The 72,089-nt window shown below is 44.7% G+C and overlaps 1 long non-coding RNA gene across 1 annotated transcript; it reads right to left on the reverse strand.

Moving 5' to 3' along the window:
• Window positions 1–21,557: 21,557 nt before the first annotated feature.
• On the reverse strand, window positions 21,558–34,356 carry LOC128777736 (uncharacterized). Its single transcript, XR_008423082.1, has 2 exons — window positions 34,281–34,356; window positions 21,558–24,436 (listed from the first exon to the last, which is right to left on the reverse strand). It is a non-coding gene; the product is annotated as an uncharacterized LOC128777736 (long non-coding RNA).
• Between the last annotated feature and the right edge of the window lie 37,733 nt (window positions 34,357–72,089).

Below are 72,089 nucleotides of genomic sequence, written 5' to 3' on the forward strand. Positions count from 1 at the left end.
ATTGCCTCTATCCCATCCTCACCCCGGGGCCCAAAGAGTGAATTTCCTAACATATAAAGCTTATCCTAGCAAGAGGCTGCCCCAAACTCCTTCGGTAGCTCTTCAGACTCCAATGAGTCCTTCAGCATGGCGGAAGAGGTCCTTTGCAAGCTGGCCCTGCCACCCCTCCGGCCAGCACCCCAACTTCTCATGGCCACTCTGAGCTCCTCCGCAGCCCTCCCCCAGGGCCTGAACCCACCCTGCCCCGCCCCATGCTGCCTCACACCTACGGGCTTCAGGCACGCTGCTTCCTCCCCCTGGAGCGTCCTACCTCCAGGCTTAGAAACCACAGTCCTTCGTCAGCTCTGAGCCCAAACACAATCTCCTCTGTGAAGGCTTTCCTGGCATTCTTGGCCCAGGATTCAAGGAGGCCCTTTGGTAGCACACACACGTTCCATGGTACATTGCTTCACGAACATTATTTTCTACTGTATTATAAACACAAGTTTGCGTGTCTGGCTCCCCAACTAGACTGTAATCTTTTTGGAGGAAGGCATCGCATCCTCCCTCGCTCTGGGCATACCCGTTACCTGAGTAGTGTCTGCCCGCCGATGGCCTTGACGGTCACGGCAAATAAGCGAATGAGCGAACAGAGCAACCACCAGATACACAGTGACTGGAACCAAAGGGAAGAGGGCCACGAACCCAAAGGCATCGGACGCACTACGGCTTTAAGGGCAATGAGTCAGGAAACAGAAAAAACACCAGATGGCTGCAGTGTTGATAGGGTGATATCTCGGGGGGGGGGGGGTGTCTTAGAATCAGGGGAAAGTAGGCAATGAACTAGAGACAAATCTTCAGTGTGGACCAACAGTTGGGACGAAAGCGGTAGCAGCCTGAACCGTAATTGCAGTAGGGAATTGTTGGCTACTAAACTAACTTGATGCAATTTAACTCATTAATTGTTTTTTCAAGTAATGAAAGAAGACTTGGTCTCTGCGGCTTGGGAAAGCGTATTCGTTCGAAGAGGAAAGTAAGGAGAGGCCGATTTTAGTGCAACATCGAGATCTTTCTGGCAATAAATCTGCTCCTACGCGGCCTGGGTCAAAATGTGAGTCTTCGTTCTGTCGCTTTTACAAGCTCTATGATCTTGAGCGAGTTGTTTCATCTCTCTGAGCCCAATTTCCTCCCTGAAAAGTGATTTAATGTGTTCAGTGGACTGCAGACACTTAACACCTATTGACTGTTATTAGTAGTAGAAGTGAGTTCCCTATAATTGAAACTTTTATTGACTTATCCATTTATTACAATTTTTCTATTTATTCTGGGGGGGGGGGGGGAGGGAGAGAAAGAGAGAATCCCAAGCAGACTCCATGCCGTCAGCACAGAGCCCAACACTGGGCTCACACTCGAACAAGTGACATAATGACCTGAGCCGAAACCAAAAGTCGGACGCTTAACTGACTGAGCCACCCAGGCGCCCCTGTAATTGAAATTTTTGGAACTCATCGCTGAGTACAGACATTTCTCTTTTCTGTATACTTTCTCTCTAGCACTGTAGTTATTTGCACATCTTATTCTCTAGAAGATTATACATTTTTGAGCGCAATTTCAAATGTTTCATTTTGATCAACTTCAGAATCCTTGGACAAAGGAAACATTCGTTAAATACGTTTTGGATTGGGGGATGGGGATCAAGGAAGCAGCAGAGGAAAGACTGGCTCTAGATCACCTCCAAAGCTGGTTCAGATGCTCAGTCTCTGATTCATTCATTTGTTTGTTCACTCGAAAAATGGCATCGAGCAGCAATCATGTGCCATGCAGTGGCTAGCTGTCGGGCTATGATGGATGATAAAAACAGTTATGGGCTCTGCGTAGTGATTCTATGTCCCTGTTCAGTTAAGGAGCTGTATGTTACCTAAACTATGCCCTTTGTATGGGAGAGGTGTCTTTTTTTTTCATTTTTTTAATGTTTATTTTTGAGAGAGAGAGAGAGAGAGAGAGAGAGCAAGCAGGGAAGGGCAGAGAGTGAGAGAGAGAGGGAGATACAGAATCCCAAGCAGGCTCCAGGCTCTGAGCTGTCAGCACAGAGCCTGACGTGGGGCTTGAACTCACAAACCATGAGACCATGACCTGAGCTAAAGTCAGACACTTAACTGACTGAGCCACCCAGGCCCCCCTCCAAGACCTGTCTTAATGCTAATGCTGCAGTACTTTCTTTTGCTCCTCTAAGCTGCTTGCTCACTTTGGGCAATCCTGGAAAGTCACTTAGAAGGAGAGATGCCAAAGAGGAACAAAGTGGGAGTGACCACTTTCCCAAACACACAGTTGTTTTGGGAAATGCAAATCCAGACCTCTTGGATAACAAAGTAAGGAATCTTTATCAGTAGCCAAAGGTGTAGGAAGAGCTCCAATGAGTGATACACCTTCCTGCCTCTTCCATGATACTTTGATAATCCTCCCCAAAGCCTCAATGCAAGACAGAGTTTGCGAGATGAACACGTGATCCTAGAAAAGTGCCCTTCTGATACATCAAGTCCAAACTCAAGAGTGGGAGATCCAAGTGGAAAGAAAGCAACATTGAACCACATGCTCAGATGCGTAAGCTGTTCTTTGTAAAGGTAATGGAACAAACACCACAAGTTAACAAAGATGTGGGCCGTTATCTGGGAGATGCCTAGTATTCCAGAGACTGCATATTTTCTTTACCTAGAACACAAACCTTTAACCCTGGTGGATCATGAATGGTCTTTGGGAACCTGTGAAATCTTAAAATTGCATGCGGAATTGAGTATGCAGATTTTTCTTAGGGGGAGGCTTTATGGCTCACATAAGATTACCAAAGAAATCTACGGTCCCTAAAATCTATCATGTTAATAGGAGACATGTTGCTGACTGAGCAGTTAGTCTGAGTTGGAGGCAAATGGAAGGTTCAGGAATGTATTCCCACAGTGCTCCCAACAGCCTAGTCAATCAAACTATCACCTGTTTCTGAGCACATCTCCCATTATTCTTCCAGGAAGTGTTCCTTAAAGCACTCCAAACAATCTGTAGCACTCAATGTGTTATAACACTCAGGGAGAGCTGTGTGGAAAGGATTGCTCAACAAGAGGGGTGACCTTCTGCCAAGGGACACAGACAGCGCAAGGTGGCCCACAGTGAGGGGGTATCACGGGAATAAATGCCATAACCTCTCTCCATCCTTAAATTATCTTCCAGGGATCCCCATTGGCAAACCCAATAAATCCAATAAAATCCAATCAAAACCAGAGGACACAGGATCCCGTTGATGTTGGCCAGAATATCAGCCTCCAAAAAGTGCAGAATAGATCTACGGGGCAAACTGAAGACATTCCAGAAGAGTGTGTATGTCTGTGTGTATGTGTGTGGTACCTACATGTAGGAGGGTAAGTAGTCTAAATTCTGATTCACTGATCTTTACCTCTGACAAGGTAGACCATAGGAAGTGGGACAAATAAGCGATTCACATTTTTTGCTCACTTCTCTGTGCTGGTCTCAGCAATTAGGAGCCCCTCGTGTGTTCTTCCACCCAAGACTCACAACAGCCCCAAATTGCACTAGAGTAGAGCCAGGAATGGAAATCAGATCTATGTGAGTCCAAAACCATGCACTTTTCACTACACATTGAATAAGAAAAAGATTTTCAGGTACTTGGAGAGCTGGGTTCTTCCGGTTAGGAAGAGGTCGATGGGTGGTGAGTGGTGGAAGACAGAGACCCCACAGCCAGCTTTTGAAGGATTGATCCGAGTGCGGGTCCTGTTCAGACAGAAACTTTTCACATTCACTGGGTGTGCGGACAGAAGCTCATGCTCACACACACAGCACACCCACACGCACAGACTGCTGCAAGAAACTCACTGAAGATGCGTAACGATAGGAGCATTAAAAGACGTGATGGGCTAGTGCAAAAGCTATAGAGGAAACCCTAGTAGTATACAACTCCAACAATATTCGCCAAAGAAAAGAGTAAGAATAGTAGAGATAAAATGGTAGCCATCACACAAATATAGAATAATTCAGCCTCTGCAGATGCGAAGACCAACACAGACAATGTCTAGCATGGCATTGAGTTCTTCAAAAAGTTTCGTAATTGCATTTTGATATCAAGAGGTTAACAAACCTCTTACTTCAAACCTGTTGGTTTCTGGTTGGATTCTCTCAGCCCATGCCAGAATAAAAGCCCAGTGGTAGAATCCACACCTTTCAGGGCTTCCCTAGACTTCTGTAGAGTAGCAACAGTTCCGGAGCCCTTCTTCTATCCTGTCGCTTTGTATTGCAATTCTTCCTCCACCCTTGGTGAACGTGGGGGACAGGGCATCGCAATGTCAACACTCGCCGTCCAACCCGGAGTTTGGTGTTTTGTCTTTTCTGTGCCATGGACCGACTGGGCAAAACTGGGCCAGGCCAGTCTCGCAGTGGGTCTCAGTTTTCTCATCTGTAAATGAAAGTGTTGGCCTTCTGGTTCCATATTTATCCACTCAACTTCTCCTAACATTTTGGATCTCTAGTGTCTCAACATAGATGCAATGGCTATGCATACGGGCCTCTCCATATACCCTTGGACGCTATAGAGCTCATCTCAATTCAATAAATGCCTCTCTAGTTGAATTCTCATTGTGCTTGCTTACCTCTGGTATTGCCCAGTTCAAGTTTATTTCATCAAAGTTCCCTTCTAACAACAATCTTCAATTTGATTATTGTCCTGAGATACTTAAGGCTTTTTAGTCCTTTTCAGTACTTCTGGCCTCAGTCTAGGTAACTCCTTGTATGATGACTTAATTATCTCCAACTTATTTCATGTTCTGGTTCTATGCCAAGAATTCCCTTCCCACTCTTCTCTGCCAATCATATTCCAGGTTCTCTGCCATAGCCCTGACTTCTTTCTTAACATTTATTTATTTTTGGTACAGAGAGAGACAGAGCATGAACGGGGGAGGGGCAGAGAGAGAAGGAGACACAGAATCGGAAGCAGGCTCCAGGCTCTGAGCCATCAGCCCAGAGCCTGACATGGGGCTCGAACTCACGGACCACGAGATGGTGACCTGAGCTGAAGTCGGACGCTTAACCGACTGAGCCACCCAGGCGCCCATCCCTGACTTCTTTCAAACCCCAGCCACGCATGCTGCCTTCTTGAAGCATTCCAAGACTGGCCCTCAATGACTCCAATCACTAAGTCGTTTCCAGCACTTTGCTGACCAGATATTTTATCCATACTCCCCTCTCGCTCCTCTGAGAGCATATGCCTTTCCTGCTGGTCATATCTGTGGCACTGAGACACATTTTATTTTATTTGTTTTATTAATGTTTCTACTTGAGTTGTAGTTTTCTTTAGACTACAAGTTTCTTAAAAATTCAACCATATAGATTTTTGTTAGCCTTATAATTCCACAGAATGCCAAGAACTTGACCCCTTCCTTTGGGAGGGAATAGTCCCTGCAATCTGTATAAAACCAACGACTGGGCTAAAGGACATACACTACTGTTTTAATCACCCAGTGTGGTCATGTTATTCAGTTAGAACACGGTTAGATGTGGGTTTTTTTAGAAGGTAAAATTAACATGCTTCCAAAAGTAAGAACTATACAAAACGTATAAACTCAGACAAGGGCCACCTTGCCAACATCACTGCCCATCCTTCCTGCTCCATTTCTGCACATCCCCTACAAGTAACACATGGTATTCATTTGGGGTTTATCCTTCTTGTGTTTCTTTGGGCAAAAGAAGATTAAGCAGATACCGTGTATGTGTATGCTTTCTTCTTTCTCCTTCTTTCTTACACAAAAGGTAGCATGATATGCATTATATCTATACTCTTTTGCTTTTTTGCTTTTTTCACTTAAAAAAATATCCTGAAAGTCACTCCATATCAGGCATAGAGATCTTTCTCCTTTGTTCTACAGTTTACATGGTACTCCAGTGAGTGGATGTGTCATAATTAACTCAGTCTACTATGTGCGGAAGCTTAGGTTGTTTCCAGTGTTTTGCAATTATGAACAATGCTGCAATGAAGCACTTTGTGGATATGTATTTTCATATTGTTGGGCTGCATCTTCAGAGTAAATTCCTGAAAGGGAAATTGCTGCTAGATCAAGAAATAAATATGTATTTTTGTTTAGATATTGTCACTTGCCCTCCAAAGGGTTGTATCATTTTTCATTCCTACTAGCAATGCGAGTGTTTGTTTCCTCAGAGCTTTGTCAATAGAAGATAAGAAGCATTTTTTTTTTCCTATTCTGTTAGGTGAAAAATAGTATCTCATTTTAGATTTAATTTTCATTCTGTTATTTTGAGAAATGTTGAACATCTTTTTATGTATTTAAAGACTTTTAAAATATTTTTTAAATTTATTTTGAGAGAGCGAGAGAGCGCATGCACACACGAGAGCAGGGGGTGGGCAGAGAGAGAGGGAGAGGGAGAATCCCAAGCAGGCTCTGCACTGTCAGCACAGAGCCCTATGCAGGGCTCTAGGCCACAAACTGTGAGATTGTGACTTGAGCCACCTAAGTTCGACATTTAACCGACTGAGTCACCCAGGAATCCCTAAAGACTTTTTAAAAGTTATTTGGACATGGGGCACCTGGGTGGCTCAGTCTGTTGAGCGTCCGACTTCGGCTCAGGTCATGATCTCACAGGCTGTGAGTTCGAGCCCCATGTCAGGCTCTGTGTTGACAGCTCAGAGCCTGGAGCCTGCTTCGGATTCTGTGTGTGTGTCTCTCTCTGCCCCTCCCCCGCTCATGCTCTCTCTCTCTCTCTCTCTCTCTCTGTCAAAAATAAATAAACATTAAATAAATAAATAAATAAATAAATAATAAAATTATTTGGACACATAGAACTACCCTACGATCCAGTAACTGCACTACTGAGTATTTACCCAAAAATACTAATTCAAAAGGATACATGCACTCCTGTTAATTACAGCATTATTGCACAATATCCAAACTACAGAAGCAACCCATTGATAGATGAATGAATCAAGATGAGGTGAGAGAGATATATACGTATATGTATCTATATCTATATCTATATCTATATCTATATCTATATCTATATATCTATATATATCTATATCTATAGATATATATAGATAGATATATATGTCTATATATATCTATATCTATAGATATCTATAGATATATATGTCTATATATATATAACATATATATGTCTATATATATCTATATCTATATCTATATATATAGATATATCTATATCTATATCTATATATATCGATATATATGTATATATATGTATATATACATATATATATACATATATATAATGGAATATTATTTAGACATAAAAAATGAAATCCTGCCATTTGCAACAATGTGGATGGAGCTAGAGAGCATAATGCCAAGCAAAATAAGTCGGTCAGAGAAAGACAAATTCCATACAATCTCACTCATATGTGGAATTTAAGAAACAGATGAACAAAGGAAAAAGAGGAAGAGAGAGATTGAGAGAGACAAAGAGAGACAAACCAAGAAACATACTCTTAACTATAGAGAACAAACTGATGGTTACCAGAAGGGAGGTGGTGGGGGTAGGAGGAAATAAGTAACGGGGATTAAAAGTACGCTTATCATTATGGCCCTTTGTAGCAACGTGGATGGAACTGGAGAGTGTTATGCTAAGTGAAATAATCCATACAGAGAAAGATAGATACCATATGTTTTCACTCCTATGTGGATCCTGAGAAACTTAACAGAAGACCATGGGGGAGGGGAAAAAAAAGAGGTTAGAGAGGGAGAGAGTCAAAGCATAAGAGACTCTTAAAAACTGAGAACAAACTGAGGGTTGATGGGGGGTGGGAGGGAGGGGAGGGTGGGTGATGGGTATTGAGGAGGGCAACTGTTGGGATGAGCACTGGGTGTGTATGGAAACCAATTTGACAATAAATTTCAAAAAAAAAAAATGAAAAAAATAAATAAAGGTATACAATGTGATGATTAAAAAAAAGTACACTTATCATGATGAAAAAATAAAATAACAAAACAATAAGTAAAGATGTAATATATTGAGACACTACCTCACATACAACTTATGTTTTTTCCAAAATTACTGGGCATTGGGTGAGGTTTTGTTGCCATTCTTTTTATCTCATTTTTGTATTATAGTCATTAAGTATTATTAAAAATTGTTCTGAAATAAGATCCCAATGCTACACACCATCATTTTTGTTTAATATATTTCAGGCATATTCCATCAATAAGATGAAAGATAATCCCACATGTATTTATGGAAATCACATGTCCACCATTCAGAGAGGACACAGGTGCATAATTGCTAAATATGATGAATAAAATGGATTCTTATTAATGCCAGTATTTAGAATATACAAAAATGCTACATTTTTAAAAGCAATAATTTACATTTTTTCTCTACAGATAGTGTTGTATTTAAAACTTATAAGCACCAGGGGCGCCTGGGTGGCGCAGTCGGTTAAGCGTCCGACTTCAGCCAGGTCACGATCTCGCAGTCCGTGAGTTCGAGCCCCGCGTCAGGCTCTGGGCTGATGGCTCGGAGCCTGGAGCCTGTTTCCGATTCTGTGTCTCCCTCTCTCTCTGCCCCTCCCCCGTTCATCCTCTGTCTCTCTCTGTCCCAAAAATAAATAAAAAACGTTGAAAAAAAAATTAAAAAAAAAACAAAAAAAAAACAAAAAAAAAAAACTTATAAGCACCAAATGTCATGAAAGATATGCTTATTTACATAGTTCAACAATAAAATTACAGAAATGTGGAAAAAAATATTTGGAAATACATTTTTCTTATTTTTAAAATAGTGTTTGGTTTTCCTTGTTTTCCTCTGTTTAAATTTCTTTATATTTTGAGAATATTAGCTCTTTATTTGTGCTACACATAAGAATAGTTTTCTCCAGTTTGTAACTCGGCTTTTGAATGTGTTGCTTATGGTGTTTTTGAGCATTCAAAGTTGTTGCTTTAAAATTTTATATGGTCAAGATTACTGTTGTTGTTCTTATTGTTATCATTATTGCAGGATTTCAACTAATAGTTAGACCTAGATCAGATCTAAATTAGAAATCAATTTACTCATGTTCTCTTCTAATAAGAATCTCATACTTGTAGGATTTTATTTTTGTTTCTTATATCTGATACATTTGAATTTATTCTTGTGTATGTTTTGAGGTACACATTTCATTGGTTTTTAAATGTCTATTCATTATCAGAGCCTCCATTTTAATCATACATTAAAATTTTGTATGTTTGTGGATCTGTTTCTGTATTACATTTTATTTCACTGGTTGGACTGTCTACCTATGCACAAGGTCTATAATGGTGTAATTTCAGAAACCTTAGGGTGTATTTAAATTTTGAGCAGTACATGGGGCGCCTGGGTAGCTCAGTTGGTGAAGCGTCTGACTTCAGCTCAGGGAATGATCTCGTGGTCTGTGAGTTCGAGCCCCGCATCGGGCTCTGTGCAGACAGTTCAGAGCCTGAAGCCTGCTTCAGATTCTGTGTCTCCCTCTCTCTCTGCTCCTCCCCCACTTGCACTCTGTCTCTGTCTCTCGGGAATGAATAAACATTAAAAAATAATAATAATAATAATAAATAAATAAATAAATAAATAAATTTTCAGCAGTATAAGTCCCTCATTGTAGCTCATTTTTATTTCCTAATATTTTCCTAATTGTTTTTGCTCTCATTTCTACATAAACTTTAGTATCAACTTCTCTATAAAAATTTTGAGTGTAATGCTTTCTTAGGATTATATTCAACAAGTAAATTAACCAAGGGAGAAATGACATCTCCATGATGTTGAGACATGGTAAGAAAAAACAAAGGCTATCTTTCCCTTTGGTTAAGTCTACTTTTGTGTTTTTAAGGAAGATTTCAAATTCCTACCTTTGGATTTTGCACATTTGTATTGAACTTGTTCCTGAGTATTTTATTTTCTTTGTTCATATTTTAAATGGACTTTTCTCCATATTTTCTCTATGATAATATGACAGATATATCCTCTGTTATGTTTGTGTGTATATAAGTATATAAGAACTACTAATTTCTGAATGTTAATTTTAAATTCTGCTTTTCTCCCTAAATTTAGTAAAATATTCTGTTTGAGTTTATTTTATCATGATCAGTTTTCCATGTATACTATTATCTGCAAACAATGATAGTTTTACTTTTTTGTTTCCAGTTCTTATGCCTCTAATTGATTTATCTTGTCTAATTGCATTGGCTAATATCTCCAGTACAATGTTAAATAAATGAACATTCTTATTTTATACCTGATGTTAATGGATCTGTCTCACTAAAGGAGATACTGACTTTAAAACCAAACTAACTATTTTTATCTTATTGAGGAAGTAGCCATCAATTCCTAAACTCAAATGTGTTTTCCAGGAATGGATGTTGAATTATTTTCAGAGGCTTTTTCAGCATTTGTGCAATAATCACTATTTTTCTCTTTAGGTATGTTATGGTAGCATATTATCCTAATGTATTTCCTAAAACTGAACAAAATGTTCATTCTTGCAATAAAACCCCACTTGTTTACATATAATACATTTTTTGTGGTGTTGTATCTCGTTTACTATACTAACAGGTCATCTTTGTCATTTTCTCAACTTCATCTAAGCCTACTCTTCAATTATTTTATTCAAACTTATCTCCTGTAGAGCAAGAGTCCATAACATGTATGGCTCAGAAGTTCTTCTGGTATCTAACTGAACTTCCTGCTTGTGTTCATTCAAACCCACTTCTATTTTCATCAAGAGAGATGGAAAACAACTGGAGTTATGGGACCAAGCTGATTCAATTGGCCCTGCCATTAAAATCAGAAGTAATCATGGACACTTCCTGGAACATGTGTATTAAGAATATATTAAGCTCCATTACCCACTTCCAGTACAGCTGAGAGAGCTAACCAACATTCTTAAAATCTTGATTAAATCATCTCTTAGTCTTCTCTGTTGCAAGCCAAAACCTCCTCCACTTCAGAGGGAGAAGTGGAAATTTCTGGGACCCTCGGGGTCAGAGTTATGATGTAAATATATTCAAAGTCCAGATGTTTATACAAAACCCTTGACTACTTAATTAAACTTTCCAAAAAACGAACAAATTCTTACAATGGAAGATAATAGACCATCCACTCAAAGTCTTAAGTCAGAAACTTGGTATTTTTTTTCAATTTCTCCCACTCTCTTCCCAGTGGCACCCCCAGCCCCCTGATTCAACTGCTTACTCATCCCACACCAGGTGCTACGGACTCTACTACCAAAATAAATCTCCAAAATTCATTTTATTCTCTCAATTTCCCTAGCCACCACCTGAGTCATTATATTATTACCGTACTACTAGATTCTTTGCTTACCACCTTTACATTAAACATTTTTTAAAGGTTTCTCTGAGTGCTGTCTAGAGAATAAGCTGGGGAATAAATCATATCGTATCGCTGTTTTAAGGCTTTTGATTCTCTCTGCCTAGCACATCACTGCATCCCACATCCCCTGGTGTTCACATGACTAGCTCTTCTCAACTGTTAGGTCTCCACATACATATTTAGCTCAAATGTCATCTTCTCAGAGAAGCCTTCTCTGATTACCCGGTATGAAAAAGTCTCTGTTATTCTCTGTCTCTGGATTTTGCTTATTTCTTTCATGGCACTGATATCAAGGTAAATTTAAATAATTAATTTTGCCCCCTCCACTAAACAATAGATTCCAAGAGGACAGAGACCATGTTGGGTGTCTTTCACCACTGACCACAGCATCCCAAATCCACAGAGCCTAAAAGGTTTTACATGTGCACTAAATATGTATCAAATGAATGAATGATTCTGGGTGGGAAAGAAAGCATGCAAGAGTTGGCAAAGCTGTCTCTCCAAACTTAAAACTCCCAGGAAAGCTAAGCACTGGTGAAAGGGTTGAGCACCCTTTCAGGTGCTTCGGGGCAATCCTAACATGAGCTTATTGCAACACATTTCTGGGTTCCCAGACCCACAGCTCTCAACAAGTTCTTCCAGGTAATTTTTAAGTCCAGTGCAAGCCAGCAGCTGCACAACTTGAAAAAGTAGTTGTTTTAATTTTTGAGAAAGAAGAAGATACTAAAAGGCAGACAACAGCCTCTTTCTTGGATAAGAAGAAAAGCATTTGACAAGACCAAACACTGAGCTGTGTGTGTGTGTGTGTGTGTGTGTGTGTGTGTTTATACATGTGCATGAGCTCCTCCACCCCTCAATTCTCCCTGAAAGCCACTTTCAATAAATTCATGTGGTCCCAACCAAAGATGCTGTAGACAATTTTCTTTCTCACTCACTGTGTAACTTGGGCTCAGATAATTTGGGAGATTCCTTTGGAAAGAACATCTGGAGCCCTGGAGCTGGCCCACAAAGCTAACTTCTCTCTCTCTCTCTCTCTCTCTCTCTCTCTCTCTCTCATCTTCATCTTCTTTTGAAGAGGCTGTTCTGGTTTGAAACTTTCTAACCCAGAATTTCTGGCTCTGAGATATCTTACTCAGTTACTCTGGAATCATTTACAAATAAACCCGCCAGGCAAACTCTCATTGCTGGGAACCAATGGTGATTCCAGTCATCTGTTTATGGGGATCTTGTATCCCCAGGAATAAAAGTGGCTCTGAGGAAAACTTTTGTGGGGCTGAAAGTGACCCCAGAGTGGAGGTGGTCTCAGGCAAGAGTTCCATAGTCTCATGTTGTATGTATTCCTCTTCTAGTTCCTTAGGAATTCACAGGAATCTAAAAGGATGCGGGGAAGGAAGAGGGGGAGAATATCAAATATCTTCCCACTTTTGTGAAAGCAATAATCTTGGGAAAGAGCAAATGTTTCTACAAATATAGATAGATGATAGATAGATAGATAGATAGATAGATAGATGATAGATAGATAGACAGGTATCCCTACAATAAAAAAGAAAATTCATACAACTTAGCAATGGGTAGGACTAGAAGCAGAGACCAAACTTCATGATGGTCACTTCTTGTTTTTCACTACCTAAACCTAAAGAGTTTTGTCCTTAGGTCCTAAAACCAATGAGCCAGGACAGAGGTCATACACTCTGTCTCCCCATTTGAGCCAACATCCTTCTTATCAAGAACATTGAGCCTCAGGGTGCCTGGGTGGCTCAATCGGTTAAGTGTTAGACTCTTGATCTCAGCTCTGGTTATGATCTCAGGGTCCTGAGTTCAAGCCCCACACTGGGCTCCGTGAGAAAAAAATGCTGGGCCTCCAGAGAATCCTGTCCACGGGCTGGGTAAGAAACACAGTGTGGCAGATTTGTATTAATATCCCCAGTGGTCATTCTTCGCTTTTATGCAGGCTCTTTCTCAGGAAATTTTGAAAAATATTCCTACAGTGGCTAATGCTTAACCCCTACCCCTGAGCTCAGCCACAAGGCCTGCTTGGCCACTAGGGTGAGAATGTGCCAATTTCAAGCCCAGGATTTGGGAAGCCCTGCGTGTTTTGATTTGCTTTCTCATGCTTCCGCCATCAGCCTGAGAAAGACATGCTTGGGCTAGTCCACTCGTCCCGGGAAGAGGATGAGAAACATGTGGAACCAAATTACTCAGCCAGGCCCAGCATGGTCAGCCAAACCATGGGCCCCCCCCCGGCCCCGATGTAGGAGTGAGCCCAGCCTGCATCAGCTGAACTCCACAGATGGGTGAGAAATAAATGTTTATTGTTGCAAGCCACTGAGAATTTGTGGTTGTTTGCTCCACATCAAAACCTAACTCACCACAGAGCTACAAAGTAAAGCTCCTAAGAAGCCCTATATCTGAACGACAATGCCTCATATTCTTATAGTATTCTGGAGTTGTCTAAATATTTTACCCAGTGTCTTTTCTTGGGCTTTTATGATAACCCTGTGAAGCAGCTTCAAGAGGTCCTATTATTTCCATTTTATAACCAAGGATAGAAAGTGCAAAAAAGTGAAATCAATTTACCCACAGCAACACAGCAAAAGATGAGTAGAAGCCACATCCTTCCCATCATTAGCTCAGTAGTCCTCCCCCACTGGTAGGTAGGGGAAACGATGAGCATACAAGTAGTTGGAATCATACAATCATACAATCAGAAGAGCATGCTGAGAAGAGACTTGGGATTAAAAAGAAAAAAGAAAGAAACCTTGGCTACTTGTCGAATAGACTCGATTCCTCTGGCAAAAATTTCTGGAAAAAAAATGGGCCACAAGTAACATTTCAGAAAGAATAGACTTATGGCACGGTAGGAGGCAGAAGAGACCAGAGTCTATGAGTTCAAGAAGGTTGCACACGCAGTACGCACGTAGCCCACGGGTGTTTGCAATATGCCAGGAACATGCTAGAAGTCTGACATGCATTATCTTCTCAGTCTTCATAAGAACGCCATGAAGAAGACTGTATACAACACAATATAACGTAACGTCCCATGATATAATACAACCCCCAGAAATTAAGCAGTGAAACAACTTGCCAAAAGTCACACGGCAAGTGGAGTTGTGTGGAAGCCCAAGTGTGTCTGCTTCCTGCATTGCACCCCCTGCCTTTGGCTGGGAGTGAGAGATGTGGGCACAGGAGCCAACCCAGATACGTCGAGAAGAGGGAAGAAGTAATAACACTTCTTAGAGTGGAAGAGCGACTTGGGGCTGGAGAAGTTTCTGACGATAATGAACTTCAAAGAGAACCTCTTTTTTGCCCCTGTGTCGACTCTTGATTATACCATTAGGAACTCAGTGGCTCACAGGCCCTCCTTCCCAGGCAGTTGACTCTGTCTCATGGCCCCTCAAGAGCGAAAAGCCCATAATTTAGCAGCCTCCCCTTTCTCTCTCCTCATTGGCTGTCAACATGTTGCAGCGCTTGAGTGGCTTTCTTTTGGTGGCGATGCTATTTTTGGAGGCCACACAGCATAACGGAAAGAGTTCGGGCCTTTGATTTAATAGCCCTGGATTCAAGACCTAACCTGCCTTAATAGCTGTGTGTCCTTGGGTAAGGGACTTAACTTTTCTGAGCCTCCGGGGATAATAATAGTGTCTACTTTACAGGAGGAGTGAGGAACTAAAGACATTCCTATGTAAAATCCTTGGTTGGTGACTGCAGCATTCCGGCCTGCAGTGAATGCTAATTCACTTCACAAGCTACTTCTGTGAAGGCCCAACTGTCTTTCTAGAAGACCATGAAGGAGTAAGCAGCGGGGGCCAGAAGGGGGGCGGGGTTGCGGGGATCAGGCCACCACAGGTAAATCTAGCCTGTCTGTTCTGTCACACCTGCTGCTCTCCTCCTGACAGTAGCCTTCCACACTCTGATGGGACTCACGGGTTAGGAGCAGTGACTTTGAACTTCCCACAGTTGCTGCGGAGCCCTGGGGATCCTCCTCACGCAGCTCCAGTTTCCGTCTCTTTAAAGGCGACCCAGTTTGTTTGACCATTCACCAGTGGAAGGACATCTGGGTCTTTTCCAGTTTCTGGAGTGATAAGGGCAGGAGGGAAGAGGGTGTGGCTATTAAAGGGCAAGGAGAGGGGCACCTGCGTGGCTCAGTCAGTTAAGCATCCGACTTCGGCTCAGGTCATGATCTCGCTGTCTGTGAGTTCGAGCCCCGCGTCGGGCTCTGTGCTGACAGCTCAGAGCCTGGAGCCTGTTTCAGATTCTGTGTCTCCCTCTCTCTCTGACCCTCCCCCATTCATGCTGTCTCTCCCTGTCTCAGAAATAAATAAATGTTTAAAAAAAATTTTTTAAAAAAAGGGCAAGGAGAGGGATCCCCAAAGGGATAGAGACGTTCAGTGTCAGGACTGTGCCGATGGCAATAATATCGTGGTTGTGATATTGCACTATAGTATCAGATAAGGTGGCCCCACTGGGGTAAACGGAGTAAAGGGTGTAAATGCTCCCTCTATTAGTTCTTGTTTTTGCATGTGAATCGACATTACCTGAAATAAAAAGTCTAATTTAAAATATATAATAAACGCACCCCCACACACAAAGTCAACAGATGTGTCTCCCCACTCCCTCCTCTAAAGGCCCCGGTCCTCGTTCATCTTCCCGGGGGGTGGTCTCAAGGCCCTGTGCTTATTGCAGAAACCAGACAACTTCTGAAAAGCTGCCTCCTGTGTCTGGAGAGTTTGGGGGACGGAGGGTGCTGCTCTGACTCCCAGATGGCGTCTGCTAATCTTGCAGACCATTTGCAGTGAATGAGAAAACCTCCTTCTCTCTTCAAACGCTCGTATCTGAAAGGGACGTTATGCAGCTTCTTCCTGCCGCTGGAGATAGCAGATGGGTCCCCTTATATTTCCCACTCTGTTCCTGGACGAGCCCTCTGGCTCCTGATGGAGTTCATGGCCTTCACATCCTGCCACCTCTATGGGAAGAAAGAGGAGAGAGGAGTGGAGCCCAGGGGAAGGGAGAAAGACAGAAAGCCCCAACCCTGTCCCTGCCTCACTCGTAGCCCCCATACGCCTTTCCAGGGAAGAGACAAACACATGGTTCCGAGGGGCTCAATACTTCTGGAAACAATTGCCCGTGAGAAGTGGGGGAAGGCCTGCACAAGTGAGTGCAGCAACCTAGAATCTTCTGAGCCTGGATCCAGCCATCACTTACATGCATGATGTGATTCTTGTTTTCTGCGGGGCCTTTCACATCCTGCACCTGACTCAGCACCAGAAGGGCTTCCCTCCTTCGGTCTGGAGTTTGCTGCTTCTGTGCTTAAGAGGCATGGAGAAAAGTTTTTATCTTTCCTTCAACCACACAGGAGCCAAAGTGGGCTTCAAACATTTTTTTAAGTTTATTTATTTTGAGAGAGAGAGAGAGAGAGAAAGAGAGAATGCAAGTGTGGAAGAGGCAGAGAGGGAGAGAGAAAATCCCAAGCAAGTTCATTCTGTTAGCAGAGAGGCAGAGCCTGACGCGGGGCTCAATCTCCCAGACCTACAAACCATGAGATCATGACCTGAGCCAAAATCAAGAGTCGGACGCTTAACTGACTGAGCCACCCAGGCGCCCCCTCAAACATCTTTATTAATTGTAACAACACAATAGGGGTTCCTGGGTGGCTCAGTCGGTTGAGCCTCTGACTTGGGCTCAGGTCATGATCTCGTAGTTCATGAGTTCGAGCCCCATGTCAGTCTCTGTGCTGACAATTCAGAGCCTAGAGCCTGTTTCAGGTCCTCTCTCTCCCTCTCTCTCTCCCTCCCTCTCTCTCTCTCTCTCCCAAAACAAAAAATAATAGCAACACAATAAAACCATGATAATGACTACTGTTTCTTGAGCACTTCCTCTGCAGGGCGCGGGGGGTGGGTGGACATTAGCCATTCCCTTCACATCCATATTTCTCATGTGATTTTGAACACTTTGACCTTGTCCTGTGCAATCTGAGCCCACCTTTGCTTTCCAGAACCGTCTGTCCCTACCCTACCCCCCACGCCCCACTCCTGCCATAAGTCACACACCATGTCCTTTGTTGGCTAGGCTCTGGATTTACACCCACGTGTTCACTCCACCTGGAATGTCCTCTCCCAGCACCACGCCTTCCAAGGCTTCTTATCCTTGAGATCTAGCTCCACTCTCCCCAATCCATGAAGATGTCAGTATAAGCCTCCGCAGAGAGACACCTGCTACCTCCTCAGGGCCCTTTTACTCTGCTCCTTGCACAGTGCTAAGTGCATGGCATCTCACAGGGCCGTCTCTTTCGACACTGTGATGCATTATCCGCAGGGACTCTTGCGCGGCCTGGATTCCCTAGCACCTGGCAGAGCGCCGGGCCCATCACAGGGGGCGCATTAACGTTTGAGAGCGGCTGCACGAAGCCAGCCTGTCCCTTTCCCGAGACCTTGACCGACCGCACGGGTTGCCCAGCGAAATGAGAACTCAGCAGCACATGATGTGGCTGAGGAAGAATGCATAGTCTTTGTCTCGGACATTTGGAGAAAAGAGGGGAGAGTTTCAGGGAAGAAAAATGATGCAAAACACAAGCAAGTAGGTAAAAATCATGCATCGTACCTGACTAATTCTAGTCAGACATGTTCACCCTAGAAATCTCTACAACTAGGAATTCCTTTCATTTTTAAAAAATTTTTAAGTTTATTTATTATTTATTTTTTTAATTGTTTTACCAAACTTTTTTTTATTATGAAATTTATTGTCAGATTGGTTTCCATACAGCACCCAGTGCTCGTCCCAACAGGTGCCCTCCTCAGTGCAGAGGGAGGGAGAGAATGAGGGGGGGAGGGGCAGAGAGAGAGAAAGAATCCCAAGCGAGCTCCACACTGTCAGCAGGGAGCCCGATGCAGGACTTGAACTCAGGAACCATGAGATCATGACCTGAGCTAAAATCAAGAGTCAGATGGTTAACTGACTAAGCCACCTAGGTGCCCCAAGAAATTCCTTTCTTAATAAGAGGACCCCATTTTTAGATTTTAAATCGACTCCACAGGGGTGTAACTAAATGAACCCATTTTAAGTGTACAAAGTGTCATTGATGATTGCATGCTTGGGTGTATGTGTATATGTGTAAACCTCCCACAACTCTGTAAACAGTCCCTTTTTTAAACCCTCCTCCTCAGGCTATTGGTGTGTTTCATCTCCAGCCCTATTCTGACGCAATCCCCATAACCAGAACATTCTCACAACATACCTTAATGTGACTAGGAAGTGCCCTACACCCTAACAGTCATCGTGGGAGTACGGAAGCTAGAGAGACAGGAAAAAAATCAAGGCTACCACCATTAGTGTAGAGAGAGTGAAATGGGGAGCAGAAGCTGGAGCTTGAGAGAACTTCGGGATTAATGGGAGGAAGCAAATGGCACAAGGACCAATGGCTGGAGTGTGAGGGATCCAAGCCCTCCCTTCTGCTGTTTTCACATATCCTGTCTCCCATTTATGCTGATAGTTCTTAGAGAACTGCATGTAGGCTTTCTTGAAAGCTGAGGAGATCACCCTCCTGGTTTCTTTGTCCTTCACATCAAAAGTCCATCCACACCAGTATGAAAAGATGTGATGTATAAGTGAGCAGGATGCTCTCTGGAAACAGTGGATGGAAAAGATGGCTGGAGAGGATCCGTCACTCAGAGGGCCCCAAATATAATAATTAAGATCTTGAATTTTGGTGTGTAACTTCCTGGGTTTCAATTTTAGTCCCGCCACCCCTTGCTCTGTGGCCTTTGGCTTTTTACTTCACCTTTCTGAACATCAGCCCATTTGTAAAAGGCCTGTGATAATTTAACCTGCTTCAAATGCTGTGAGCATTAATAGAACCCATGTGCAGTACTTAGTGCAATGCCTTGAACCTCAGAAACACTCAAAAGGCTTTAGCTCATATTCATGTTATTACTATGCTGTCAACATCATTGTCAACACTATAACCATTGAAATGACAGAGATGATTATAAGGATACAGATAGACCAGCTTCCTACAAACCCTACCTGAACTCCAGACTCCCTTTTACCCATTCTGTCAAGTGGGAAGTTTCTTCATTTTATTCTGTCCCTGGGTGTCCAACACAATGCAGTCACAATTTGCTCTTTGCCTCGATTTCCTCAAGTTCTGAGGGAGTCTGGGACTGGAGAGTGGAGAGATGGCAGACAGTGACCTTGCATTAGCTGGGAAGGACAGAAGAGAAGGAAGAAACAATCAGGTATGAAAGAAAAGGTATAGGAGACAACATTTTGTTAAAAAGTGGGTGAGGAGTATATTACCCCATTCTTTCTAGGGGCAAAACCATAGTTTCCCTTACGAAGCTCTTCTGTAACAGCTACCTTTATGAGTTTTCTACACCAAGGAAGTTGGACCCAGGCCTTGGGCTCTCTGAGTTACACCCCTCATGCCAATGTCAAGACATTTGGGTGAATGAGTGAAAGAAAATTCCTATCAGAGACCTTTCGGTGGTGGGGGGATGATAATGCTTTTCATAGGCTGAGCTACTGACCTGCTCAGCCTTGGATTCACCTTGGCTCGTCTCCCCAGTCTGCACATCTGCATATCTATACAGCTGGGGAGCTCAGGAAAGAACCAAAGTGAGACAGGATGCCAAGAGACTCCAGAAGAATCTAGACTTCTGGTGACCTTTCTTGCCTCTCCCCAGTCTGATGGAAACAGTGACTCCCTCTGTATCTGCAACTTCCTCTGGATGCAAGGCAAGGAAGACTTATCTCCCTGAGGATTCTCCTCTGAGAACATTCTCCAGCCAAGTTCCATTACAATGGTAAGGAAAGTTACTTAATACAGTGCTTCACACTTTACAGAACTGCCAAGAAAATTAATAAAGATAATGTGTTTGCAAGTACACATTATAAATGCCCTTTTATACACCTAAAAACTAAGCCTTTGTCGGGCAAAACAATATGGCAGAGGTCACAAAACAGGCAGGTGGCAGGATCGTGATTTGAACCCATGTACCCAACCTCCACCCCTATGTTCTTCCCTCTTCATCCCCTGCGTCAAAACCCCCACCATGGCTCCTGCTCGCCTGCATGGCTATGCTCTTATTTTTACAGGCACCTGTGGGCACTCATTACCTACATCCAGAAAGTTCTATTTATCTTTTTCCATTGGTTTAATCTCTTCATCTGGCTAACAAGCCCTATGAGGAGAAAAGACCTCACTTATCTTCTTTTCTTTCTCCAGCCGAGTCAGATGTATATCTGTGGGTTTTTCATACTTTGACCCATTCAGCCAGGGCTATAGAAGCCAAGACATTTCTTTCCGTGACATCCAAGAAAGACATTCCAGCAAGTCAGCAAGAAGTGTGACTGGTCTGGAAAACTTGCCTTGGCCCATGTATACGAAGAAAGCCAAAGCAAAATCAGGCCACAAGCCTAAACAAATGGAAAAGAAACCCTTTGCCTCATCATTAGATGCCTCTTTACTAGTGTGTTCCTTGGAGTGTGAAATTATAACCACTTCTTTCTTCTGCTCCCCTCCTTATTCATCTTTTTATGGACATTGTCTTTCTCCTTGTCTTCTCTTATCCTCCTTTACTACTCATAATCTTTCTCATGTTCCTTCTGTACCATTCCTTCCAGCAACCCATCACCATGCAAAACTAGCTGCTTAAATCATACATGCTGAAAGCACTCACCTACCCCTCTGAATCCACAATGACCGAATGCTTCTAAGGGAACATCAGGAACCCTTGATTCCTGGCATTGTAATTAATGAATTTGCATGGATCTGGATTTTTGTCGTCCTCGTTGCTGCTTCGGTTTCTCATTTATGGTTTCAATCGATCATATCCCCTTAGCACTAGAATTAGCAAACTGTTTTTGAGAATGTGAGCTACTGATTTTAGGGCGGATGAAAAACTAGACGCCAAAGGACTTACGTCTATCTGAATATTCTTAATTCCACATGCAAAAATAGTTATCAGTGCAAATTTTCATTCAGTCAATCTCCAATGACTAAGAGAGAAACATACTTCCTTTCCAAGCCAGAGTGTAAGGGCTTGGCCATGGCTGGTCAACACTCCCCGGTTCCTGGCCCAGGCACCCTCAGGTGGATGTAGCAGTAGGAATGGTGATGTTGGGTGGGTTAATGGGAGAAATGCCCGAACAATCAAAAGAGAGAAATATTTTATCAATTTTTTAAATAAAAATAAAAGTCGATTCTAGAAATCAAAAGGTAGAAGCTTGACATTAACAATGTGTATTTTGAATTTCTTTTCCTGACACTAAACAAGCTCTTGATGAGCCTTTATAAAAATAATCAGTGATCACTGGGAGCCAGTAGCACCACCTGAGAGAATCCAAGTCATTTGCTTTAATAAATTACCAGTGGGTACAAGAATGCCATCAATACGGGGTAAAGAATTTTATCACTACCGTCAACGTAAGGTAATGAATTTTATCACAACCTAACATAGATGTGTTGACATACATATACCGATGTACACATATCTACTATAGATACTTCTTTTTAAGTTTATTTATTTATTTTGAGAGAGAGAGAGAGAGCAGCGGAGGGACAAAGAAAGAGGGAAAGAGAGAGTCCCAAGCAGGCTCCACACTATCAGGGCAGAGTCTGATGCAGGGCCCAAACCCACAAACCGTGAGATCATGACCTGAGCAGAAACCAAGAGTAGGAGACTCAACTGACTGAGCCACCCAGTGCCCCTATGTGATAGATACTTTTAATCTTTGTGTGTATACCTATATCTTTCATTAGATTGTACTGGATACAAAGATAAATAGACTGAACAATAAAATCCTTAGGTATGTTTTTATATGTTATAAAGAACAGTTAATATTTGACTTTATACTTCAGTTCTCTTAGGAAGGGAGAAATATCTGAACTTGGAGATCTCTCCCTTTTTACTGAATGATAGAAATTCAATTTTGAATGAAAATAGTTGGCCACAAAGACACGATATTTGGCACATTCCTACCAAGCACCAATATTATGTCCTAGGTGAGAAGCAAAGATTCATTTATGGAAAAGCAATATGCCCAGATGAAAACTCATTGACTTATTCCAGGCATATTTGGAGGGTTGGGAGGGGGTTACCGAGACTATTCAATGGCAGCTTTCATTTCCTACAAATACAACAATGACAACTAACAAACACCAAGAAATCCTGAACAGGTATAAGCCCAGATTTGAAAATTATTCCATGGAAGTGATTGCCCCCAGCTTCTCAGGCCAAAAGCCTGGTTGGTGCTGTTTAATGGCTCTCGATCCTACGACCAGGACAGAGTCTCAGATCACAATGTAACTATTCTGTTCTGGCCTGATGCTCAGGGTCTCTTGTTCCTTCTCACTTCTTTTTCGAAATATAAATAAATAAAATGTGACCTATTTAACTGACATCAAATGCCCAGAGTCAGGATTTCCTCATTCTGTACTTGAAGGATTTTCTGTATTTACCCCAGAAGGTAACATTGATTAGGCAAGACAGAGGACTTGAATTCTAAAATGAGTTTCCACTGGTTTATATGAAAACAACTCAGGGCTTTCTTAACTAGAAGCTAAATATGAGCCCAAAACATGACTCGGCCACTAGAAAGGAAATCCAGTCCCTGGCAGCACTAGTAAAGTGTGATTATATGTTGGAGAGAAGTGATAGGTTTAGCACTGTTTAGATGCCGTCTGGGGTCAAGTTAGAGGCGCACAGCACAGAGGAGGGCATTAACAAACCTGAACATATCCGTACTAGAGCACTGGTCTTGTGGCCAGAGCAGTAGAAAGAAATTAAAGAGGACAGGAGTGTTCAAGAGTGTGGCTGATGGTATCTTCAAGTATTTCAAGGGCAATAACAACGACTTTATAGTAATAATTAGATCTACCAAAAACGAGACCTGCTCCTTCAGGAGACATGAGTTCCTCCCAGCTGGCAAGTACTTGACAGATACGCGCTTCGAAAATACAACACATCTCTCTGTTTTATGCATTACAGTCTAGAACAGCAGAAACAGCAATCACTGATGTGGAACTTTGCCCTGGGCAGGCTTCAAGCGTTAACCCACTTAATCTTCATGACATCCTGTAGCCCCATTTTAAAGGCGAGGAAAAGTGAGTCGCAGAGATGTTAATAACTTGCCCTAACTCACATGCCTACTTAGTGGAGGATCTGGGTTTCAGACTTTTCTAGCTCTTTATGTCTACTCTCGGGAAATCGTTTTAAGGCATAGCTTTATTCTCTTGAATTTTCAGAGGAAAAACTTGAAACTAACGTAGTGGCTGCTCAGACGGGATGAGCACTAGAACATGAAGGGACCTTACAGTTTGAAGAAGATGTGACCAAATACAGAGGAAGAAATTGACCCACCGGCAGTCCGAAAATCACCCATCTAGTTCGTTTTTGAGCCGGGATGAGAACCCAAATATTTAAGTGCAGTGGTCTTGCATTGCATCCTGACTCTCATGCTGAAGAACATGAGGCAGGGTGTCCCTATGAATCAGAGGGAGCCAGGTAAGTGGGCCAACCATGCCTCTCCCATGGCCAACACCTGGGCATCCAGAGTAAGAGAGTGTGTTAGAAAACATGGCAACCTAGCAGAACGTAATGTGTGCTGCTGCCCATGGGAAGGTGGGTGGGTGGGAGGGGGGGAGACAGGCTGAGTGGCAGGACATGAACCCCAAATGCTTCATCTGCATGCCACTGGGCTTGAGCATGCGCTTCATGGCGGTGCCCATGTACAATGGGGGAGGGCTGATATAACCTAGATATAGATGGAAGGAGGACAGAGTTATGGAGAGGAGGACCGAATTCTGGCCAAAGTACATCCCCATGTGACAATTTACTTCCAGATCCCAACAGCCTTGGTGCCACATCACCATCACTTGTATGTTGCAGAGGTGAAAGGTGAGCCCAGATCCGCCCAGCAGAATGAGAATTCTCTTCACACCATCCACCTGCCGTCTGTTGACGTGGGCTTCTATTGTTCTGCCTGATGTTTTTCCTCTCCTGGGAACAGCAGCCCAGTTTCCTTTAGGTGAGCCATCATGCGGTTTGGGAAAGGTTGCTCTTCACCCCTGGTTTCAGGGTCAGACGCCTTGATGAGTCTGGGAAAATCAAAAGAACATATTCCACTGACCACTAATTGTTTCAGAAGAGGCTCCATGAGCCGGGATGGGCCACTGAGAGCCCCACCCTCCCCCTCCCCCCACCAGGACTTTGGCCGGGAGACATTCTCTTTCTGCTTAGGGTTTTCTAAGTTCTCGGGTGACGCTGCTGGAGGGCACCCTTGCCTTCACTTGAATCAAGTCTGTCTGAGAATGGAGCTGACACAGAGGAAGGCAAAGCAGAGACAAAGAATGGGGAGAAACTAGTCATCTGTGCCCCAAGCCAGTTACGTTACTGGACTTTCCGGTTTCGGCGGCCATTAAATATCCGATATTGCTTAAACTAGTTTGCGTTGGGCATGTATGACTTGCATCCCAACGAATCCAGTGATTCTGTCCCACCATTCAGTCCTAGGGGAGAAGAGGGTGGATCGGAAACTGAGGGCCTCCCCAGAACAGCCTTAGCTCCTTCCAAACCTTCTAATCCTCACCATCAATAGTTCAGAGCCTCCTTCGACCTAAGCAAGTCTTCCAAATCAGGTTTCTGAGTTTACATGAATGGATGACTAAACATACTCAAATAGATGGGCCCCTTTGCTACTTTGTTATATGAAAGAACTTCCAAATACATACACACACACACACACACACACACACACACACGCATATATGATTATCAGACCCGGGCACTATGAAGTGTGTTTGAATGTGGTGATTGTATGTCAACCCTGTAGTTAAGGAATTTATGTAGAGAAAAATAACAAAAGTGTAAGGCATTCTTCAAAACAGACACCATTCCTCTAGATTTTCACATACGATGTTGAGTTCGGCAGGGCGTGAGCATGAGAAAGACAAATGGAACATTCTCTGGTTTGGTGTTAACTTGGGAAGAGTTTTGAACTGTCTTTACGGAAGGGAGGGACCCTGACAAATGGGAGGGTGGAGGCAAGCAGGGGACATATCCACAGAGCAGGCTAAGTCATATGCATCATCTGAACTCAAGGCTTGGTGGTCTAGAGCCCTTTCACCACCACCCCCGACTCCCATAATCCCCAGTTTCCTGCTCCCCTCAGCAGGGAGGGGACCAAATGCAAACTGGACTCAAGACTGATATCAACACACTCAGGCATGTTGAGCACAAAATTAACAGTCTCTGAAAAGGGATAGATGTTCTCAGGAAAGGAAACAGCAGGGTGGCCCACTGACACTAACCAAGTCATCCGAGAAGTCCCTGCTGACTCCGTGTCCGAACAGCGTTGGGGTTTTCCTGCAGCCCCTCAGAACATGTGTGGCGTGAGCAGGGTGTGTTGGATTTCATTTTATTTCCTTAATTAAAGCAAATCCTAACCTCAAAAGAACACAGGGTACACCCTCCACGGTCCAGACACCATGAACCCGGACGACTCGAAATTCTTTTTCCATGACCAGACGTCATTCTGAGCCCTACCTCCTAGAGAAGGAAGAGTCCAGGAAGGCCTGCAGTGCCCCGTGGTTAGCATGTGGCCCTAAGTAGGACTTTTACTTTGGTTAGAGCAGCAGCTGGCATCCTGCTCTGTAAAGAGTGTGGCTGATGCAGCGAGCCAGCAGAATGGTTTCCTTGCTGGATGTTGTGCACCCACTAAGACTCCTTGGTCCCCACACTGCCCACCCAGAAGAGAAGCAACTACATCCGCATCAGGAAAAAATAACCCAAACCACAACCAGCCTCCCTGGGCCATCTGCCCGTGCAGTGATAAACATCTGGTCACCATGGAAAAGTCCTCTCCATCCCCAAGATGATGTCTCCCTTACCTCCTCCGTGCCCCCTGCTCTAGATCCCGGACGTTTTAAGGTAAAGGTTTATAAACAAAGCCCCGTGAACTGGATTCAACCAAATTTCCAGTGGAATATATGGCATGTTCCACAATTTAACTAAATTCTTCAGTCTGCAATACATTTGTGGCATTAAGTGTATCAATGATAATTCATTTAACTTCCACCCCGTTTCATAACTGCCACCCAGCCTAACAACCATGCATAAGACAAGTTGGATTGATACCATTGAATTGTGCTGGTCAAACTTTCTGATGAGAGATTTTCTCTGATGATGTCAACAATGGACTAGATTAAATGGGTGTGGAAACTGGAAGGAATGGGATAGTTTATTTAGTAAACAGTGTGAGAGATCCTTCCTGTGTGATTATACACAGAAAAAGAATGTAGCCTCTTCACACCAGACACCAAAATGCATCACTACAGATTAAAAGGAAAAATAGATAACTGTTATGGGTAAAAATTATCTGATTAGGAATAAAGAAGGTGCCTTAAAAGTATAAAAGTACAGAGGGTTTTTTTTTTTAAGGTTGATAAACATGACCATTTAAAAATGTTAATATCTCATAAGAGACTCTTAAAAACTGAGAACAAACTGAGGGTTGATGGGGGGTGGGAGGGAGGGGAGGGTGGGTGAGGGGCGTTGAGGAGGGCTCCTGTTGGGATGAGCACTGGGCGTTGTATGGAAACCAGTTTGACAATAAATTTCATATTAAAAGAATTGTTTTCAATAAAAATGTTAATATCTGTAAGTTCAAAGTTATGCACGCACGAGATGAAAAGGTGAGCCATGAACTGAAAAAATATTTGCAAGAAAGTGTTGCAAACATGTAACAAGAAAGGGTTAAACTTTAAACCAAAAGAGCTTTTATAAAAAAAAAAAAAAAAAAAAAAACACACACTCAAGAAACCAGGGCAAAAGATGCAAACAGTCCGATTGTGTGAGATGAAATGTCAGTCGCCAATTACCATATGGGGGAAGTTCCATGTCACTTACAATCCCAAAGCAGCAAATTGAAGTAACAAAGATTTGCTGTTTACTCCCCAAAGCAGGTATTTCGGTGGCGAGAGTGAAGCTGAGCGTGTGCCTTCTGGAGGTTAGTTTGATAACCGCTTCCCATGGCTCTAAAGTGTAGATGCACTTGACCCAGCAAAGCTGCTCATGATGGAACGTATGCTACCGAAAAGGAGGTCACTGACCAGCGGTGAGGTTACAACAGTGTCACAGAGCCTGCTGGCTCTCCCCGCCCTGCCTCTCACTCCCCGCTGGCCTGTGCCTTGGGCATTCTCCAACCCGGGTAGTCCTGCCCGGTGTTCTCACAGCTGGAGGTGGCGGGGGCCTCGGGTTAGACTGGCTGAGATGCGGCTGTAGGAGCAGGCGGGAACTAGAGACCCTCTGCCGCGACCCTCTCATTTGATAGATGAGCAAAGAGGATGTGACAATAACCTGCCCAGTGACTCGCAGCCAATTCACAGCAGAGCGTGGACGTGTGTCCCAGCCTCCGCGCTTCTAACGCAGGCTCCTGCCACCCTTGAACTCTGCATGTTCCGTTCCAGCTAGTCAACTTTCTGGACGATGTGGTTCATGGTCCATCATCTGGTTTTCATTAATAACCAGCTAGCGTGGTGTTTTGTAATGCTGTGTCATCGTGTCCATGGCTGTTCCTTGGCCCCAGTCACTTCTAGTGTGGGGTTACAGAGAGCGTCCGGACCAGCAGTGGTCTGGAGGCGTCACTGCGCAGCAGAATATATTTGGGCAGGTCTTCTTCTCACATGAAATAAGAAGTTCAAAGTGACAATTTTGGATATTCTTTCCAAATCTATCTTTCTACTGAAAGCATTTTCTGGAAGTCTTGCTATTTTTTTTTTTTAAAGCATAAACTATGCAGACTGCATCGAACAGTAAGGCATGCAAAAAACTCAAAGATGCCAAAGCAATTGTCACCCAAATGTAGATTCAGAAGCTGCCTCAAAGAATAAAGCTAGAGGTTGATGCGTTTTCTTCAGTTGAGGGGCATCCGAATTAAAACCCTGAACCCCGTCATAGGAAGAGCTGACGGCATTTGTCTAGACACAGGGAGTGGTCATGAAGTCAGGCAATAGTATACTTGAGATCGGTCTTGATCAAGAGACACACGATATGAACCACATTTACAACTTTCAATGTTCTAGTAGCCATGTAAAAAACCTGGAAAGAAATAGATGAAATTAAGTTTAATAATATATTTTATGTGACTCAGAATATCCGAAATGTTATCATTTCAGCACGTATACAGAATAGAAAATATTAAGCAAATATTTTACATTCCTTTTTCCTACTAATCTTCAAAATCTGATATGTATTTTATACATATATCTCAATTCAAAAGCTAAAATCTTTGTAGAACGACTTGACCTATATGTAGAAACTCCATAAAACTTACAGTTGAAAGGTGATCAAGTTGCTTCAAATATACATAAAAGTTCTCCAGGGGAGCCTGTGTGGCTCAGTCAGTTAAGCGTCCGACTCTTGATTTTGGCTCAGGTCATGATCTCATGGTTCATGGAATTGAGCCCTGTGTTGGGCTCCTCGCTGAAAGCATGGAGCCTGCTTGGGATTCTCTCTCTCTCTCTCTCTCTCTCTGCCTCTCCTCCACTTGCTCTCTCTCTCTCTCTCTCTCTCTAAATAAAGAAACAAAGAAACATTTTTTTAAGAAGTTCTGGGACGCCTGGGTGGCTCAGTTGGTTAAGTGTCTGACTTTGGCTCAGGTCATGATCTCGCGGTTCATGAGTTTGAGCCCCTCGTAGGGCTCACCACTCTCAGTGCGGAGCCCTCTTGGGATCCTCTCTCTCCCTCTCTCTCTACCCCTTTCCCACTCGGCTCAGGTCATGATCTCATGGTTCGTGAGATTGAGCCCCTCTTCAGGCTACTTGGGATTCTCTTTCTCTCCCTCTCTCTCTGCCTCTCTCCCTCTCTCCCTCTCTCTCAAAAATAAATAAACATTTTAAAAATTAAATTGAATTCAAAATTCATTCCTAAGTTTCATTCACATTGCACATTCCAAGTACTCAATAGCCACAGCTCATATTGGACAACCTTAGACAGAGTCCTGGTTTTTGGGTCATTTGACCACCTGCCTCCATCCTGAAGAGAATATTCAGTAGTGTAGCCCAAAACACCAGGTTATTCCAGCACAGAGACACCAATACTTGCAGAAAGTTCAGAAGAGTGTGAAAGAATGATCAATTGCCTTGTGGTGGAGGCATGTATGGGAAATACCAGAAAGAAGAAGTGGAGTTTGCATGGCCTAGGAAGAGAGAAATAAAAGATCTTTCTGTTCCCTGAGGAAGCTATTGTCCCATCTTCCAAGTATAAATAGATATAAAGTATTTGATAAATACAAAAGTCCCAAAGCTCCAGCACTCTGCGGCTAACCCATCCTTTATTTGTAGGCAATATACATCAACCCGATAGGTCCCTACTTCTAAGAAATTATAATCGAAGAAAACCCGATGTTTGAAAAGAAAAGTGATTTTTAAAACTCTAAAAAGGCTTTGCAATGGGATCAACTACATGGTTTCTTTAAATATCCAGCCTCCCTCTTATATTTAGACTATGATTAGATTAATGGGGGAAAAATATTGACACTAAACTTTTCAAGAACACACTTACTACAGAAAGCAAAGGAACACCTGTTGTTGAGCTTATCTTTTGAATCTTAGTTTCAAAAGTTGTTTTCATAGTTAAGGCTTTGCTTATAGATTGGTCCCTCCCCATGCTCTTGGGTTTAAGACTTTAGAGATGTGAGTGATTGCTTAAAAGCATCCTGCCTTGATCTGTGTCTGGACAATTACCCTGATTGTCTACTCTACTCCTGAAATCATTGTTGCAATATATGCTAACTAATTTGGAGGTAAATTTAAAAAAATAAAATTAAATTTAAAAAAATAAAATAAATTAAAAAATTAAAAAATTTTAAAAAAGTTAAAAAAGGAAAAGATGATACAGGAAACCAGAGGAAAGGTAGATGATTCAGAGGATAACAGTTGGGGAAGCAAGATGGACAGAAGCTGCCTAATTTACTTTAGGTCTTCAACTGTCTTCAGGTCATAAAGTCCCAGGTTGGTCCAAGAGCCTCAGCAAAGCCGGGAATGGGGGACAAGATAGAGAGGCAAGAACAAGTACAAAACAAGATGAGAATTCACTCACCTGTGCCTCCTTCCTTAGGAGACTATTCACTTCTCTCACCCAAAGCACCAGATCATTGTAACATATGCTGCTTGAGGTAAGTTCTAAGAAGCAAGTGACTCTGGAAGTGAGTTGTTAAATGACTTCCAGACACGAGTACTGTGTATTTTCACGATCCCCACGGCATAACCTGGAAAAGCTATGCGTGCTTCTCATAGGTGCTTGGGGACTCCTTCTGCTAAACTTATACAAGGTAGTAGGTTAATGGTTCAGCAGGTGGGGATAAAATGCAGCAGGTGCCAAGAACACCAAGAGCAGGGGACCCATACTCCAAATCCCACTGCCCACTGATGTGCCGTGCCTCATACCGCCTCATAAGTCCTTGCCAGGCCCCCCTGCACAGATACAAGGGGAAGAAGGAAATGATCAAACACTTTGCGGTGGCCATAACTTGAGATAGTTGCTAATTGAGGTAGAGGTGGAGGATGAGTAGATGAATAGTCATCTTCCAATCCAGATAGGGTTTCCATAAGGAGAATGTTGCATTGTTGGCCATCAATGTAGACAGCTATACAACAGGAAATGGTATTCGTTATAACAAGAAGAAAGAGGGGTGAGATGGGCAGTTTGGGGAAAAGAAAGACAATTTACCTGGGAGTGAAAAGAACCATATTTAGTCCTGACCTTGCTGCTGAGCAGCTCTATGGACTTTAGCAAGTCACTTCCTGTCTTGACTTCAATAGTTTAAGGCATTTCCTGAGTTTCTACTATAGCAGAGCAGTTACCCACTCTTGGCCTTGAGATCCTCTGAGGTACAGGTCAAGGAAACAGCACAAAACCTTCAGATGTTGCCCTTTCTTCCATGCTTCAGGGTAATTACCTCCAGGACTTTGGGAGAGGGGGGCACTGCCAATGGCAATGACCTTCATTGTTACTGGGGTGGACGTGAAGTCAGGCACTAGAGTCACAGGCCCTGAGACTCCAGAAAAGAAGTTCTCCGGGATCCTGTCTGTCACGCACGGCACCTACAGGGAACAGGTCACCCGTGTGGTTTCCAAGGCACCCGCGCATGGCCTGGGAAGCCGTGGAGTGTGGGTCAGGGCTTGAGAAACAGAAAGTGAAACTTTGTGGAAACTCAAGAGGTGGCGTCAGTGCCAGGCTTCCTGTCCACACCCAGCGGAGGTTGAGGGGAAACGCGCAGCACAAATGAGGAAAAGCAAAGCAGCTTTCACATGGGAAAGTGACAGCCCGAGAAGGAAACACGCCATTTGCTCTGGCCTCACGTCCGCAACTTCTAACACATTCCCCCGGGAAAGGACCTCCCTCGTCCTCGCCTGTTCGTCTGCCCACAGGCCTCACCTACCAGAGGGTCAGCCAATGCTTCTGGCTTTGGGGTTAAAGGAAAGAGGGAAAGGGGTGTCTGCTCTGGGTTATCAAGCCAGGGGATTGTCTCTAAGTGATTACTCCAGTTGTCCCCTTTGGGAGATATTTCTCCATTGGCAGGTTGCGATCGTACCAGAGAAACAATGGATTTACGTTGTCAGATTTTGACTGGGCCTATCCTTTATACGTTAGACCTTCTTTCCTTGGAGGGTAACATCGGAAATGAAAGCATTGTTTGGAATCATGAGAGCCTCTGAACTTCTCCTGATTCTCCTCCCACCTCTTAAAGCTCCCCACCTGCTTCCCTTCTCTCGCTCTTACTCAGGGCCAGGATTCTTCTCTGGAGGGGTGATTTTGTGCCACCTTCTTTCATCACATGCGGTGAGGATAATTCTGCTCTATCTCAAAGACCTCAACTTCCCAGCTCATCTTCCTGAGATGATGACAAACCTCTGGACATCCTGGGTGCCCCCATTCCCTCCGCCCCAGCTCAAGCTGGGACTTAACTCCTGAGGAGTCTGCAGTGGGACCTGCTGTGCAGGACGGTCCCAATCTTTCAGTAGATGACCAAAGAGACAGGCCACAGGTTGAAAGATGTGTTCTTGCAGAAGAACTCTGCTGGGGTCATGGAGGAGCCCCTGTCCTTTAGAGGCTGGGAAATCCTTTCTCAAGAGTGGACTCAGAGCAGTTGGGGGACAGGTCTAGGACTTTAAGGTGAGGAGAAAAGGTAGATGGACAGGGTGTGAAATGGGAAATGAAGGGAAAGAAGAAGAGGTGTGTTCAAAAATATACTCAAGTCAAGGAAAACAGAGGGTTTGACCCTTCTGTCCGCTTCAGTCCCTGGAAAAGGAGAGTGTGGAATTTCACATGCCTGTGCTCTGGGAGATCTGTCTTCACCACAGCAGAAAGTTACTCAGAGCCAGTCTGTACTCTTGAAGCCAAAATCAGTCAATCAGACAATCAATATAAAATCATTTTGTTCCGCAACAGCTGGCCTAGCACTGAATCACCAGGGTATTGATTACAAGCCTGTAAAGCATTTTGCATCTGGGTAGACCCCATCATAGACTTGTTACGTTTACTCTTGACCTCTGACTGTAGCCAAAAAAATCCCTCCGGATCAGTCAACTACATACACAACTGGACCACCACAGGCAGCATCCAGTCTTTACCCATGGAGACCCATGATCATATCTGACTCCCCAGAAACCATGGTTGACCCAGGAAAAGAGTTTGGAGACATATATCTGCTTGAAAAAAGCTCAATGTTTTTGGCCAAATCATGATAGTGTCTATCATGAACATGCCTTGTATACATTATCTGGATCCCAATGAAACAACCCTAAATGGAAGAAAGGAAGCACTTTAAAATATGAAATTAATAAATAAGACCCAAGAAGCAAAACCCAGAGATGCTTAAATGAGAAGGTATGGGAACTGATCAAAGTCTAAAGACAGAAGAGAGAGTCCTTTACCAAGCAAGTATGATTACTCTCTAGAAGCGAAAGTCCAGATGAAATGCCCTCCCAAGGCCCCTTTCTGTCCTGGGGTTTTAGCTCTCTGATTAATTTTCCAGAAGGTACGTGATAGGATAAGGGGGAAGCGTTCGTGAAGAAGGGGTGGTAGAGAAAGTGAAAAGGAAAACGAAGCAATAAAACATTTCCTTATCCGACAAGAAGCATGTGTGTTGGGGTGTGGTTGGGAAGGAGAGAACCTGTCATCTGAGCGTTGAGCAAAGGTTCAAGGTCATTTCTGAATTCATCCAAACAACCTCTCCCGGCATTTGTTGGCACATGGCAGATCTGGGATTTGGGGTTTTGGCAAAGGCAGGCGCATCAGGAATTCAGAAAGAAAAAAGAAAAAAAAATCCATTCCAATTTCTGAGAGAGAGAAGATGAAAAAGGCTGGATTTCTTGGGGTGGCTGCCGAGGGTGAGGCTGATGAGGAGCAGAGAAAGGAGGAGGCCTAGCAGCCTGTGAAAAGCAGGAAGGTCAGCAAAGCTCAGGAGGCGTGAGGGCTGGAACAATCCAGAGCTTCAGCGGACACTGAGAACGCCAGCCTTACCCACGGCAGGGTTAGTTGACCTGGGCTGAGACCCAGCTGTCAGAACAGCCACTAGAGTGACGGAGCAGCTTTTGGGTTCATTAGTGACCCCGTGAGCTGACCAGACAATGGGTCCTGCAGGCGGAAGGACCACGAGTTCTAATTTTGATAGGAAAAAATAACCCCAGTGTACCGCCTTGGACCCTGGGCAGCTTCTGTCACAGTTCACCACTACTCCAAAGCTTTCAGGAACTTTGTCTGTGAGAAAAGGAGATGAATGGCACCGCTATTTTGTTGTTGTTGTTGTTTCTGTTTTTATTTTTTAAGCAAAACTCCGATTCATAAGACAGACCAAAAGAAAATCAAGTTGAAGCAGAGTCCAGAGCACCAAGAACCAGCCTCCCCCTCCCCTCCCCCACCCCCCACCCCTACACTTACACACTCACGTGGGCCCTGAGACACTGGCAGCCTCCTGGGGCGTTCTGGACAGTCTGAAGACTGTTGAGGTAGGGGAACATCACAGTAAAATGAGACCAACCTGGGTTTAAAGGTCAACTTTACCACTTAATTTCCTGTATGACCTCAGGGTAATTGCTTCACCTTTTTGTACCCTAGTTTCCCTACTTGTAGAGTAGAGTAGGTAATGCCTACCTCATAGGCTTCTTGTGGGAATTAAACATTTTACAAATATGGCTTATCCTAGGTGCTCAAAACAGTCAAAGTTCCCCTTCATGTAAATAGTCTTATTATCCGTGAAGCCCTCGTAACTCTGCTTTCAGATGGCTTGGATTCCCTGTAAATATTTATCCTTATTAGCTTTAAATCAGCATAAAAACTAATTGTCCTGAAGATCTCTGTGTTTGTGCTACAGATTCCAGAGCTCCTTCCAAGGACACTAATCCATAGTATAAAAACCAGTCAAAAACTCAGAGAAATGAACCAACCTCAAAGTGAGCTATGGATTCTACATCATCCCAGTCAAAACCCAAAGCAGGCTTTTTGGGGTAGAAATTGACGAGCCGATTCTAAATTTCATAGGTAAACAAAAAGGACTTAGAATGGCCAAAACAACTTAGCAAAACCAAACAAACAAACAAACAAAGCTGGAGGACTTCTACTACCTAATTTTAAGATTTATTATAAAGCTCCAATAATAAAGGAAATAAAGCATTGGTACCAAGATAGACAAGTAGATCAGTGGAATACTGCGTCCAGAAACAGACCCCCATTCATGGTCAGATGGTTTTCAACAGACATTCAAAGATAATTTGCCACAGGATTGACGCCTGTCTATGAATTTGTTGTGGAATAGGTGGAGTTCTGTCTAAATACAACTCAAAAGTCTCATATGCACCGCAAAGCTTAGTCATTTAATCTGCATGGACCTCAGGTTCACTTTGTAATGAAGACAGCCAACCATGTTTAGGTTCTACTGAGAACTTGATGACATCCGGCAAGGAAATGTGCTCCCAGATTAAAGTACCCTACGGGGCAATGATGCTGCCGGGTTTGATGTATACATTTATTCTACTGCCTTCAGGATGTGTGTTCCGAGCTGCTCTTCTGATCAAGAATTTGGAACTGAACTGATTCATCCCCACCTTGTTGCCCCATCCCCACAGGGACCATGATAGTGCGCCATATGCATCATAAGACATCCGGCCAGGATTTAGTGCCTGGGCTGTAGCCACAGAACAGAGCAAAGCTGAATGACCACACACAGGGTCGGAGCCTCTGACCACAGCCCCTTTGCCCTGCTTGCAAACCGACCCGGCTAAATGAGAGCTTCCTTTCTGCCTCACGCACATCAAAAGTGTTCCGAGAGAAGGTTCCCACCATTTACTCCCGAGCCACGGCTGTGGAAAGAATTCTTCGCTTCCAGCACAGCCCCTTCCTTGAAGAGGGCAGCCAACATAACCACAGCCTGATGGACTACTAATGGTGACTCTGTGCTTCAGAGAAGAAGACAGCTATGATGGTGACAGAAACTCCATCGGGCACCAAGGTCACGTAGAAGACAATTGACACAGCACAGAGCGATTCTGTCGAGCCTGATTGGAGTTCTCTGCCACCTTGCTATCTGTATCCTGTGTCTCCTTAGCTTTTTCCTTAAAAACTGACAAATAATCCATGAATGTTTCCAACACGAGCTGCCTCTGGCTCTTTGCCTTGTCCCTGGCTGCCTGTCTGCCCTCCGCCCAGGTGCGAGAGGACCATCGTGCTCTGGACGTCCCTACATGGTGGCAAAGAATATGGACTGAGAACGACCACCTAGGTGCGTTCACATCCAGGCTCTCCCACTTTCTGGGCGACTCTAAACAGCACCTTGGATGTCCCCTAGCTTCAGTTTCCTCCTCTATTATAGTACCTGCCTCAGAGGGTAGTTGTGAGGAATAAACGAGACAGCAAGAGAAAGCCCTCAGCACAGTGCCTGACACATCGTCCAACTATTAGCTGACCTCGTTATTAACGTCATTATCACCGTCGCGGTTGTCACGATGAGGAGGGGGAGGGTGTGTATTTACGGTGATGAAACAGCCTGCTCCTCAAAATGTCATTGTTGCTATAGGAGAGGTCCCGGGGAGAGGCTCCTGACAAGGGGCCAGACTGGCCCGTGTCCAGAACAAAATGTGAAGCACTACAAACTTTCCTATGTAATGAAGGCCAGCGAGGGGCGGGGCTGAAAAAGCAGCTGTCTGTTGCACGGTGGCAAAGGAGGCGCAGGGAAGAGATGCAACAATATCCAGGGTGCTTAAATCCAGAAGGTGAAAATTTACAGCGGGGCAAAGGCGTGGGAGGGGACAGAGACTCAGCGTCTGGGGAATCGTGAGAGAAAAGCGGGTAGCGGGAGAGGCGGTGAGAACCCCTCAAGATGGAAATAGATGGGAAGTTCAAGGAGAAGAGAGCCTAGGTTTGGAGCTTCTTGTGTGGTGGGTCCAGGATGTGAGGGCCGGGGGGAAGCGGGGTGGGAGAGCCAAAGGCAGGCGAAAGGCAGAAGGCATGACCAGCCCCGCGCTGCGCCTTCTCAGCCCGTCTTCGCTGTGGAGGGTGAGGAGAGAGAGCTGACACATCCAAGATTTCCTAGGACTGAACCCAAAAGCAGGCCAGGTGCATAGTAGACAACTGCCCAAAATGGTACCAGCTCACTTGAAAGCCAAAAAAGTGGATTCTGAGACAAATGAGAAGAACAAACCTTTATCCAAAACCCCAAATTGGTTGACGGTGTAGGGTGTTGGAAAAGACAGACGAACACAGACCTGACAAAGGAAGAAAGATGGATGAAAACGTGGGGAAGTCAGGCAGTTGGGAGCATGTGCTGTACTTCTACATCTCAGCAGCTTGGCTGAGGGCTCCACTTGCCCTATGGGACCAGTAAGAAAATAAGAACTTGGATGGTATTTCACAACTGTATATATTTTATCCCCCCAAATTTCCCAAATGTTAATAATCAGTTGATAATCAGTTCGAGCTGGGCATGAAGGATGTGTGTGTGTGTGTGTGTGTGTGTGTGTGTGTGTGTGGGAGAGAGAGAGAGAGAGAGAGACAGAGACAGAGACAGAGACGGAGACAGAGAGACAGAGAGATTGTAACTTGAAAACCAGCTGGGGGACAGGGATGCTACCAGAGAAGCTACAAAGGATCAGAACAAGATTATGTCCCCCTTGTTACTCCCTTGGCTTGGTCTGAAAGATTTAGTCCTGAATGTAGAATAAAATGAAGAAGCTTCTCCTGTGCTGGGTGATATAGTACCTCTGTGTTGTTTGCAGATTATACAGTCATTTTCCTGACAATTTTTCAGAGGCATCAGAATTTGGTTTGCAGGCTAATCATTGTCTTCTCTAGAGATCATAGCCTGGATGTTCCAGCCTCACATTTGTACGATACTTCCTGAAAGCAGAAACATGGGGAAATGACCTTGGTAAGGCTCTCCCAGCCATCCGTCTTATGGCCATGAAGCAATCCATCTGCCTTGGAGATTCCTCGACCCTCAAAAAAATTTTTTTGAGCTGCAATTAAATATGATGAGTAAGGTATATTTGTGGTCTGCACCAAAAAAAAATTTTTTTTCATTGCAAATCCAAAAGAAAAGTCTTTTTGAATCATCCCTGCATGATGCCCTACCATCTTCCAGCCCAAATCCATTAACATTGACCAACAAGGACGGACGATAGGTTCTGCTGGTAGTGCCTGTTTCCCGGGAGCATGGAACCTTCCCTTGTTGCATCCCTTGGCACAAGCCTGACATCATCCTTCCCTCCCATGGTCTCTCTGACATTGTACAATAGAACATCATGTCCTACTTTCCCCTATTTCCCTCAGGTGCCTCCTCTATCTTCAGGTTGGGAAACTACTATGATTCGGTGGATGGTGTCTTGGCTACCAACTGAGACTTACGTGACGTTACTTTGTGGTCAACTCTGTTCCTTCTCTAAAGTGCCACGTGGCCTCAAGTAGATACATCTATTTTTTTTTTCTCTTCTCCTGGCCCTTTGTCTTCACCACTTTCTCTCTCCACCTTCTATCATATGAGCACCACAGCCAAGAACTAGTAAAGAAGTGAAGAAGTTGTACCAAGAGTCACAGCTGCCCCTGGAAATCTGTCCAGACAGGCATGTGTGGAGCAAGGCAGCCTCCTCCTCCTCCATTCATAATGACACGTTTTCTATGTAGACGGGCGAGGTGTAAGGCCCTCCATGGCAAACACCTAGGGATACTGACTAAGGAATGACGTAGTCAAGGACAGGTAAAGACACATGGCACAGGGAGGGCAATCCTGAACATTAAAAATGTGAGGAAGGGGGAAAGAAGGAAATGGGGAGAAAGGAAAGAGGAGAGGCAAAGAAAAGGAAAACCAATTCAAAAGTGAAGAATGAGATCATCCGTGGAAAGCTTACTATTCACTCTTTCCATCACTCACTCAACAAGTGTGTTGAGTGCTGCTATGAGCGACGTGCTGCATCAGAGACGTTGAGGCACTTTATTCCATTTAATTCTCAGAACAATCCCATGAGCTAGCCGTGATTCCCCTTCTACAAATGATTAAACTAGGGCCCAGGGAGTTTGAGAAGTGAGCCCCGTTTGCACAGGTAATGGCAATAGAGCAGGGAGGGCTCAGATCTTCCCGGATTCATGACCCCGGCTTTTGTGTCACAGAGCCTCCGTGCCAAACATCCTATCGAATGAATATTTTGAATATCTCAGGATAGTGGACAGTGGCAAGCCCAAAGTTTGGAATCATCGGTTCTGTCTGACCAATTCTGTCTCTTTTTGACACAAACAGGGGACTCTTGGTCCCTTCATGACTAGAGCAGCTGTAGATTCTGACTACTGTAAGGACCTTCTATGTCATTCCTTTCTCTTCCCACTTTTTCACCCTCCCCAGAACAGAAGTCACTTCCATTTTCCTCCAGCTGCATTCTGGAGCCCAGCTTGGTTCCCCTGAGCACGTGGAGAAGAAAGCTCTAGAGCCCACCACGTCACCAAAGAAGTCAGAACACGGCAAAATAAAAAAGAGGGGACTACGGTTGGGCGTATCCACCATGCCGTGCACGGTCTACAGCACTTGACGTGGGTCATCTCCTTGAACTTCACATTACAAGGTAAATATCAGTACCTCTGTTTCGCAGATGAGGAAATTGAGAGATTAAAGACATCTGTTAAGGTCACACAATTAGGAACTACTTGGAGTTCAGACAGAAATCCAGATGGTCGGCTTCTAACTCAGTTCCTTCACCGCGGAGCCCAACTGCTCCCCCAAAAGTCGGCATGAAGACAATTGGGGGGATGAGAGCCCCCAGGCTCAATGAGAGTTAGCTCTCATCATTGTTGTCGAGAGAGGCAGGAGGCACCAAGCCGTCATCCAAGGATAAGAAGGCTCAGAGAAGCCTCATCCTGACCCACTGCGGTGACCTCCACATCCTGTGCTCTGCGCAGCCCCCTCGATGATTTGACAGGTCTTAGGGCACCGAGTATCACCCAGCCTTTCTACACACCTCAAGCCAATTTGCCTCAAAGGTTAGAGAAAAGCCTATGTGAAAAGAACAACTGCGATGCCCTTTTAAAGGGTAGGAACTAGGGAGAGAGCAAAAGAGAAAGAAAGAAAGAAACAGAAAGGGTGTGTGTATTTTTCTTGAGGCTGGGAAGGGACCCAAGGAGCCGGGAGGTGTAATGGGATACGGTGCAGATTACAAAAGTTTTGTTACAGCTGTAATAGTCTTTCACAAAGGCACGGCCCTCCAGAGGGCCATATTTCATCTCAGCTTTCCCCACCACATAAGACAGAGGGTGAGGAGTTGGAAGGCAAGATTGGAAACTCATGCCGGATCTGAGCGAGCCCTGACGTCCCCGTGACCCTCCCATCAGACCGAAATGAACCGGACCCAAACGCTCTTCTCCGAGCGGGCGCTGGATCTCTCCTCCCCGTCATCTGTTTATTTATTTATTTTTTTTTTTTTTTCTTCACACTCTCCTTGCTGGAAACGCACTGCCTAGCAACCTGCTCTCTTACTCTAAACAGTCATGCACACAATTGTACGCACGCACTTGGAGACACTGGATAATATTTGAGTGCCTCTGATGGCCTTGCTGGGACCAACAGATCATTTACTTGGAAGAGTTAGTTCCTAGAATTTGTGTTAGTCAGAGATGCATCTCAGGCAGTCCCTGTGACCATCTTAGTCCCTCGAGAGACAGAGAGACAGCTCCAGAGGGATTCGTGAGAGGAAGGCAGGCACCAGCATTGATCTGGTGGAGAAGACGGTGAGCCCCCTCATGCAGATAAGTTACCTGTCAGCTACCTGACAGAGAATGCTCTAAAGGCTTTCCATTCACTTCACGCAAAGAAGAAAACTCACTGGAGTCACCTTCCGGTTCAAAGGGATGGGGGACAGCCTCACTTCGCCTCCGTTCTGCCATGCCACTGTCCCCCTCCTCGAAGGGTTACCCCCTTCCCCAAAGTTAGGGTCAAGAGACTGGTGCCTCCTTGAGAGCTGTTATAACAACATGGTTGTGTCAGCTGGAAAGAGGCACATGATTGGGTCACATCCTAAAGATCCAGCTGTCCAGGCACCAGGGAAACTGACAAATTATTTTAACACTTTCCTTAGAAAACAAAGCGCCACACAAGGCTGATGCATAACCTAATGGGCTACCACAAAGTGCCCTGTACTGTAGTCAACACTGGGGTAAGAAATCGACCCTCCCCCCCATCCCTGAAAGTTCTCGACCCTCCCCCCATCCCTGAAAGTCACTATTCTCCTGGCTTTTATAGTAATCGCTTCTTTGTATCTTTTTATAGTGTTAGTGTCAGGTTAGCCTGCCCAGCTATCGGTTTGATCTTGACCATTTTTTAAAATGCAATGAGTCTTTTTTGTCTCTTTTCACCTATGGTTTCCCCTTCACCCCTTGCATTTCCTTACAACTCATCTGCTGAAGAATCTGGGGCATTTGAGCTGAGGCTCTGAAAATGAGCACTTTAAAACACGACAGACAAATAAATGAATCTGCTGGGTTTCTCCTTTGCCCTTCCTTGGACTTCCAGGAGATGTTGGGGGGCGGGTAGGAGTGGAGGGGGTACTAGTAGGGCCCAGGGACATTTCTTAGGCATGTGAAATGTCCAAGCCCCAGAGCCCCTTCCTCCCTGCCCTTCTGGGGGGGGGTGGGCAGGCTGCACTAACAGGTGTGGCTGCGGGTGGGGGGAGGGGAGGGAGGAGGAGTGTCACCGGCCCAGCCCCCACCCCGAACAGTCGGGAAGCTTCAGCTTCAGCTTGGAGTGGTAGCTGGGAGAGCTGCTGCAATCTAAAGTGAAAAGCCCAAAGGCTTTATCCCTGTCAGGGGCAGGGCTGACAGGACAAAGGCAGCCTGGTAACCAGAGAAGCCAGGGGGAGTCAGAACACCTGCCCGACCTTCCTGCTTCCATCGTTGATTTGCTCAGCCTTCCTTCCCCACTCTGGGCCTCAGTTTCTCCCCTCGGCAGCGTGCAGATGTGAGCATCCATCTTATGGAAGCATGTGGTCACGCATGTTTGCAAAGCCCCAGCTTCCCTGGGGAGGGAAGGCACCTGTGTAAATAGAGCAGCGAGGCGCCATGTGCTTGTTGGCTGCGTTCTAAGGGAGGCGCGGGTCCCAGGCTGCAGCCCCGATGCTGCAGGGGAACAATGCAGGCTCTGTTTGCCCAGCTGCAGCTCTCACCTTCCCCTCTGCTGCCCCATTCTCCGTCCCCACCCACTTTCCCTGCCAGGGGCCCAGGCAAGGGGCTGCGTTCCCATCAGAAAGCACTGACTCACTTTCGGAAGCTCTCGTCTGCGTAAAATTCAGTTTGATGATAAAAAAACTCAAAAACACAAAGAGGGAGGGTTTTTTTGTTTTTTTGTTTTTAATTCCCAGGATCGCTCTCACCACTGTGTATGCTTACATGGAGGAGAGAAGATGTGGGTCCACCTGCTGCTAAGCCAGCCGGTTGTGCTCGGGAAAGAGGCACAGCCCTTTCTCCCTACCGCTCACTCACCAAGAAGCTCACATTGATGGAGAGGAGTCCCTCTAGCTCATGTTAACTTGTATACGTTTGGGCATGGGTCCTCAGCAAAGGGGAAAAGATAAATAACTGCCCATCAGTAAGCTGCAGCTTGGGAAGAATGAAATGCAAATCCACGCTTCCTTCATACAGCTCAGCGCGGCTTGTCTTGCAAGCTGAATCTGGCTGGGGTATTTTCTTTTCCTCCATGTGATCCCAAACTCAGACCAGCATAACAGATTCAATCAGCTCCAAAGATCAGCTTTTCTTTAGCATTGGAGCAGACCACTGTTTCTTCAGCTGAAACACTTGAAGTAACTGGCCTACAAAATGTTACCTTCCTAAGGAATTTTCAAGAATAACTTTGATAACATACTGTCAAGCCTGAGTGGTTTGGCCTAAATACTTCTCCCTCACCAGCTACTCTTGGCTGGAGTTCTTTAGATCTATTTACTTGGGTAAGGCTCAGGATACCTGGGAGTTCTTAGGTGAATTATCATTACCTGTTGATTAAGTGGGCTGGACACAACTGGGGAGCAGATAACAGGCAGCAAGTATTTTCTGCTCGGTGTTAACGGAGATACACTTGGTCTGAGCGAAGAGTGAGAGGGAGGTCCAGAGTTTGGGAGTCATGAAGGAGGATGGGTCTGTGGATCCCTGGAAAAGAGAAGAAAGGGTGCCGAAAAAGTGAGAGCATATTCCAGCAGAAAAACATAGCCTTTAAAGTTTTGCTCTTATCATTGCTGATTCTGAATCAGCCATGCCTCCTGGGGAACCTCACCAGCTCCACTCCAGACAGTATGGGGACGTCTACCATTTTCTAGGGAACCTCACCAGCTCTAGTCTAGACAGTATGAGGAAATCTACCATTTTCTGGAGAACCCCACCAGCTCTAGTCTAGATAGCATGGGGAAGTCTACCATTTTCTGGAGAACCTCACCAGCTCTAGTCTAGACAATGTGGAATCATCTACCATTTTCTGGGTGCCTGAGGGAGTCAGGAAGATGCCTGGCCTGAGTGTTGTCCTCTGGGAAACTTAAAAGGTGGCAGAATCAATGTTCCCCATTCCAGCAACATGGAACTGAAGGCCAAGGATTTAACAGAGCAGATTGAGAGAATTTTTCAGGACTTACTGAGCAGGACTTTGAGGACTCCAACAGTTTAAGCTTCAGACTTAACCCAATACCCGTCTCCGGCTAGCTCTCCGGTCCATTTCAATCCTTTAGTGCTGCTTGTCGGGCCTCTCTCTGTGCCTTGATTGTCTTTCTTCACAATTTTTTGCTACATTTTTTCATATTATCTTCTCTGCCCTTTTACTACAAGCAGCCCAAGACCGTCTGCTTGGGTTTTCATGATTCTTTCCATTTTCACCCCCACTTTTTCTGCTGTTGGTCTTGGATGGGCTCTGTGCTTGAGTTTCAGTAATTTCCTGGCATTTTCTGCTGTTTCCTCTGAGGCATTGTTTTTCCCTCCATGTCCTCTACTCTTTTCAAATCTCCTCCCTTATCTTTAGACCCATCTGCATGAACTAAGTGGGCCAGTTAGACTACAAAGGGATAAGTGGAGTGAGGGCACAAGAGAAACTGAGAGCCCCTCAGCCAGCAACTCAGCAGATTGGCCAAGAGAAAGAGTAGAAAGAATCAATTACATTTTTTTTTTATTTTTAGGAACTAAAAATTAAAGAAAAGCAACCAAGAAAAAAAGTAAAATTAAGAGAAAAGAGGGAGGGTAAGGATGCGAAAGGCAGAAATCAAAAGGATGTAAGAATGTATACACCAAGCAAGTAAAAGCTCTCTTTCAAAAAGGAGGAGGTGAGGAGTCATTGGTCTGAGCCTGAGAGTTTACCTTCAGAGCTAAAATCCAGAATACATGTCCCTGCATCCTGTTGGATTTACACAGATCAGAGTTTTCCTTTGACCAATGGAATCTGAAATTTGGACTTTCTCCTATCCACTAAGGATGTGTATGATGAATACCCTTTCCTGGAAACCTTTAAGAAGTGATGAGGTCTGTATTTGCCTGTGATCTATTGCAAGAGGGCTTAAGCATTGTGACTTCTGGGATCTGCCAGTGTGAGGAGGTTAAAGGGAGACTTCAAGACCATCAACCTTCCCACTTGCCTAAGGAGTCTGCTAAGCTGGAGAATGGGTATAATATTCTGAGTTTAAGAGAGCAGAGCAGAGAAAATTGTTTTTCTCTGGCCCCCATTCTTTCCTGACAAAGGGGCATTTAGGGTCTGTACTGGACTGAATAGCGTCCCCCCACCTCCCAAAATATTTGGGTCCACCCAGAACCTGTGAAGGTGGCCTTGTTTGGAAATAGGATCTTTGTAGATGTAATCATTAAAACAGATTCGGGTGGGCCTTAAGCCCAATATGACCGGTGTCCTTATAAGAGAAAAAAAAAACAGACAAAAAGACACAGACACATAAAGGAAAAGCCATGTGAAGGCAGAGACAGAGATTGGAGAGCTGCATCCATAAGCCAAGAAACATCAAGGGTGCCAGCAACCACCAGAACCTAGAAGAGACAAGAAGGGATCCTCTGTCAGAGGACAGAAAGGACATCGCCCTGTCAACAACTTGATCTCAGACCTCTGGCCTCCAGAACTGTGAGAGAATAAATATCTATTGTTTTTTTTTGTTAATTGTTTAATGTTTATTTATTTTCGAGGGGGGGGGGGAGAACGGGGGAGGGGCAGACAGAGAGGGAGACACAGAATCCGAAGCAGGCTCCAGACTCTGAGCTGTCAGCACAGAGCTTGACCCAGGGCTCGAACCCACGAACCGTGAGATCCTGACGTGAGCCGAAGGTGGACGCTTAACCGACTGAGCCACCCAGGAGCCCCAAATATCTATTGTTTTAAGCCACCTAGTTCGTGGTGCTTTGCTATGGGGGTCCTAGAAACTAATATAGAGCCCAATGCCTCAGTGTTAGGCATACTAAGGCCCACAAAAGGAGTGTTAAGAATTGCCTGGCCTTTGTCTGTGGACATCTTTCTGGCTTCCCCTAGGTCAAGGTCTCTGAGGCCACCAAGCCTTCATTCTGCCCCGAGTGACCCTCTGACCGCTTCTTCCCACCGTCTTGCCTTTCATTAAACACGCACTCATGGGGGGTGCTGGCTAGTGTGTCTGTTGCCTTTTAGTGCTGTGTTTTATTTCTGTTTCACATAAATATAGAAGCCCACTTGGAGGGAAGCCTGCCTTGGCAAGGAGGCCTTGGGCAGTCCTGCCAGTTTGCATATCTCTCAAACGAGTTATGAGTGGATGGGGACCGGGAACTGTGCCTGGCTGCCTCTCCCCTGAGCCCTGTAGTCCTCCCGAGAAAGTGGCCCAGCAGTCCCCCCAAACCCCCTTTCTTTTCCAGGAATAGAACAGCCACTCAGCCACAGCATGAGGAGAAAGGAGAGGGTATCACACACAATCCCCCTCAGCTCCCTGCTCCTCACAAAGCGCTTCTTAAACCGAAGTGGAGTATTTTCAAGCTGCTGTTCTTTGTTCGTAAGCAGGTTGTGGAGAAAATCTCCTGGCACAGGCTGGTTTAGGGCTACTAGTTCCTGACTCGAGAGGAGGCACATGCCAGACATGCCCTGGGAAATCTCGCCACGAGGCTGTAGAGATTCTGCAGGTGAGAGCACGGGAGGGCCCCGGCCAGATGCCTGAGCCAGCAGAGTGGGCCTGGCCAGTGGAGATATGGGACAGGGTGTTGAGTTTTTAATGGAGTAGGTCTCCTCCCCCTACAATGGTCACTATGCTTTCAGTCTCCCACATATCCAGAAAATTCTTTCTTCTGTGAGAAATAAACAGGGCTAATGATTACTAGCATTGTTTCTGTGCTCCAGGCATAGCCTTCTAGAATAGCGGGCTGGAAAGAACCTGAAGATCCCCAGAGGCCAGCGATCTCCACACTGCAGAGCATGCACTTCAGGAATTGAGCTGGACAATCAGTTGGGGTGTGGGAAGAAACTGTTGAACATCCCAGCTATATTTCCTTTGTTCTCAAAAAAAAAAAAAAAAAGAGCTTTATTAAGAGCTAATACAAGGATTGACTGGAACAAAGGTACGGCGTTTATCAAGATGTGTATATTAGAAATGAGTCTCTTAAAATTAGTTTTGGTTATGCACCATGATCAGTAAAAAAAATATAGGGTCCACCCTTCTGGTCCAGGGGCTTTCAAAATATGTGCTGGGGGTCAGGAGGGGCGATATAAAGAGAGAGGGTATCTTGAGCAAGTGAGGGGCCTACTTAATCCTCTCTGGGCCTCATGAGGTAATTTGGCTCTGCTTCTGTGTGCTCTACACTCTGAACTTCTGCATTATGATTTGTATGATGAAAGAGTTTGACTAAAAAAAAAAAAAAACAGTTTGACAAAATGACTGAACTATTTCAGCTCCTTTATATTTTAGATGGGGAACCTAAGGCCTAGAGGAAAAGTGATGGCCTCCAGCAACACAAGTTATCAGGGCCAAGGCCAAGGCTACAACTCTCTTTCTTGACTTTTAGTTCACTGGGTTTTCCAACTGAGCCAGGCATTCTCCAGATCACGCGCCCTGTTTGGGTGAGCCTCCATGAAAAAGCCAAGCCAGAGGGAGATGGGGTAGGCAAGATGGCGTCTCTGAGCATGGAGCTCTGGTCACCGTGACCCTTCCGACGTCACTCCGCTGCCTGTCCAGGACTTTTCCTAGGAGGTGAGCAGCCTGGGTGCCCTCACTCTTGACTGGGCCCTCCACCAACAGACTATCAACAGGCTTGACCGCTCCCAATGACTGTCTTTTCTGTTTCGAGAAGGCCCTCGTGTTCCCGGGACTTTGGAATGTGGTGAGAACACACAAATTAGAGATGGGCAGAGGGTTTCTTCATTGATTACATTATCTTAAATGGGGGAAGTACTGATCTTTCTCTGACTTTACGCCCCAGTAATCACACAAAGCAATCTCTTTCCTTTAGAGATCATCAAATCTCCTATGTTCATCTTTTCTCCAGTTGATGATCAGATCCAGGCTCACACGTGTGCTGCTACCAGGCCACTGCTCTGGGGTGCTCCCAAATCTTTTGTGTTTTGGGGGAGTTTAGTATGGGCAAGGCTCTTTGGGGGCTAAAAAGAACTTCAAGACAGTCATCTGCCTTTAAGGAAAATATTTCACAGATTAAAAAACAAAAAGCCCACAGAGAATACAACTAGAAATATAGGCAAAGATAATACTGCTTCTGAGTGGGTACCAGAGAAACTGAAAATTCTTCCTGTCACATTCAAACTTCTTGAACGTAGAAAATGTGTCCTAAATCAATATGCCTAGTGCTCAGCAAATAATAGATGCACCCAGGGATGCCTGGGTGGCTCAGTCAGTTAAGTGTCTGATTCTTGACTTCAGCCCAGGTCTTGATCGTAGGGCTGTGAGTTCAAGTCCCACATCAAATACATACATACATACATACATACATACATACATACATACATATGTTCAGCAAATGAATATTAATTCAACAAATAAATGAACACATGAGTAAATGAATTCCTACACAAATGAACCTCCAAGAGGAGAAGGGAGTCATCTTGAGTGATCCGGGAAACTTCATTGTTCAGGAAGACTTTGAAGAATGATCTGGAGTCAGAAGAAAAGGAGAGAGCACGTTTGGGGTGGTGAAAAACTACCAAGGCAGATAACCAGAGAACCACTCGGCTGGCGTTGGGTGCTAGCAGATTTGAAAACCGAATAGTCGGACCAGCTTGATAGGTTGGAAGGCAAAACTAAGGAGGATGTTTGCTCCCGCGAGCAAGAATGACTAGAGGCCGTTAGGCAAGAGAAAAGTGTAATGACAGCTATGTTTTAGGAAGGTGCGTTGGAGGTGACGTGAAAGGGGGATGAGAGGAGGAAGGGATGATGCATCCCTTTTCCTTATAAATCCTCTCCTTCCATTAGAACATTTCTCCCTGAAGTCCAGCCTGACTGTAGCCTAAGATCCAAGGCAAGCAAAGAAAAGCAAGAAAAGCAGGCCTTAATATGACGTCCTCTTTCTTCTACCACCTGTCCAAGGCCATCTTCCTTTTCTCTGCAGGCTTTCCTTGTGGCCCAGTATGATTTAGCACCTGGCATACTAAAGCCAGTCAATTCGATTTTTTAAATGGCCAAATTAGCCAAAAATGCTACTTTTTCAACCAACTTGCCCTCCGATCAGATCAGCTCTAAGGACTGACCTCGGCTAATGCAATCTTGGGCAAACAACCTGCAACCCTTCTTTGCCTCCATTGCCTCTGCCTCAGGCATCGTTGCCCGGCTCTGTTTCCATTTTAGCTGCTTCTATCATTGTCTATAGCCCTATCTCTGCTCTTGTACTCAGAAGTGTGCCTTCTCTTTAGAATGTAGCTGTAATACGCACCCTGAGCAACAGCCCAGCAATGTTTCTTAAACAGACAGTCTCACATCCCCACAGGGAGTCCTTTTGGATCTGTCAAAAAAAATCTGATCCAGCAACATGAATTATAGCCACTGTTTTCTCAAGGCCTCCGGACAACTCCAGCTGAACCCAAGGGTCCTAAACACACACCATTTCTCCCAAAGAATGTTCTACGAAGGCAATCTACCCACCAGTCTCTCCAGAGAAACCTATTTAACTTGGCCACTCTCCCTCATATCTTTCATCTATTTTTGTTAATAGTGATAAATATTTATTTCTTTTCTTGCCTGGTAGGATGCTAAATCAGGAGGCCTACGCAACAGCATCATTATGTCTGTGCGGCGTCGTTTCTATGTCTTTGGATATCAACGATAATACTTTGTGTTGAGAGTGATACGTACACCAGAAACTACCTTTTGGATTTAGGAGGCCACCTAATGCATGGACTAGCAGACTTTGGGAGAAGTCTGGAAAGAAAGCCTCATGTCATATTCTTTTTTGTGGTATTAGTGCTTGGCGTAAGCTATGAGCTCGATAAGCGTCTGTTAAACAAATGGATTAACTAAGGAATTGTTTCAAGATGGAGCTCACTCAATTCCAGTTGTCTTAACTATCCCAGACCTTTCTAACTTTAATATCTACCGCTGTAGACCGATTCTTACGTCTATAGCGTTATTCGAGTGCACACTTTCATGTGTCTTTGTTTTGAGGCTCTGTGCATTTTTCTCCTACAACACTTTAGTATATCATGGCTCCCCTTCAGTGCATGGCCGATTAAGGATGGTCACTAATTCTTTGTCACCCTTCCCATTAAACAGTGGGGTGTATTTTCTCTCCCCTTCAATCCAGGATTAGTAGTGCCTATTTCGAGCCACAGAGTATAGAAGAAGCGACACGACATCAGCTCAGGCCTGACCTTTAAAAGGACTACTTGCTTCTGCCTCCGTCTCTTGCAGCCCTGCACTGAGGTTCTGACTACCATACAGAAAGGACCAGGAGCCCAGTTGACCCAGACTTCTAACTGTCCCCATCAAGGTGCTGGGCATGTGAGGTAAGCCAACCTGGACCCGCCAGAAAACATAACCACTCTGCTGTGAAAAGCACACATAACATGAGCCGTACGAGGACGGTCCACTTGATAGCCCCAGCCGAGCTCCCAGACAAGAGCCAGCATCTGTTGCCAGCCACAGAAGGGCACCATTTTGGATGACTTACTCACTAAACCTCAGGAAAATTGCAGCGCCCTCCCCAGACAATATCCAACTATAGGTTCATGAGAGATCGCAAGCAAGAACTACCCAGCAGAGCCCAGTCCACACGCAGACCTGTGAACTATAAGGATGAGTTACTGTTTTAAGCCACTAAGTTTTGAGGTAGTTTGTTATACAGAAGTAAACAACCAGCACACGCTGCCATGCAAATGAAAGTTGAATCGAACTTTCTCTGCATTGGCCTTTTCTCTGAAGTGTCTACAATGCCTCCCAGAGGGTTTTGCCCTCAGCCGAGGGAGGATAGCACATCTCACTTTACAGACAGAAGGACCAAAAATAAATAGGACCTCCTCTCCGTGGGGACTGTGAATAACTCCATATGAGCATATGACCATGTGTCCACCACCTGCCTTCATGGTATCTTAGCGCTGGGAAAGACTGGACAGCACCTAATCCATCCACCTGCCTCCTAATACAACTACTCCCTAAAATCGATCCTACTCAAGAACTCTGCTGGGGTTTTTATTCTTCATCTGCTTCTTCTTCTTCTCTTCTTCTTCTTTTTTTTAATCCCAAGGAGAGGAGATCTTGCAGCTACCTTTGGCAATGCATTCCAGCAGGTCATAAATCTTAATTAAAGCATTCTAACAGATGCTTCACCTCGATGCCTCCAAATGCAGCTTCAATCCTTCCTTCCTGCTTCTTCACCTTGTGTTCTGCCTTTATTTTCCTAAACGTTGAGGATTCGTGAAGGAAATATGACTCCAAACTCCCTTTTATTTTTCTTTCATAGATGTGAAGGGTGGGTCACTTCATTCCTTTAGGGAAGCTGGAATGTTGTCATTCAGAGACACCCCAGTTTTCTGATCTGAAAAATGCAAGATAAAACTCCCTGCCCTGCTTGCTTGAATGAGTTGATGAAAAGATCAAACCGAGGGTGCCTATTTACTTCATAGGCACTAAAGCATTCTATAAATTCATGGAATCCTGGGATGCGTTTGCTGTTGGCTTAAGAAATCTCACAGAGAAAGTAAGTTAGTTGTTGCCTAGGGCTGGGGGACATGGATGGGTTGGGAAGTGATGGCTAAGGAGTGCAGGATTTCTTTTGGAAAACAATGAAAATGTCCTAAAAGTGTGATGGCACACAACTCTGTGAATATACTAAAAGCTGCCAAATTGAAATGGGAGAATTGCATGCACTATGAATTATATGTTAATAAGGCCATTAAAAAAGAAGGAAATCTCAAAGTTTTCATCTCTTTTCTGGATTCTCATTACTCTTTTTTCTGGGGGTCTTCTGTCCTTTGTCATTCGCTGAGCCCCATCAGCCATATGCCTTGTCTCCCATCTCCAACACCTGGACCATTTTCAGGTTCTTCCCATAAAAGGAAGCCTGTCTTCTACTCAAAGCAGAGAACAACAGAAGAAATGAGCCTACATCGAGCAAACAGCAAACATACACGGGATAAATTGGAGACGTTAGAATCTGAGATATGATGTTGTAAAGTGGATTATAGTCTCCAGCAAAGGCTGCCAAAATGGGACTGAAAGAGATATTTAGTTGAGGAAGGCTTCTAGGTCTTACAACTGGGTTACAGAGCTTAGAGATGAGGGACAAAAGCCCATCTTTGTCTTGACTTTAAAAACACTCTGTCCTCCTCACCTTGCCTCTTTTCCATCTCCTGGCAATGCCGAAGAATGAGGAGAAAGAAGTTGGAGGACACAGGTCACAGCTTGCCTCAATTTCCCCTGCCATCTCCCCAGGTCTGTCTTGTTCTGAGAGAACCTTCTCTGAAGCAGCCTTGAGAACTGAATCAGAGGCCAGGAGGGCAGTAAGGCCTCCAGGAATCAAGGGTGCCTTTAGGTCACCAATGGGCTCTGGCCAAAGAGCTTCCCCTCCACTGGCCCCGGTCTGGTGCTTCCAAGGCCCTGACAATGATGGAGCACTCCTTAGGGAGGCCCTTCAGAAGGATCTCGTGTCCACAGGAGCCAAGCTGACATGCTGTTTTAGGGTCTCAGCCTTTCTCAGAACACAATCCGGGCTAGGATCAGCACTCCGCAAACCGCAAAATTAAAAATGAATCCCACTCTCGGGGAGCACGTGGGGCGGTGGTGTCACTCACCCTGGCTCATGAAAGCCAATACCCTGACCCTCACCCCCTCCCCTCGCCTGCCACTCTCAGTTCCATCCAGACCTTCATCTTACCAGCACCAAGTCAACAGAACGGGCTTCGGACAGCTGCAATAATCATCATCCCTCACTTGATGGCTCCGATTCCTGTGGAGCCTGCCCTGTGCCCTCTCCCCTCCACCCTCCCATGGCCGCGCACTCAATTCATTCTTGTCCTGGCACCAGCAGCTATTTTCCACCACCCTGCCTGGCCCGCCTCCAACCCACCGCCCCAAGGGGTTTTCACTCCCCACTTCATCTGTCTCCTTCATGCTCCTCCTGCTGGAACTGGATCTTCCAGCTCTATTTCTGGATTCTTTCCACTGCCCTCTCTTTGACGAGGCGGTTTGCTTCTTCAACCTGCCTTGCATCTCCCTGGCCTCTAATGAGCTTCTTTAAAATCCTCCAGTGTCAGGTGTAGAACTACAGTCAGGAACTATGTTCTTGCCCCCCCCCCCCCCACTGCCACCCCCCCGTAGATTCCTCTTCCCTTTCCTTCCCTGCCCCATCACAGAAAATAGAGCTTTGGTGAAATGAGGGCTTTGTTGTTGCCTCCTGTCCTGGAAGAGGTCCCCAAGCCCTCTCTGTGATGCCACTGTCACTAGGGAGAAGGGGGGATAACTTCTCTCTTTGTTGGACAGAAACCTGTGTCCACAGCCTTCTCAGCTTCTCTTTCACTGATTTTCCATTCCCACCTTCTCCCTTGGCTCATACACCAACAGGACAAGCACCGTCCCCATTTATATTATTATAGTTAACATCAATCCACAGGACTTGGCACTAAAGTTTCTCATAGGTACTAAGCACTCTGGGTTACTGACCAGTTTCTATCTTTAGGCAACTCCATAGCTTGGGGCAGAGACTCTTTCTCTAAACCCGGGAACCAGTTCTCAGGCCCTCGGTACTCAGTTGGCCTCTCTCTTCTCCTGCCATATTCTTTTTGAGAAAGTTGTGCTTCCTTCTGCCTATGCCAGCCCTTCAGTTTCCCAAAGTCCCATTTCTAAGAATCGTGTAAATCATCTTCACTCAACATCCCCTTCCGGGAACCTAAAACATTTTTTACTGCCCCAAGTGGCTTCAACTGGCCCTCCCTTCACTTTTGAAAATAGTTAGCCCACATTTACCACTGCAAATATAGATACATATTTGATCTAGACACAGAAAGTACAACTTCTAGTCCCCACGCCACTATAAATCAACTGTATAAAATTAAATAAGCTGGATCACCTCCCTGAGCTTTGTTTCCTAAATTTAGGGGACTGAGTTAGATACTTATCAAAGGGCCTTATAAACTCTAATTTTCTGCTATTTGTTATCCCTACATGACTTCTTCAAGAGTATTGATTATTTTTAGAAAAGTTTTACCAATATAACTTCAAAAAGAAGAATCATGATAGATCTTGCTTTTTCTTCTAACATAGAAGTTCTTTTGGCCTAAGTGAGTTCAATTCCTGGATCTTTTTTAAAGATTTTATCTTTAAGTAATCTCTACACCAGCATTGGGCTTGAGTCATGGGTCAGAGCCCTGAGATCAAGCATCACATGCTCTAGCAACTGAGTCAGCCAGGTGCCCCCAATTCCTGGATCCTATGGTACCTGCTTGTGTGGACTTGAGCAAGGATTTAAGCTTTTCAAATCTAGGTTGTCATACCTCTAAAATGAGTATAGCAGTACCAAGGTTATAATGTATGTAAGGCACCTAACATGGGGAGTGGTGCATAGTGAGTGTTTAATAAAACATCAACTATCAACCATGAATTTATCTTTGATTTTCATTGCTTCTATGGTCCCTATTAAGTGGAACTAAAAATACCTCTGCGATAATCAGTTTGGTCATGATTGTAAGAACTAGTATGTTTGGCAAATGAAATCTACTTCCATAATCCTTGGATAGTTTCTGTTCCCAGACTGGGATTCCAAATGGCACCATCAAGGTTGGATGCTTTCACATGGATGGATATGTTTCTCTGGCACATTCTGAACTATATTCCCTACTGAACTATATGTCCCTACGGACAGCTGAGAGTTGACCATCTGTATTTAATCAAAATTTTTCTTAGCTTTGTAGCTTACTTTGAATTCTTTGTGTATGTACACGGAACTCCTGGAAATTTACACAAAGAAAGGGACAGAATGCCCAATAGAAAAATGGGCAAAGATATGGACAGGCGTTCACAGAAGGAGAAACTTAGTTGCCTAAACAGAATAGGATGAGACAAACTTATTTGTGACCAAGACACACAGACAAAATAACAATATCATATCGTTTTACACCCATCAGATCGGCAGACAGTATCAGAAAATTGGGTAAGTCAAGGTGTTTGTGAGGCTAGGGAGATAAAGGAATCCTGACACATTCTGATGAGAGTGTAGACTAATGTAGTCATTCTAAAGAAAGTCTGGTAGTACTCAATCAAATGAGGTTTATGTTCAGATATTCTCTATGACAAGCATTCACAGTCCTGAGTAATATCCTAGAGAAATTCTCCACGGGCCTTCAATGAAAATCTGTGGGATTATTTCCCCAGAGCGTTGCTTTTTAAAGTAGCGAATCGGAGGCAATTTGGGTGCCCATTCCTGGTGTGGTAGATGTACATTACAGAACACGATAAGTCTGTGAGAACCACAACAGAGAGCCAGTACCACGCCTTTTGATCCCCCCTGCCCTACTCCCCATAAAGCGATTTCTTTATTGCAAACATAATTCATGCTTACTGGAAATACTTTTTGGAATCCACATAAAGAAAACAAGAAAAGAAGAAAGTCATTTTTAATCCTCCCACCCAGATATAACTGCAAGTGACATTTTGATGTGTACATCCCCAGAATTTTTTTTTCTATGCAGTTACATATATATAGCTCCCTAGCATACTTAATTTGGAGCCTACTGCCGTGCTACTGGGTAATCTTCTTTTGTCATTCAACAATATATAGTGAACAGCCTTTTATCCCTCTGTATCTGCTAGGAACCCAACAGGAAACAGATGGCACACACCCGAAATAGGATGAGTCCAGAAGGGTTTGCTCACAAAGAACTGTTTACAAAAAAGTGTGGGTGGGGTGTGGATAAGGTGACCGTGCGAGCACATTTGCCTGGGGTGATCCTGGGAAGATCTGTTGTTTTAGTGTCATATCCAGTGTGACATTTCCCAGATTCCCCACCTTTTACTAGGTCTTCTCATTCATTGTTGGACTGACATCACGTGGGATGGGTTTGGAAAACTGCCTTTTATACTTTCAACATCCGCCATGGTGTCACCGGGAGTCTATGAGATGTGTGTGCCTTGAACATGCGGCTAGATCCGGAAGTCTACCTGTGATAGTGGTCTCTCTTTTCTCCACCATTCCCAGAGCCAATGTAATTATGCCTCTCTCCAAGAAAAGTATTCCAGGTACCCACTAATCATATATTTTTTTAAAGTGTACCTGGACCCAGGGCATGTAAGGACAGCATGCCCTATCCTCTCCTAGTCCCAGGTGTAGTGTTAGACGTATTTGGTGCTGCGGTCTTTACTCAGTCCCTGGAGTGTGCCGCCATTTGGCAGTGGAATGTGCCAAAATTGAGAAACGCTCACAGCTAACGGACAGCAATGAACCAGCAGGACTGTTGTAAGAGGTGAGAAATTACAGATTAAATATATATATAATATATTTTAATATATAATATATTTAAAACATATATATAATATATTTTAATATATTATATATTAAAATATATATGTTATATATAATATATAGTATATTGTATATTGTATATATATTGTATATATATTATATATACATATATATAAGTATATATATACTATATATTATATATACATTATATATATATAATGTGTGCAGGAAATACACACTTAGTCACAAAACATGCTACAGTAGCTTTAGGTATAAAATAAGATGCCACTATGTGTTTATTTTTATTGTTTAGTAATCTTTTTATTTCACAATAAACTCCTCCACCAGCAGTGACCTCTAAAACACGTAAGCTCACCTTTGATGAAAAATTAAGTATTGAATTTCCATTTCTCAAGAAACTTAGTGATGGGCATGTAATTTGCACATAACCTTTGCCTACGTTTATTGTCCGCAACAAGGGATAGTCATATTACTAATCACATGAAACATTAAAGACACAAATATGGTGAGGAAGCATTGGCATCTATTTCATTAAGAGGTATTATTTTAAAGGCCATGACCCAAAATAATAATTTTACACATTACAGCTACAGAAAGTACACTTACAGGGGCGCCTGGGTGGCTCATACAGTTAAGCATCCGACTTTAGCCCAGGTCATAATCTCATAGTTTGTGAGTTCCAGCCTAGCATCAGGCTCTGTGCTGACAGCTCAGAGTCTGGAGTCTGCTTTGGATTCTGTGTCTCCCTCTCCCTCTGCCCATCCCCTGCTCACACTCTGTCTCTCTCTCTCTCTCTCTCAAAACTAAACGTTTAAAAAAATGTTTTTAAAGTACACTTACATATATATATATGTGAACCATGACTTTTCATGAGTTCACCTTTATATCAAACGAATGTCCTCCTAACATATCTTTGCTCCTTTTTAATTTCAGATTTTCTGGTATTTGAACAAAAAACTGAAGTGACATCTTTTAATCTGTTGGGTCCATTAGCTGAAAGCCTGGTAAGGAGCTAAATAATGCCAATTTTTTATCAGTATTTTTAGATAATTCAAATAGGAAATCAGTTTTCTGAATTAAAAAAAGAAACTCAATTTTTAAATTCAATTCATTCAAACTGAAACTTTAGAATTTAATCTGACATGATTGTAGATACTTCAAATTCGGTTAAAAAGTCCACCATTGAAGACAAAATTGTTTGTTTGGGTAACAGTAACATGAATACAAATTTTGGTGAAGAACAGCAAATGAAGAAACCCATGTAGCAAAAATATACCTAGAATCGGTTACAGTGCACACATAATTCTTAATTATTTTTAAAAAGTCTACAATTCAAATGGAAGCTGTGCTTGTCCAAACATACCTTGTCTAAAGTAAGAGAGTGGATCTGGAGGGCAAGCAGAACATATCTGGTAACTCCCTAAATGCTCTTCTCCAAGAGTGGTTTTTAAACTATTTTTAACTATGAATCTTTGGTTCAAATTCAATCGTACGTGGAAGCCTGGTTTATAAAACAGAACAGTACTGATCAAAAACGGGAGACCCAAAGCCCCAGCTCAGAGGACTTCACGGAGAATTGCTTAAAACCTACTGTTCCACAGCATGAGTTTAAATGTCTGCATAGTCCTTTGAATCACGTGCCATAATTCATTAAAACAATTGTTAGAAATTTCCAAGTTTCAAGTTTTCTCTTACTAAGCAAGCAGTGCTGTGATTAACATCTTCACAGATAAATCTCACCATAAAACATTAGTTATTTGCTTAAAAATATTACTATAAGTAGAATAATGACTCATTATTGTCTCATGACATTTTTGTTTCTTGATGTGTTGCCTTGTCTCCTTTCAAAATACCATACTTTCAACATTTCAAATTACAGTGCTTAAAAGTCTCAGTTTCTCTGCATTCTGCCAACACTTGGTATTACCTTTTTTAAAAATATTTTTGTCACTCTTTTAGACACAGACAAGTAGCATCTCATTGTTATTTCAATTTATAAAAAACGATTTGCTTCTGTTAGGATTCAAGCTGAACTTTTTTCTGTATATTTTTTTGGCTGTTTACATTCATTAGCTATATATGTTTCCCTTTGTTACTGATTTGTTAAGAGCTCTTTCTATAGAAGATATATGTAACAAATATTTCCTGTGTGTGTTTTTTATGGAACTGGGAAACATACAAGCTATAGAATCCCATCTATCAATGTCATCCTTGTGAATTTCTTCCCTTGATGTTGTGCTTAAAACTTCTATCTTAGAAAGTCTCAAGACAGGCTATCCTTAAATGAGCTACTCTGATTTTTTTTCTTCCCTTGCTAATAAGTAGAGAAGCAAAAAGGACATTGAAAAAAAAAAAAAAAATTAGTGAAAACAAGGACCAGAGAAGGAGGGTAAGAGGGGTGGAGAACTCTCAATGTAGCCAAAAGATGTGGGTGAACTTTAAACACTTTGCTGTCAGGATTTGAAGCCAGAAGAACTTGTGATCTTGAGGAATAAAATATTCACTTTTTATTCTTCTGTTTGAATCCATTAGAACAAGCCTGGGGTGAAGGCAGAGAACAGGATAAGATGGCTTCCAGGGGGTATAGCTCCCCAAAGCAGCAGGATCTGGCTTCAGACCTGCAGGCTCACCTCCCCCAGAAGGGGCTTCTGCCTCTCTCAGACATGGGCGAACCCCTTGTGATATGTGAGAGTCCCAGCAGTGTTAATATTCTGGCTAAAGGAGCTCTTGTTGCCTGATGCAGGGGGGGTGGGGGAAGTAACAGTTTGGCCAAAATGGCAAAAAAAAAAAAAAAAAAAAAGTCCAGGAAAAAAAAGTTGGGTGGGGCAGGAGGCCCTAGGAAGGGAGGGAGGAGGAGAGTCCTTCCCCCGCCCCCACCCCTCATGCACCTGGCGAAGCCTCTGCCCTCAAGGGACCACTCCTTCCCTGGCCAGCTGGTGTTTTCCCATCCGCCCTAGGCCTGGCCCCAGGCCATAGACATGCTCAGGAGTGATGTCTATCTTGGAAAGATCTCTGCAGATGCTATTTTGATAAAACTCTAATCCTTCCCCCCCCCTTCTCCCCCTTAACCTCTCCACCTCCAGCCAAGGCCTTTGTGTGTTTGTGTCCTGCGTGTTTGGGGAAGGGAGGCTGGATGGAGGGGAGGGGAGCTTTATAACCAGCAAAAGCAGGCTCCGGTTTCATGGAGTGGATTAATGCCCTGAAGCGGCTGCCTGATCCCAGCTATCGGAGCCAGGTAGACGCTGTGGCGAGAGGTTTCCTTGTGGAGACTTCAGTCCTCTGGAAACATAACATGACGAGGGGGATTGAATAAAATACTGCTGTTAATGCATCAAAAATCCCCCCCCCCCCACCTATAAATAGGGATTTCGTTCCAACTTCCCTTCCTCTCCCCACTCCCCATGTTGCCAGATAAAATAGAGCATTCAGGGTTAAATTTGTATTGCAGATAAACAACAGTGCATGGAACATATTCCTAAATATACATAAACAAATATGAACGTGTATGTTAAGAAACGCTTACTGCCTGCCCCTATTCCTATCCCCTGGCAAATTCCACTCATTCACTCCCTCTTGGAGCTTCTACAAGCCTGGGTATAGCCGCTCCTTGCAGAAGAACAATCCAAAAGATACATAAAGCAAAATCCCTTTGGCAGCTGTCTCAAATCTAGCTGCCCAAGGGGAGCTGCCCATTCTGACGAGGTGATGGTCCTCTCTCACTCCTGACCCCAAGGCTAAGGGAAACTCTGGGGGTGGGTGACATATGAGGCTCCCGGACTGTGCACCAACAGGACAAAAAGGGCTGGAGCCAGATACACCCGTTGCAGCTAACGTGTAGAGAGGAACAAGCGGAGGCCCAAACTGGCCAACTGCACAAGGACTCGGTATAGCCCACGGGTTAACAGCCCCAGAGAGACAACTGCAAACTTCTTTGACCTTCAGTCTTTTTACCTACAAAATAGGAATCGTGAGTGTACCTAGCTCATGACCTAGTATCGCAGTGAGGATTAAGCGAGATGATGTGACCCACCAGCATAGCGGGGGGAGGGGGGGGGGGGTCTGACATCCTTCGGCATTTACTAATAATAAGTTTTAGGTGGCATTCTTTTTCTAACTGTCATTAGCGGTAACAATGACTCCATCTAGGACCATTCGTTCTTAAGCGGAGGAAATATTAAATTCTTTACCCTACAAAAGAGTCAAAATTTAATTCACCTTGGACTGATTTTTCTTGTATTTTTTCAATAAACACTTGCTACCTGCTGTGGTCCAACAATAGGCTGGAGCGGTGGAAAAATCAGCATGTGCATCGCTGACGCTTCTTTGCTTGTGTTTTTTATCAGGCATCAGGGACTCCGATGGAAGGTGGATTAGAATCCACCGGCACTTGTTCCTTAGCACTGGGTGGTTAATCTTGCAGAAGATCATTTGTTGCCAATAATTACTTGCCAGTAATCGCAACGCAATTAAGTTGACGATTGTAATGGTTGTAGCACGCTGAATGACAGACAGCCCTGTGAAGATGTCTACATCCTAAGCCCAGGACTTGGGACTATGTCGTCTTACATGACAAAAGGGACTTTGTAAAGTGTGATTACGTTACATATTTCAGCTCGAGATCATCTTGGATTATTCAGGTGAGCCTGATGTAATCACCAGGGTCTTTTAAGAGAGAGACAGGATGGTCAGAGTCATACAGAGATGTGATAATGGAAATGGAGGGACAGAGAGAAAAAGATTGGGAGATACTGGGCGGTTGGCTTTCAAGATGGAGGAGGGCGCCCTGAGGCAAAGCCATTAAAAGCTAGAAAAAGCAGAGAAGCAAATTCTTCCTCGGAGCTTCCAAAAGAAACACGGCCCTGCTGACACCTTGATTTCAGGACTTCTGACCCCCAGAACAGTGAGAGAACAAATCTGTGTCATTTCAAGCCATCAGATTTGTGATAATTTGTTACAGCAGCAATAGGAAATTAATATAGTAGCAAAACGAGAAAAGAAAAAATTGTGATGTTACAGAATTTCACAGAGGAAAATATTAAATATTGAAATATAAGAATTAGAAAAAAGAAAACAGGGGTCCCTGGGTGACTCAGTCAGTTGAGTGTCCGACTCTTGATTTTGGCTCAGGTCATGATCTCACGGTTCGTGGGATGGAGCCCCGTGTCGGTTTCTGTGCTGACAGCACAGAGCCTGCTTGGGAGTCTCTCTCTCTCCCTCTCTCTGTGAGCCCCCCGCCCCGCTCACTCTCTCCATCTCTCTCTCAAAATAAATAAACTTAAAAAAATTATCTTTAAGAAAATAAATAAAATAAATGATAATTGGAAGAAACAGAAAGGAAAAATTATTACACTAACGTGCATTAGCGTTCCAGATTATTTTAAAACCTCTCACCAACAGTGGTTGGTAAACACCAAGGAGAACACGTCACCCCCAAGAAGTATGGGTTGAAATACAGTTTCTTAGAATTGACTGAAACCCACAGGGGCCAAGCTCAAGTGGAACAGCAGAGACAGCTGCCCTGTGGTCTTACCCAATTTGGGGGTGCTCGTGAAGGCTCAGATGGAAAGTTGATGCTCAAATACAGCACATCAGTCCACATGTCATGGGGATCTGTGTCACCAGCAAGAGCTATACCCGCCAAAGACCTCATCCTGCTCACCTCCTATACGGAAAGGAGGAGGGAAGTCACGTGGTTGAGCATGATGTTGGGTTGGTGGCAAGCACGGGGTGTCTCAAGAGACCATTGGAACTAGCTGTCGGATGAATCACAAGGCTCCTGTCGTCAGTCTTTGAGGCTACTCTGACTGCCTGAAAACTCGGGGGAGTCCTTCCTGAGGGCTCAGTGCTGGGTACATGATCTCTAACTGCTCTTGGCTCCCACTCAAGTCCCCGCAGTCATGGTGAATGCCACAAATAACTTTACTGCAAGACAAAGAGATTTACAGGGGTGCAGACTGTGCCCAATTCACAGCCCCAGGCACACAGAATGTTCCAGCATAACAGATGAATCTCTTCAGAAATCACTCTGTATCGTAATCCTCTCCACCTAATCCCCACATTCTAAACCTTTCAGGGTTCATGCCTGGCCAGTCAAGAAAGCTGTTATCATTTCCTCACTTTCTTCAGCTGTTGTCTTTAGTCCAAAGCTAATGATTGTCAACTCCCTGGCCATTTGGGGTCCATAGATTCTTCTCACTTCCCTTGTTTCAAATTCCTACTACCCACTTCACCCTGAAAAACAATAGAACTCCAGGCCAACATCCCTGAGAGGGGGACACTCCTGGAGCAACCTTGGTCTCCAGCTGTCACACCAGGTGACACCCTCCCCTTTACCAGCAACTTGTCTTCCCTGTAGCTGGCACACTCTTACTGTCCCTTCTGTTACTCAAGGTTCTCTCTTCTGCTCAGTACCCTTCTGTAGAGTCTTGCTGTCTTTGATTTAACGGTCTGACCCAAAGACATGGAACCTTGAAAGGGTCCCTGCAAAGGTGCCCCAAACCTACCTACAGCAACACATCCCCTCCGGCTATTTCTTTCAATCCAAGCTCCTTTTTTTTTTTTTTTAACGTTTATTTATTTTTGAGACAGAGAGAGATAGAGCATGAATGGGAGAGGGCCAGAGAGAGAGGGAGACACAGAATCGGAAACAGGCCTCAGGCTCTGAGCTGTCAGCACAGATCCCGACGTGGGGCTTGAACTCGCGGACCATGAGATCATGACCTGAGCCGAAGTCGGACGCTTAACTGACTGAGCCACCCAGGCGCCCCCAAGCTCCTTTTTAACCACCAACTTTTAATATTTTTCTTCCAGGCAGTTTATATATACAAGCTCATGGAGATAATCTGGTCACCAAGGAGACCCCATTCTTACAGCTTTGTATACTCCTTCTAAGTATTCTGGTACCATTTATTTATTCACGCTTCCATTCATTCTGCAAAGACGTGGTATGGAGGCCCTACAATGCAGTGATCATCTGAAGTAACTATTAGCGACAGGTGAATACACCGCCATTACCAGTGAGGAGATGGTGAGCCCACGAGGGTCAAAGACACAAATGCCATCCTGTCTGTTCCTACCTCCCAGCTTCGCTCATGTCCTTCTGTCTACCTGGAATAACCTTTGTCCCCTTCAGCACACAAAAAGTCTAATATGTCCTTCCCAGACTCCCAGGACAAAGAGGTCCATTGGCCTTTTCCGTGCTCCCCTGCACCTGTTCCGCCCAGACTGCTTTGTACTGGAGGTAGCTGTGCTTGGGTGTACCTGCCGCTCCCCGCCATAAGCCCCTGGCGGGCAGGGACCAAATTGGATTGCGTGTTGGATCCCCAGTAACTGGTATAGTGCCTGATACACAGGGGCTGCGTAAATATTTGCTAAACTTTTAGCAAACAGGGAATTTTTTTGCACATGGAATCACTTAATGTGTGTGTGTGTGTGTGTGTGTGTGTGTGTGTGTGTGTGTGTACCTCTCTGGGCTTCTGATTCTAAGAGAAAATAATAAACCTCTTCATTAGACTGCTGGGGCAAATGAGAAGATGCACGTAAAGTACTCCGAAAATCTCCTGCTGCATGTAGCCTCTCAATAAATATAATAATAATAGTAACAGTTCATATTTTGCCAACACACTTTATTCTCTTAACCCTAGGCTCTTTGCTAAAAGTTAAAAATAAACAAGGTCCTTGCCCTGAGGGAATGTCGAGTCCGTTTCTGCACGTCCGCTGCCGTGTCTCCTAGCATACTCTGAAAGAGGGATTCTAAAACCAAAGAGGAGAATGTTGCAGATGGGGGTGCTGGTGGTGTCCCTGGGGCTGGAGAAGGTGGCTGGAAAGCATGGCAACAGGGAAGGGTGAAAGAACACCTCTGACCATGGAGGATGGGCAGGAGGCTGTGACTAAAGGCCTGTGGTCAGGAGGGTTGCTGAGAACCGCATTCAGGGCAAGTGGTTTTCATTTTAGAGGAAAAGTTAAGTTCTGCTCTTAGTTGTAGTTTCCTGTGACAACTTTCCCTCCTGTCTCTCCTGGTCAAAGGTTTAGCAGACCTGCAGACTCTAAAAAGGCCAGAGTTTGTCCTAAAGCTGCCGGAATGCTGATGGAGCACCGGGAGGGGACAGGAGGCTGGGAAGTGCTACGGGAAAGTGCCCATCCTGGGACCTGAGGGCTCAGGCCCTTCCAGCTTGCCCCTTGCCTGCCAGCCCATGGCTAGGCCTGCCTCCCCCCGTCCCCCCCCCAGCCTCCCCACCGATCCCCCGGGGCCTGGCCTCTGGTGGTGCCCCAGCCTGCCAGGTGCTGGGGCTTCTGCCGGGGACAGCTGATGGAAGGGGTGAAGACAGGGGTCAGACAGTGCAGAAGAAAGAGGTACAAGTGGGACAAGCGGAGGAGGGGAGACGGGAAATTGATGGAAGGCCACAGAGGGTGCTTTTGAGACAAAGCTCCCCCATCGGCCCGCGTTCCTTGGAGACTTTCCACTTAGTCAAAACAGAAATGAGGTTCCAAGGGAGCGCAGGAAACTTGTGGTTGTCAAAGAAAAAGAAAAAAAAGAAAATTGAAGCAACTTTCCCATTGCTTGCTGGCCTCTTTCTCTCCCCCACCGCGGGATAAAGTTTCATTCCAAGTGCTTCTCAGTATGAAGCGGGCCTATGGCCCCGATGAATATCTGCTGCTTCCAAAGGAAACTCTCCCTGCCTGTGTGAAGCCATTAACATTGAGAAGCAAGGTCACTCCGCTTGCACCCAAGGGAGGCTTTGCTGCTATTCACACACCTGGCTGAGAGCACAGCCCTGCGCGGGGAGCCACCGAGGCGCTTGGGGTCCTGTGGCGGGTTGTTCATTACACCCAGCGGACAGTGGTCCTGGGAGCCTGCAGCAGGAGGGCTGTGGGTTAGACGAGGGGATGCCGCTCAAGCCAGAAGGGTTATGAGACCCTGGAGCCTTCCTGCTGGGAGAGACAGGCAGTGTAGGAGGAAAAGTATCCACCCTGGAGTCATTCACACCCCAGATGGAGTCTTTGCTCAGCAAGTGACGTGCAGGCCCCCTCTTTGTTCTCAGTTTCTTTCGCTGTAAAATGGGGAAGATCAGCCAACGTGGAGAGGTCGTTGATAGCAGTAATTCTGGTTAAATGCAGCAGACTAAATACATGCGCTTATCCTCAAAACCTCACTAAAACGAGAATCAAGGAGCAAAGGAATGGAAGAAGCAACACACGGGTCAAAGGCATCAAGAGCACGCTGGTAGATGGAAAACCAACAGCGAGGGAAAATCTAACTCAGCAGTAAGGGCATAGGGTGGGCTGTGGCGGGCGGGGTGCAATGAGAGACAAATCCATGTGGTTCCCAAGAAATTAGAAAGGCTCTGAAATTTGGGGACCAGGTCCTGTGGAAGGTTAAGGGCGAAGCCTGGAACTGAAAACAACAAACTGCTCAGAAGCCTGTGAGAAGCAAGCAAACCCCAGCTCCCCTCCTCCGCCCCACACAGCAAGGCAACTTCCTCTCCAAACAGGGCGAGGCAGAGGTGCAGAGTCTGAGTTGAATTCTGCATATACCTGCAGGCGCCCACCCCTCCAGTCCCTTTACCCCCAGACCCTGGGACTGCTGCAGGCCGATGCAAGCCTGCCATGCACTTCTCACGCAAGAGGCTGGAGAATCCTTTGAAAGACTGAATGGATCCAGGGAAGAGGTGTTACAGATACTGGGATTCGGGGGTCCCCTGATGGAAACTCCCGCTCACGGCGCAATCACCCATGAACCCGGTGAATTCCAGCCATCAAAAAGCCCTGCTGTAAAACACGATTCCAACCAGTTTTTCTTATGTTGTAAAGGATAATGTACGTGAAAAGAGCACAAATAATGTGCACATAGAGTTAAAATAGTCATACGAAAAACACCTGTATGTCCCGTTCACCTTACGAAACAGACCCTCCCCCACCACTTTGAACCCCGGATGTGTTCCTGCCCTACTCTATCTACCCCTCTCAATCTCAAAGCAACCTCTGTGCCGGATTTTGTCCTCATCATGTTCTTTCCTTCCCTTTGTAATTTTACCACACACGAATATATCTCTAAACAATACATTGTTTAGCTTCGCCTGCTTTTGAACTTCGCACAAACGGTGTCATACTGCATTTAGGCTATGACTTGTTTGCTGGCCCGGTGGTACACTTTCGGGGTTCATCCACACTGAAATGCGTATGAACGTTTATCTCTTCATTCATGTAGGGAATTACATTATAAGAAAACCCTGTAATTTTTGCAGCCCTTCTCTTTTGGGTGGGTTTCTGGTTGTTTCGAGGCTTGGACCGTGACGCTGTGGCTGATTTTGCTGACGCCTCTTCCTGCATCGGTACCAGGGATCCCGTTAAGTACGGAGGTGGAGGCAGACGAAAGGGGAAACAAATGCTATTCAGGTTCCCCTTCAGTAGCTAATGTAAAGCCAAGGTCTCTGGTGGATCTGACCAACTTCAAGTCCACCGGCTGCATGAGAATTTCCTGAGCTCTGTGTTCTCACCAACATTTGGTATTGTCGGTTCCATCTCTGCCCATCCAGAGGATGTAAAATACATTCTTTTGGTATTAATTTGCATTTCTCTGATGGCTAGTGAGGTTGCACCTTATTTCAATTATATTGCCTCTTTCGCAAAATGCTCATTCGTTTTATTCTTTTTTAAGGAACAGTTTTGATTTTTTTTTTTTTTAAGTAAACTCTGTCCCCATTGTGGGCCTCGAACTCGTGACCGCAAAATCAAGAGCGGCATCCTCCACGGGACGAGCCGGGCAGGCACCCCTGCTCATTTGTGTTATTTGCCCAACTTAAAACATGGATTGTGGATCATTTTCTTATAGTTCTTTATATATTCTAAATACAAATCTGTTGTTGGTTGAGTTAAAAACATCTCTCAAGTCCCCAAATCCAAAAAGCCTTTGGGGAACATAAACACCTCCCAAGTCTACCTTGTGCCGGTTAAGCTTTGCCTTTACGTACCTACTGATCTCAACACTGTCCACATCAGGGGCTCTACTGCAGGGGGCCAGAGCCACATTTGCCTTTGCCCTCTGGCCTGGCACCCACCATGACTCTGTGAGATGAGATTACGCAACAAAAGCTTGGAGCTGGGGACATGGAGGAGGCGATGGTGACCCCCCCCCCCCCGGGGCACACTCATCTGCAGGCAGTCCAATTTGACACGCTCCCTCCATTCTGGGGTATATATATAAACAGGCCTCTCTCTGCGTCATCATTCTCTACTGGTGGTAGACCTACCACTACCTCCTGATCTGGATTTTCCAGACTTTCTCTGTCCCTAGGCTCTCAAATAGTAGATAATGTTGCACAAAGCACCTTACATGAATCAAGGCTCTTGCACAATGTGGAGTTTAGGGAAGCATTGATGGGAAGAGTGTGGTAGCCATCCTTTCTCTGACTCGCGGTCGTGTGGACACAGAAGGTGCCAAATAAATAGTTGAATATTTCAATTAGACTTGGGGCACCTGAGTGGCTCAGTCGGTCAAGCGTCCGACTTCGGCTCAGGTCACGATCTCGAGGTTTGTGGGTGTGAGCCCCGTGTTGGGCTCTGTGCTGATAGCTGGGAGCCTGGAGCCTGTTTCGGGATCTGTGACTCTCTCTCTCTCCCCCGCCCCGCCCCCCACCAGTGCTCTGTCTCTTTTTGTCTCTCAAAACATAAATAAATGTTAAAAAAAAAAAAAACTTCTAAAAGAAATTGAGAAAAGAAGTCATCAATCTCTTTCTCACAGGAAAAATGCTAATCAAATTATAAACTATTTATTTATTTGTTTGTTTATTTATTTATTTTGAGAGAGTGTGTGTGTGTACAAGTGGGGGAAGGGAAGAAAGAGAGGGAGAGAGAGAGAACCCAAGCAGGTTCCATGTCATCAGCGCAGAGCCCTACTTGGGGCTCCAACTCACAGACCGTGAGATCATGACCTGAGCTGCCATCAGGAGTCAGACATGTAACTGACTGAGCCACCCAGGTGTCCGATTATAAGCTCTGTGAAGGAAAGAATGATTAATAGCACTTTAGAAATGAAAGGTTTGAAATCGTACCTAATCCGGTGGTTCTCAAAGTGTAGTGCCTACACCAGCAGGAGCAGCAGCATGTGGGAAGGTGTGGAAATGCAGAATCTTGGACCCTACCCAGATTTACTACATCAGAAACTCAGAGAGTAGAACCCAGTCGTCTGGGTTTCAACCAGCCCTCCATGTGTCTCTAACACATGCTAGAGTATAAGAACCACTGGTCTAAAGTTGTCTGGCTCCCTTTTTGGTAGATGAGGAAACTGAGGGCAGAAAAGAGAAGCAATACAGTCAAGCCTACACAGCTAGGAAACGGTGGGTCTCAGGAGCAGATCACAATGTGCTGCAGAGCAGACTCTAGTCTCTGACTTGGTCCTGTGTCTACTGATCCCTCCCAACACATTTTCACTTCTGCCATTTTCCTAGAACAACCAGCTTGTACCTAACTGCTTATGTCATCTTGTTAGCAAAGGTAGCTGACAAGCCAAGGTCAAGAATTTGAACTCTAATTGGAACCACGTTCCCTTTCCGTTCTGTGACCACAAATGACTCCCCAACCCCAATAAGCCATCTCACAGATACATTCTTTGACCAAGAGGAAGAGTAGGCGTAAAGGTATGGAAGCCTCCGTGAAAATTCCATCACTTCTACTGGGGAAATAATACAAACACAGTCTATGTGTTGGTCCTGTGACACCATCTTTGGACATGAGGAGAGACACTGTGCTTTCCCTACACATACAACAGTGTGTGTACTAAGCCAGGACACTTACACCAGTAACCCAGTTCTGGAGCCCTCAACTAGAAACTCCTGACCTTTAAGGTTTCATGGATCAGGAACACTTCCAAAAATTTTGGAGGACAGATGGGTGATGGCTTTGTTTAATTGTATCAAGTAAATATAGAGACACAAAAATAACAACTACTAACATGACTGTATTTACCACCTAATATCACCGTCATTATTTATGACCCCCAAAGCGTGTGGCGTCTTGGAATGAAGGTGGTATTTTCCAAGAAACATGAATTCATAAACTCATATTACGTGGTCCACATTTTTATCATTTCTCTTCTGGCCTATGAAAAAGTCTTGCGGAGGATGATGGCGTGGAACTGCACATCAGGGCTTGGGAACCACTTTTCCTTTAAGTCAAAAGGCCATCTGCACACCCTGGCTTAGGTGCCCCCCCACAGCACCCTGTGCTTATTTCAATGGCTGCCCTTTTCATCTTTATTTCTAGTTATCTGGTTATGAGCATATTTCCCCGACTCTAGTGCAACTTCTAGAAAACAGGAACTGAGACCCTTTCAATATTTGATTTTGTTTCTTTGGCCCTTGTCTGGCACGTGACACCAAAGCAGTAAATAATTGTGGAAGGAGGGGGGAAAAAAGAAGGAAGGCAGGAAGATAGGAAAGCAGGAAAAAACCAAAGAACTGGCGTTGGCCACAGACAAAAATCTCTCTAAAATTTGTATTTCTGCCTTTAATCCTTAGAAGTGGAAGCGCCCCTTAGCGTGGGCATCTGAGCCAGACGACCTCATTCCGGCCAAGAAGACAGCATCTAGAGCCAAGCGAAGCTCATACTTGACTTGCCGTCTTATCAGATATCAGGCATCACTTCCCTCTCACTGCTCACTTTAGAGACTGTGACTTCCAGAAGGGACACGGGGCAGTAGACAGCTGGGATGGAGGTGGGGGGCGCAGATTTATGGGTGGGGTCTAACGGGAAGTTATAGTTCATGAGAACCGTGCCCTGTGGAGCTACCAGGCAAGCCAGGGGACGGTTTGAACACTGAGCCCGGAAGGCTATGAGTTAATGGGATTCCTCCTTCGCAATGTATCTTAAAGGCCACGTTGACACAAGACAGTTATGAGTGTGTTTCTGGAATAGGAATCTCTGGAGAATTTAAGAAGCTGCCATGTTCCCTCAGTTCCTGGCTTGGACAAGCTGTTGGTTGGTGCACCATGATGCAATGGAGTTTTATATTTCAGAAAGGGCCAAAGACAGGACAAAACCACCTCTTTTCCAGGAAAGGAGACGGTAGGAAGGGGAGATGGGCCACATGATAAAACCCAGAGGACGAGGCTGGTTTCAGTTTCACATAATCACAGCCAAGATGGCAAGAAGGAGGATCCCCCACCAAACTCCCTCCAGGAAGGGCCAGTGACGCTGTCACCTCTTACCCACCCACTTCCTTGCCGAGGTGCCCAGGGATGTGTCATGGAAGACAGAGCAATGGCCTCATGTCTGCAGCCCCGGGACTTTCCTGAAGGGAGAGAGGATTTTGGTGTTTGGGGAATTTTTAAAGTCTTTGTGTTGGATGTCTTCCCCAGGCCCAGCTTCCAAGTTAGAGAAGAAGTTAAATGGGTGTCAGAACTTGCTGAAAATAGGGGACTGGATTTAATGACCCCTAAAGGACGCAATTAGCAGAGGAACTTAGGAAAGGAGAATAAACGGAGACAAAAGAGGTAAAAGATACAGGAGGCAGGGAGTGGTAGTCGCAGGAGAGGAGTTTAAAGCTCACCCGGGAGTTCTTGCCGGGACATTTGAAAGAAGTGGGAAGTGATTATCAGACCGCAGCAACTCACTCCCTTGTTGGTTCAGCAAATATTTATAGCAGTCCTACCACCCACCAGGCATTATGTGGAGCCCCTGCCCTCCAGGAGCTTACAGTCTATTAGGCGAGAGAAACAAGAACCTGCCGTAGCAATTCCATCTACTGTCCACATAAGACCTGCTGAGGCAGGGCAGACTTCTAACCACTCCCCGTGCATTAATCCTCCCAATGCTCTAGAAGGCAAGTGCTACCATTAGCATCACTCTCATTTTACAAATGAGGAAACTGAGGCACTGGGATGTTAAGTAACATGGTCTGTATCATCCAGGTGTGAGCAGTAGAGAAGTGTTAAAAACCTGTATTTTTTTTTTTTTTAATTTTTTTTTGAGGCTTATTTGTGTTTTGAGGGGGGGGGGGGCAAGGTGTGAGCGGGGGAGGGGCAGAGAAGGAGGCACAGAATCCGAAGCAGGCTCCGGGCTCTGAGCTGTCAGCACAGAGCCTGACGCGGGGCTCGAACTCATGGAACACGAGATCATGACCTGAGCCGAAGTCCGATGCCCAACCGACTGAGCCACCCAGGTACCCCTAAAAACCTGTATTCTTATGATACTGTGCCGAGAGCCAGTATTACTGCAGTAGTCAAGTTCACGACAAAAAGGAAGGACGGGTCCGTAAGATTTCAGAAAGGGAAGCTCAGAAGCCCTTTCCTTACATCAAAGCTGAGTACTGGAAAAGAGTAGACAAATACTGAGACCACTAAATCGCGAGCTGGCTTAGAAAAACAATCAGGACGTTTAAACTAAGAAGTATAGAAATGGAACAGGAATTAAGATTTGGCATTTTAAAACCAGAAAGATACACAAATTCAGCTTGGCAGGCCAAAATGCACTGGCTTTGCCCTTCTTCCCACAGGCCCCCTCCCCACCAACATCAGCATCCCTGCATTTCCAGCCCCTGCCCCAAAGGAAAGGGCTGCCTGTAACAGCTCTTCAGATCCTGCCTCAAACCAGAACCGGTTTAAACCCAAACTAAAAGAAGCCTTTTTAAAAGAAATAACTTAAAATAGGAGACGGTCAAAGGAAATTGGGAATTAGGGCTACTAAATGAGTCATATTTATATCAAGCCTTTGAAAAAGTTAGGTTGGTAGGAGCAGGAAAGGGGAACGAAGAAAAAGTAAGTTGGACTTTTTTAGGTTAGTGCTGTTCACCAGAACTTGCTGGCAATGATTAAAACGCTCTACATCTGTGCTACCCAATCCAATAGCTACTAGTCAAGCATGGCTATTCAAATTTAAAATTTCTTATTTAAATAACCTTTAAAATTCAGTTCCTCAGTAACACTAGCTACATTTCAAGCCCCAGTAGCCACATGGAGCTCGTGGCTGCCATATTGGACATCACCGTTCTAGATTAGAAAATTATATTAAGGCTTAGTACCATTAAAACGAATACAAGGAAAATTCAGAAGTCCAAAGTTAGGATACATTCAGTCGTTCTATGATACAGAGTTTTCCTTTAGGAGAGAGAAAACTTTTTCTAATACAAAAAAATAAGCCATAGAGAAAATGGGAAAATTATTTGGGTAACCAGTCATTTGATAGGTGTGCATCAGACATTTCTTGATTAGGAAACGACACCATGAGTTAGAAGACCTAACTCCTAGTATCTCACCCTCCATCTGGCATTTGCTTGATCGTGAGCTTCACAAAATCAGTTCTCTCTGATCCTCTCCTTCTCCAGTGAAG

This window comes from Panthera pardus, unplaced genomic scaffold (genome assembly GCF_024362965.1).
Source record: "Panthera pardus isolate Hobbes unplaced genomic scaffold, ASM2436296v1 HiC_scaffold_10, whole genome shotgun sequence".
NCBI classification, from domain to species: domain Eukaryota; kingdom Metazoa; phylum Chordata; class Mammalia; order Carnivora; family Felidae; genus Panthera; species Panthera pardus.